The sequence below is a fragment of the Oryctolagus cuniculus genome, chromosome 17, assembly GCF_051225735.1.
Source record: "Oryctolagus cuniculus isolate XC-2025 breed Fujian yellow rabbit chromosome 17, ASM5122573v1, whole genome shotgun sequence".
In the NCBI taxonomy this organism is placed as follows: domain Eukaryota; kingdom Metazoa; phylum Chordata; class Mammalia; order Lagomorpha; family Leporidae; genus Oryctolagus; species Oryctolagus cuniculus.
In genome coordinates, this window is record NC_142883.1 from 68,377,339 (window position 1) to 68,448,516 (window position 71,178).

Sequence of the window (71,178 nt, forward strand, 5' to 3'; positions counted from 1 at the left end):
CCATCTTCTACTGCACCATCTTTCCCAGAAACATTAGCTGGAAGCTGGATCAGAGTTGGAGCAGCCGGGATTTGAACTGGTGCCAATATGGGATGCCGGCGCTATAGGCAGCAGTTTAACCAGCTGCACCACAGTGCTGGCTCCAGGAGTAGTATTTTTCTTACTAATTTTTCAAAAACAGTTTCTCCAAATCACAATGAAAGATTAACCATTTTCTTTTTATTTCCTTTTCCAAATTAAATTTTCATCAAAACTCTGTTAGCTATAAGTGACCCTATTACAAAAATTTTAAACTATTTTAAAGTTCAAATACTTTAACAGAACCTAAATCTGGTCCTGATTTTCCCTTTGGTATATTAAATTTGCTATTGTGTTATCTATATTCCTAATAATTTGAATATTCCCCCAATAAATGCCATAAAAATTTAATTATATGACCACAGATATTTTTACTTTTTTTATTTTATTTTTTGACAGGCAGAGTGGACAGTGAGAGAGAGAGAGAGACAGAGAGAAAGGTCTTCCTTTTGCCATTGGTTCACCCTCCAATGGCCGCTGCGGCCAGCACACTGCAGCCGGTGCACCACGCTGATTCAAAGCCAGGAGCCAGGTGCTTCTCCTGGTCTCCCATGTGGGTGCAGGGCCCAAACACTTGGGCCATCCTCCACTGCACTCCCAGGCCAAAGCAGAGAGCTGGCCTGGAAGAAGGGCAACTGGGACAGAATCTGGTTCCCCAGCAGGGACTAAAACCCGGGGTAATGGCGCCACAGGTGGAGGATTAGCCAAGTGAGCTGCAGTGCCGGCCCTACAGATATCTTTTTATGAACCAAATAGATGTTTCCAGAAATATTACTGTAAAACTGAGGTTTAACACCCCCAAAAATCTCATTTTTCTATACAGCCTTTATAGTAGTCCCATTAGGTGGTGATGACAAAGTGACTTGGTCCGTACACACATGCAAGAGACCTAAATTCAGTTAATAGCTCCTGGCTTTGGTTCCAGCCATGACAGTCATTTAGAGAGTGAACCAGTAGATGGGAATTCTCTTTCTGTGTTTGCCTCTGTTTCTTTCTATCTCTGCATCTGAGTTGAATACATAAAATACTATGATTAGAAATGGCATCTAGTGATATAGAAGCAGGAAAATGGTTGTTCCTTCTTTAGAATCTATCAGCAGCTCTGATGGCATAGGAGAAAGGGGGCAGTAGTAAAATCACTAAACAAATCACTTTGGCTTTATTCATTTCTCTTATGCCCTTCCACCCTCACTCAAATCTCTCATATGGGGGAAAAAGTCTGACTTACAAAGTACAAAGGAGATAAGTAGGTTCTAGGTGTGGCAACACAGAGAAAGGATGGAGCAAAACAGTAGCTACCTTGGAGAGTGTGAACTTATTACTGTGCTCTAAAGAAAATCCAGAGAACAGTAAGTCTAAGTCTAGTTCTATGATAGCAGAATTGTGCTGTTCAAGATAACTTTAAGACCTAAAAGGACATTTTAAAAAGAGGTGAGAGTTCAGAGTGTGCAACTATCCTGTTTTGCTTCTAAAGGGCATGCACCTGAATTAGTTTCCTAATCTGAACAGGTTGATTAGAATAAAGTTTTTGGAGCTGTTTGAGAATATGTCAACCAGACTAAACCACTTCTCTATCTCTGAATACTGTACATATAACCCTAGAATGTAAATTGTATCCCTATACACAGATGATACTGGGGCATATTTTACTTTCAACATTTTTCTCAGTAACAAGCTATTTTTAATATCATAGCTATCTTACTGATGTTCCTTATATTTCTAGGCACATAATACCCATTATCAAATATTTCAAATAGTGTGTGATCTCATTTTCAACTCTCAGTTAAATATTTTGATAAGATTCAAATATAACTAAATTTAAAACTTTAATCAAAATAGCAGTTCATGCAAAGTAACACTGTCACCACATGAAATAGATACTCAGCTATGTGACTACCCATATTGTGGGTCACATTAGCTATCTTTATCAGTAAGGCACAATTCTGTCATTGACTAAAGTAAAACCAAATCTAACCCACTCTCAAACTGCAGAAGAAACCAAAAGGATACATTCCTAAGGAGCAGAAACTGAAGATTGTGTTCCTATCACTCATCTCCCTGCAAACTCCTGCCCCTCTAGAGTGCTGAGCAAACAGATCTTCCTCCTAAGTACCATTTAATTTTAATTACCCCATTTGGTCTTTTCCAGATCCTTGATAAAAGCTTCCACTGTAACCCCAGTTATCAGCTGTGTTAGTTATTTCCAAGTTTCTCTCTCTAACTAAAGCACAAGTTCTCCAAGAGGAGGAGCTTGTGTTTGGATTCCTTTGGGTCTATTAGTTTTTCTTTTTTAAAAGATTTATTTATTTGAAAGTCAGAGTTACACAGAAAGAGAAGAGGCAGAGAGAGAGAGAGAGAGAGAGAGAATCTTCCATCCAATGGTTCACTCCTCAGATGGCCGCAAAGGCCGAAGCTGTGCCAATCTGTAGCCAGGAGCCAGGAGCTTCTTCCTGGTCTCCCATGTGGGTGTGTGGGTGCAGGGGCTCAAGGACTTGGGCCATCTTCTACTGCTTTCCCAGGCCATAGCAGAGAGCTGGACAGGATGTGAGCAGCTGGGTCTCAAACCAGCACCCATATGGGATGCGGGCACTTCAGGCCAGGGCATTAACCCACTGGACCACAGCGCTGGCCCCTGAGTCTATTAGTTTTAACACATAGGCTTGTCTACAAAGGAAGTACAAGAAAGATACGCAAAATGACTGAAGATGTATTCTCTTGAGTAGGGAGAGAAAGAGCTCTGAAAAGTACTTGAAAGCCCTGGATTAACAATAAAATGAGAAAACTAACTGCTACAGCAGTCGGCATTGTGGCACAGCAGGTTAAAACCCTAGCCTGTAGTGCCAGCATCCCATATGGGCGCCAGTTTCTGTCCCAGCTGCTCCATTTCCAATGCAGCTCTCTGTTATGGTCTGGGAAAGCAGTGGAAGATGGCCCAAGTCCTTGGGCCACTGCACCCATGTGGGAGACCTGGAAGAAGCTCCTGGCTCCTGGCTTCGGATCAGTTCAGCTCTGGCCATTGCAGTTATCTGGGGAAGTGAACCAAAGGATGGAAGATCCCCCCACTCTGGCTCTACCTCTCTCTGTAACTCTGTCTTTCAAATAAATAAAATAAATCTTAAAAAAATTAACTGCTGCCACTGTGTCCCAACAATCAAGGCAATGTGTCTATAAAATAGATAAATCTTAAATCTCCATTTCTAATAAAATTTCTTTGAAAATTTCTCCCTTAAACCATATTGTTGAGTATAACAGCCTGCTGTGAAGTCAAATATCTGATAATGAAAATTAGAGTTCAATATATTACTACTAAGCAAGTTAGTAAGTAAACAAATAAGAAGTTGTTGTAAATTTTTAAAAAGGTTTCCACTTTTGAATGTTTATGCAATATTTCCTCAAATAACTTCAGTATTATTGACCAAATATGTAGGTTATGTTACGTATTTTTACCACCATACCTACAAAGCACAACACACTAATATATATTACCAACAGTGACCCATGGCACTGACGCGGAGGCATTTCAACCTGGAATACAGTGCCAACAACAACAACAAAAAGAAGTCTGTGTAGGGGAAGGGACTGATTCAGAGCAGCTTACCCTATGTTTCAAACGAATGCCTATCTACTCGAAGATAAACACTGACATGCCTTGGATGATGGGGCTTATGGCTGACTATGTAAATAAGCAAACTTAAACAACCCTCCCACACACACACACACAACACATACAGCCTGGTGGAAGATAATCAAAATGGCTTGAAGTGGTTTCCAAAGGAAAGGAGCTCACACTGTAACAGTAGGGTCAAACCAGCTTGGTTACTTAATTCAAGACTATAAATGCAAAAATAATTTAATGTAAGGCTACAGACACAAAAATCAGCTAACCTTTTTAATGGAAGGTAGTAATTTCAGAGCCTTAAGTAATCAATTAGTTCAGAGAAATTATACTCATACAATATATAAAAAGAGATACTGACCAGTTCTACTATCATTTGTCAAGAAGACATTTTCATCAATCAAAAATATTTCTTTCTCCTCTCAAAAGTGTCTCCACTGTGGAGATTACAACAAAAGGTCATGTTTTGTCTTTGGTTTCTGAAAAAAAAAAACAAGGTTGCACATATTGTGCTCCCTGAAATCATAACTATAAAGGTTGTGGTGCTTCTGGAACAAATACGGAAACTAGAAATAAGAACATCTGATAATGAGATTGTTAGACTAAATATAATGAGATTGTTAGACTAAATATAAGAACAGGTCACATAAAGATTCACACTATATAAGCTACAAGTAATTGTAGATAAATCAGATTCTTAAAATACTCATTTATTACCAATTTAGAACTATAAGTGATTTTTTAAAAAAACTTTCTGAGATAAGGGCCAAATTTGTCAGGTGAAACAGTTGATTGAAAGTTAAAGGAAACTTTAGAAAAGAGAGGGAAAGGACATGTGAAGAAAGAAAACTTGTTACCTAGTAACTATATGTTATGTAATGGGGCCAGGGGTTCCACACAATTTATAGGTAACTACAACTGTATGACATAGGTGCTATTGAAAATGATTTTACAGATGAGGTAATTAGCAATCAGAGAGGTAGTTACCTTGCCTCAAGTTATACGTTTAGTAAGTGGTAGAGCTAAGATGTCAACTTTGTCTTATTTCTTTGTGCTTTTTCCATTTTGCTTCCCTAAATCATGTATTTATTCTTAAGAACATACAAAGTTTGTATCATATAATTATAAATTCACAACAAAAATCAGGCAACGAAATGAAGTCAGGAAAACAATGCTATCAGAAAAGGAAGCTTAATTCTAGTCCTTCCTTCCTCCTCTGCTACCTACTAAGGTATGAAACTGTGGAAAAATAATTAAAATATCTAGGCCTTAGAAATTTAAGATGGTGGCATGGAGGGGAAAGGATTCAGGTTGATCCCCCTTATCTGTAGTATAACTGCCAGATTAATTGATTCCAATCAGCTCATATCATTAAATAAAATAAAATTTTATTGTATGAGTGTGACTAGAACTCAAATTTCTGAATTTTAAATCTTGTTGTCCAAAGAAGGATTGTGTCCCACTATCACTCTCTCCTTTAATACTTTGAACTGCTGTCTATTATTTAAATGAGATGTATGACAATCTTACCTATGAATGCAAAAGGTACTAAACCAAAAAATGTGAATGATGGGAAGGTATTTCCTGCATCCTTTCAAGTTGCTGATTACTTATAAAGATACATAAAAATCTTTACTATCAAGACTTCAAATCATTTTTAAAATACACTCAGCAGTTCAAGAGAGTATAAATTGATGTGTGGCTTTTTTCTTGTTCAAGAAATAATTTAACTTCTAGATTCAAAAAGCTAAACTAACTAACTTTCAAAACTTCTCCCTGGGAAGGACCAAATGGCTGCTGAGTAAGATATTCAGGTGAACTTCTCTCAACACAGATATTAATTTGAATAGCTGTTCACAAACTAATTCACCTTCACAAAAGCCAAAGCAAGGTGACCACAGTGCCTGTGGTGCTGGCATCCCATATGGATGCTGGTTCTAGTCCCGGTTGCTCCTCTTCCAGTTCAGCTCTCTGCTGTGGCCCGGGAGGGCAGTGGAGGATGGCCCAGGTGCTTGGGCCCCTGCACCTGCATGGGAGACCAGGAAGAAGCACCTGGCTCCTGGCTTCAGATCGGCACAGCACCGGCCATAGCAGCCTTGGGGAGTGAACCAATGGAAGGAAGACCTTTCTCTCTGTCTCTCTCTCTCACTGTCTGTAACTCTACCTGTCAAATAAAAAAAATGTATAAAAAATAAAAAAAAAATAACAAGGTAGTGAAGAAGGCAACAAGGGGCACTGTGGCACAGTGAATTAAATCACAGCTGATTTGGGAGCTTAGGTTCCTGTCTCAAGTGACTCTGCTTCCCAATCCAGTCCCTGCTAATGCAATTGGAACATCACCAGATGATGGTCCAAATGCTTGGGCCCCTGGCACCTCTGTGAGATACTGAGGGAGTTTCTGACTCCTGGCTTTGATCTAGCCCAGATCTAGCCATTGAGGCCATCAAAGGTGTGAACCAGTGGATCAAAGATCTCTCTCTCTGTTTCTGATGCTAATCCTTTCAAATCAATCAATCATTTTTCTTGTTTTTTAAGGATAAGAAGGAAATTTTTACTACATCACCCTTCCCCAAGCTCCGAGCAGCCCAGTCTAGAGAGAAACAATTACTGCCTGGGGAAGAGGGAAGTCCAGACCTTAGACTTGAAACTCAAGACCAGGCTTGTGACTGTGAAATCCAGACTCAGAGAGGACGCCATGGTCTCTGCCTCCTGGACAGGACTCACAGACTAAGACTTTGGATCCTCCTCAGCCATGTACTCCTGCCTCAAACTCCAGCACACAGCAGGGCAAACTCCAGTCCCTGGGCAGCAGGGCAGTAAAGTGAGTTAGGACCTAGCCTTAAAGCTGCTTACCTTCAAGCAGACAGCAAAGAAGACCAACCACAAAGGAGTAGGGCAGGAAATTGAGATCAGTAGCAGTCCCACTACAGTGGCACCAGACAGACAGCAAGGCTCCTATAACTGGACCTGCATGTGCAGACAGAGACAAACCTGCCCTAACACCAGATGAAGAACTACACCCATGTAGGAACAGACAACTCTTTCTCCCTGCATCACCTTCAACCTCCTAAGGGCTTGGCACACAACTACAAGATAATGCCAACTTACTCTCAAAATGGACAGCCAAGAGATCTCCCCCATCCCTGTTCCCCGACCACAGGCAAGCAAGGAACAAGGTCCAGCCATGAGGGAGTAGGGCAATAAAGTGAGCACAGAACTGCATCACAGATCTGGTAAAACCATCGCTTGGCAGGTATTAATAGTCCCACGGTCAGTGCTTGTAGACAGAGGACCAGCCCTTGTCACAGGTGGAGACCACAGCCCCAGTGAATTAGACTTATATCCAGGCCGACATCACATGTGGTTGATTGCAGTGGTCTCAGGTAGCAAGTCCATGTCAGCAGTTGGCAGGTCATGACAAATTTGCGCTTGACCATACCCGAGTCTGCAGGCCTTTTTTTTTTTTTTTTTTTTTTTTTTTTTTTTTTTTTTTGCAGGCTGAAGGACTTAGGTTTGATCTAGCATTGTATCATAGGTGGCCACAAGACTGCTCATTCCAATCCTCCCTCAACCCTCAACTCCAGGCAGTACAACACAGAGAGAGTAACTGGGGTAAAAAAAAAAAGGCAGATGGGTATTCAGGCATTGTATGGAAGCATGGGGCTGGCACTCCAGGAACTCCTGAATCCTTGCTGGACTTAGTGCCTCTGTGACAGCAAACACATCCCTGCCAACGCGAGCACCTGAGCAACCACGTCAGATCTCAGGGCAGCATTCCTGCACCTCAGGCACAGTGGACTGAGGGTGGTACCCTTGTGGCCCTGGACTCTGCCATATGAGCTGCTACCAAGAACCATGCATTCCTCGAGGACTGAGGAGAGAACCCCATGTCCCAAATGCCACTGTCATCCTTTGCTATGAAAGAAGACATTGGGAGAGTTCACAGCATCCAAATTAAAATAAAGCCAAAATTCTTACCAGATACCCAAATACACATTTTTAGGAAAAAGTCTTTTACACAAAATCAACTGATTAAAAGTGAAAGAAGGGTCCAGTGCTGTGGCTTAGTAGGCTAAGCCTCCACCTGCAGTGCCGGCATCCCAGATGGGTGCTGGTTTGTGTCCTAGCTGCTCCTCTTCCGATCCAGCTCTCTGGTATGGCCTGGAAAAGCAGCAGAAGATGGCCCAAGTACTTGGGCCCCTGCTCCTGCATGGGGAGACCTGGAAGAAGCTCCTGGTTCCTGGCTCTGGATCAGCCCATCTCTAGTCACTGTGGCCATTTAGGGGAGTGACCACTGGATGGAAGATCTTTCTTTCTGTCTCTTCCCCTTTCTCTGTAACTTTGCCTCAAATAAACAAATCAATCTTGTGAAAGAAACAGCTATTCTGCCAGATGACAAATATCCATGTAGGAACACTGAAGTATGAAAAGGCAAGGCAGTATAACACCTCCAAAGGAAAAAATAATGTTTGAGTAACAAATTCCAAGGAAAAGAGACTTAAAAATACCTGATATTCAAAGTAATGATTACTAGGATGCTCAAAGAGATACAAGAGAAAACACACTCTGAGATGAACAACAGCCAGAAAACAATTCATGGCTTTAATGAGAAATTCAGCAAAGATACAGAGATCTTGAAAAAGAGTCAAACAGAAATCCTGAAAATGGAGAATTCAGTGTTGAATAAAAAGTACAGCTGAAAGCCTCAATAACAGACTAGACCAAGCTAAGAAAAAAATATTATCTGAAATTCAAGACATCTGTTGGAATAAACCAGACCCCTCTCCCCTCCAAAAAAAAAAAAAAGGATATAAAATGGAGATAGCCTTTGAACTGTGCAGGCCAATATTAAGAGAAATATACAAATTCTGGGGATTCCTAAGAATGAATATAAAATAGTAAGTCCCTACATTAAAAAAATGATCAGTGCCTGGTGTTGTGTCACACAGGGTTAAGCTGCCACTCATGACATGGATGTTCCATATCTGAGCACCTGTTTGAGTTCTGCCTGTTCTGCTTATGATCCGGCTCCCTGCTAGAGTGCCTATGAAAGCAGCAGGAGACGGCCCAAGTATTTAGGTCCCTGCAACTCACGTGGGAGACTTACATGCAGTCCCAGACTCCAGGCTTCAGCCTGGCCAAGCCAAGGCAGTTGCATTCATTTGGGGAATGAACCAGCAGATGGAACATCTCTTTTTCTCTCTGTCCCTCTTTTTCTGTCATTCTGCCTTTCAATAAAAAAAAGGAAGAGCAAGAAAAAAAAAGAAGTTATAAAACATACAACCTAACAATGTATATCAAGGACCTAGAAAAACAAGAATAAACCAAACCAAATGTTAGTGCAATGGAAGAATTGATAAAGATCTGAGGATGGTATTGTGATCCAGTTGGCTAAGCTACAGCTTGGGAAGCCTGCACCACATATTGGACTGCAAGTTCCAGTCTCAGCTATTCCATTTTTTTAAAGATTTATTTATTTATTTGAGAGGTAGAGTTACAGAGCGGGGGAGATGGAGAGAAAGTTCTTTCATCTGCTGGTTCACTCCCCAAATGGCCACAATGGCCAATGGTAGGCTGTTCTGAAGCCAGGAGCCAGGAGTTTCTTCTGGGTCTCCCACACACATACATGGGCCCAAGCACTTAGGCCATCTTCCACTGCTTTTTCTGGCCATAGCAGAAAGCTGGATTGGAAGAGGAATAGCCTGGATACAAACGAGCAACCATATGAGATGGCAGTGCCACAGGCAGAGGCTTAGCCTACTATGCTACAGCACTAGCCTCAGTTATTCCACATTTAATCTAGCTCCACACTAATGCACCTTGGAAGAAGCAGATGATGACTCAAGTACTTGAGCCTCTGCCACCCATGTGTAAAACCAGGATGGAGTTCTTGGCTCCTGGCTTTGGCCTGACCCAGACCAGGATGTGGCCATTTGTGAAACCACCAGGTGAAAGCTCTCTTTCCCTCCCTCCTCCCCTCCCTCCTGTCACTCTGCCTTTCAAATAAATCAATCACTTTTTAATTGTTTTTTTTATTTGTGTTATTTATTTGGACAGCAGAGTTGTACACAGAGGAGGAAGAGACAGAAAGAGATATCTTTCATCTGCTGGTTCACTCCCGAACCGAACATAAAGGACTAGGGTTGGGCCAGACCGAAGTCAGGATCCAGGATCTTCTGGGTCTTCCACATGGATTCTGGGGTCCAAGCACTTTGGACTCCTTCCACTGCTCTCCCAGGTGCATTAGGGAGCTAGATTGGAAGCGGGACAGCCAGAACTTGAACTGGTGCCTATACAGGATGCTGGCATTGCAGGTAGTCATTTTACCAGCTATGCCACAACACCAGCCTCTCAAATAAAAAAAAAGAAAAAAAAAGAAAAAATTTTTTCTATTTGCTTTGGCTCTGATCTTTTTTTCTTTTCTTTTTTTTTCAAAAGATGTCTGCATTTTTTTTCATTTTTTATTTTTTTAATTTTTTTGACAGGCAGAGTGGACAGTGAGAGAGAGAGACAGACAGAAAGGTCTTCCTTTGCCGTTGGTTCACCCTCCAATGGCCGCCACGGCTGGCGCACTGCGGCGGGCGCACAGTGCTGATCCGATGGCAGGAGCCAGGTGCTTCTCCTGGTCTCCCATGGGGTGCAGGGCCCAAGCACTTGGGCCATCCTCCACTGCACTCCCTGGCCACAGCAGAGAGCTGGCCTGGAAGAGGGGCAACCGGGACAGAATCCAGTTCCCCGACCGGGACTAGAACCCGGTGTGCTGGCGCCGCAAGGAGGAGGATTAGCCTAGTGAGCCCCGGTGCCGGCCTCTGATCTTTTTTTCTAAGATCTTCCATCTGCGGCGCTGGCACCCCGGGTTCAAGACCCAGTCGGGGCACCAGATTCTGTCCTGGTTGCTCCTCTTCCAGTCCAGCTCTTTGCTGTGGCCCGGGAAGGCAGTGGAGGATGGCCCAAGTACTTGGGCCCTGCACCCACATGGGAGACCAGGAGGAAGCACCTGGCTCCTGGCTTTGGATCGGCACGGCGCGCCAGCCATGGTGGCCATTTTGGGGGGTGAACCAACGGAAGGAAGACCTTTCTCTCTGTCTCTCTCTCTCACTGTCTAACTGCCTGTCCAAAAAAAAAAAAAAAGAAAGAAAGAAAGAAAGGAAGAAGTTGAAAGAAGTTGAAGTATCCCTATTTGCAGATGATGTAACTCTTTATACAGAGTAATGTAGACTCCACCAAGAAACTATCAGAACTGATTAATTAATTCAGTAAAGCTGCAGGAAACAAAATTGAGACCTAAAAATAAGCAGTATTTTTATCATCAACAATGGGCTCACTAAGAGAGAAATTAAGAGCAATCCTATTAGCAATAGTTATAGAAAAATGAAATATCTTGAAATAAGCTTTAATTTTTAAAAATTTATTTGAGAGAGAGACACAGACAGAGACAGGCAGCTCCCATTTGCTGGTTCAATCTCTAAATGCCACAACAGAAAGGGTTAGGTCAGGCCTAAAATCCAAGAACTCAACCCAGGTCCCAGAAATGGAAGGCAAATTACTTGAGTCATTACCATTGCCTCTGAGGGTCTGGAGTAGCAGGAAGCTGGAGTAAGTAGTGAAATCGGGTATTGAACCCAGGCACTCCAAATGGGACACGAGTGTCTTAACAGTTTAACTGTGAGGCCAAGATCTGCCCTCCCATCACCCAGAATAAAATTTAACCAAGGACGTGAAAGACATTTACAATAAAAATTGCAAAGCACTGATGAAAGAATGTGAAGAAGACAAAAAAAAAACCCACAAAGTTCTCTGTATGCAGATTAGAAAAATTAATACTAGTAGAAGTCCATGATACCTGAAGCAATTCACAGCTTCAATGTAATTACAACCAAAATGATAGACATCATTCACAGAACTAGAAAAAACAATCCTAAAATTCATATAGAAGGACTTTAAAAGAACTCAAATAGATAAAGATATCTTGAACAACAAAGTTGGAGGCATCACAACATCAGATTTCAAGACATATTATAGAGTTACTGTAATCAAAAGAGTATGGTATCAGCATAAAAACAGACATACAGACTATTGGAACAAAATAGAGATCTCAAAAATTAATCTACATACCTACAGCCAATTGCTCTTTGATAAATCTGATAAAACTCATACCAGAGAAAGGACAGTCTCTTACATAAGTGGTGCTGGGAAACCTAAACCTAAATATCCATACCCACGGGGCCGCACTATGGCTTAGCAGTGCCACCACCTGCAATGCTGGCATCCCATATGGGCACTGGTTCCAGTCCTGGCTGCTGTACTTCTGATCCAGCTCTCTCCTGTGGCCTGGAAAAGCAGTAGAAGATGGCCCAAGTTCTTGGGCCCCTACACCCATGTGGGAGACCTGGAAGAAGCTCCTGGCTCCTGGCTTTGGATCGGTGCAGCTCTGGCCATTGTGGCCATCTGGGGAGTGAACCAGCAGATGAAAGACCTCTCTCTCCCTCTGCCTCTGCCTCTCTATAACTCTGCATTTCAAGTAAAAATAAATAAATCTTTAAAATAAAATATCCATACCCAGAATCCAAAATGTCATCCCATGCCTCTCACCATAATCTAAAATCAACTCATAATGGAAGAGACATAAATGTAAGACCTGAAATTATGAAACCCCTGGGGGAAAACATTGGCAAACATTATTTTTTTTAAAAAAAAAGACCCCAAGAGCACAGAGAGGAAAGGAGAAACAGACAAATGTGATCATCCCAAGCTAAGAAGCTTCTGTACAGCAAAAGGAACAAATCACAGCTGACAGAAAACAGTTACAAGCTGTGCATCTAACAAAGGACTATGACTCAGAACATGTACAGAACCCCAAACACCACAAAAACGGAACAATCCAGTTAACAAACAGACAAAGAATCTGAATAGATATTTCTCTGGAGAGGAAACACAAAAGAAAACAAAAGCATGAAGAAATGTTCAATATCACTAGCCTTCAGGGACATGTAAATCAAAACCACAATGAGGTTGGGAAGGGTATGGCGAGAGAGAATGGAAGGAGACTGGGTAACAGGCACCAAACACAGACAGAAGGCACTGGTTCCAGTGTTCACAGCACAGTGCTCCTGTTCCACTATAGCTCACAATAATGTATTATACACTGCACAAAGAACCAGGAGAGAGAAACTAGTAGCTACCAGAACACAGATAAGCTGAGGACATAGAAAAGCTATTTCCTGGTTTCAGGTATGCTTTGTATATGTAGTGAAATACTGTACCATAAAAGTATTGTGTGGGGAGCAACTGAGACTAGACTAAATTACTGGAACTAGGACTAATTCTATGCATCTGCTCTCCCACAATATGGCACTGGGGAGGAGCAAACAACTACGCAGCTGCCTCATCGGTTTGACTGATAAGCTGCAGGAGCTGATCCTGCTCCTGATTGGAGGAGGAGAGCAGCGTGCTTGGCGTGTGGGTAGCAGAGTTGGGATTGGTGGAAGAGGACTATAAAGGAGGAGAGAGACAACATGCACCAGGAACATCTGAGGGAACACCTGAGGAACATCTGAGCAGCCCCCGAGAGGGCCGGCGGTGTGCCGCTCCTCCGCGGAAGCAGGGAAAGCGGCGGGGGGGTGCCGCCCCTCCACGGAGGTGGAGGGGCCGGCAGCTAACCCGGGACGGCGTCGTTCCTCCGCGAGTGGGGGACTGGCAGCAAACCCGGGAAGGGCTGAGCAGACAAAAGAACAGCACAGAGTCCAGTGTCGTTCCTCCGCGAATGGGGGAGCGACAGTATTGCATGCTAATCAAAAATATTTTAATAGAATAATAATAAAAAACATTTTACCAAGGTAGTCTCTGACTCAGTGATATAGAGAACATAACATGTTGAGAAAGGGAAATGATTTTGGAAGCTCTCTTCAACATAAGAAATTAGACCACCACTATTTGAAGCCAAGTAACTTTTACTGTCTTTCCTTAAAAAATATATATTATATATATAAAATATATATATATAGAAACATTCCTTTTATTCTTCAATTAAAATTCTTTTGGAATATGAAATTAGTATTTCTTCAGAGTAAAACACCTGTCAGAAAGTATGAATACATTAAAAAAAAACAGGAGTCACAAACATCATGTCTTAAGAATTAAGTCTCCAGTCACCCTACTATATCAATGGTAGGATTTATTATCTAAAGATACAAAGAAGTATTTTGTGATTTTCTTGCATTCAGAAACTTTTTTATTTTCTTAGATTCAGCATCAGGGTCCCTAGCTAAATTATTATAATAGAACACTGGCTAAGACTTATAATTGATTATCATTAGTTTTTATTATTTTGTGTGTCTCTTAAAGTCAACATCACATTTAAAGATTATTACTTCAAAATTATCCCTTTGTCAAAAATCAGAGGATAATACATTTTTTCCTAACAGCACAGCTTGGGAAAATATACTCATCAATGATGCCAAGTTAAATTAAATTAAAAAATAGAGTAAACTTGGTGATAAACTACCATATATATGAATCTAGAGAAGAGGTAAATATGATTTAAAATTTATTTTAAAGCAAGATACAATAATTTGCATTCTATACTATGCCATTTCTGCAATGCCAAGATAAAGGAGTATTTTGAGTTTCTCAGAGAATGCCAAATAATTGGTCTGAGTTCAATCTAACTTAATTGTCTAATAAGGTAAGTTTACTATGGCTTTTCAACTATATAAACAGACTAAAATCTATCAATAAATGAGACAAAAATTAAATTATTTTCTATACTGTGCAGTATGACATTATACTTTAAAGACCTTAAAAAAATTACATGAATCAAAAACCAAACAGACTTCCTAGGAACTTTTGTAGAAAGTTATAATCTAATCAAAAAGATTTGGGGAAACATAGGGTAATAAAAGAGAAGTTAACAATGTTCACCTTCAATTAATTTCATAGGTCACTGTTATACCATCTAATAAGATAACTAAAAACATGCAAGCAGCTGGTACTGCAGCTAGACAGATTAATGTAATAGTCTGTAGTCATATGGGCTGGCAAGGGCTCGCCTCTTTTGGCAAGGAGGTCAGTTGCCCTTGGGAAGGGGGTGGAGGATGGAGAAACAACATTCCTTCCACCATGTGGCCATGTGTGCTCCATTCCCTAAGTTAAACATCCACTGCAGCACACACAGGAAACTCTCTCTTCCTTCACATCTGGCAGTTTTCTCTCACATGTAACTTGACAAAAAACATATAACATTGGTCTATAAAACCTGTAAGATGTACTGCATAAAACTAGTAATATATTCTCATAACACATCACTGCAAATTAGTTGGAAGCCAAATACTTAAATTTAAACCAACACTTCCAAAACAAGATGTGGCCTAAAACCATTCAGGCATCATATAACCCCATACAAGTGTCTCAGGAGTTAAATCCATTTGTTTTCTACCTCTCTGAATCAATGAAGAAAACCACTAAGAAATACAAATCATTGTAAAACCTCATAGGCCATAAAAATAAATCTGTGAGTATTAGACATATGAAGCTGTAGTTAGTGTCCATAGATTTAAGTTCCATAATTTATTTGTTATAGTTCCAGATATCACTTCTTTTTTTTTTTTTTTTTTTTTTTTTTTTGACAGGCACAGTTAGGGTCTTCCTTCCATTGGTTCACCCACGAAATGGCTGCTAAGGCCAGCGCACTGCGCCAGTCCAAAGCCAGGAGCCAGGTGCTCCCTCCTGGTCTCCTATGTGGGTGCAGAGCCCAACCACTTGGGCCATCCTCCACTGCCTTCCTGGGCCACAGCAGAGAGCTGGAAGAGGAATAACTGGGACAGAATTGGCGCCCCAACAGGGACTAGAACCCGGGGTGCCAGCGCCACAGGCGGAGGATTAGCCTAGTGAGCCACGGAACAGGCCCTGCATTTAGATTTTCAAGAGGCTTTGTTTTACATGTTTTACCCCGTATTTAAAAGTTGTGGGAAGGAAGCAGATCAGACAATATAATGCACTTTTTACAGATGAGAAACTAGCTCGTTACCCTAGACATAAGCTCTAGTATGTCAGTGGTAGGCTTAAGGCCTGAGCTATCCGATCATGAAGAAAGGTTAGGATTTCTGAGGCAGTTTAAATAGTTGTTACACAAAAGGACTTCTGAACACTGGAAAATTTATATATTTTTAATAACCTGTTACTAGCTAGTTTAAAAGAGCTATAATGGCAACAGAAAAATAATTTTCATCTTCTGAAGCAAATTTTACTAATAATTCTGTGGCTATTTTAATGTGACACTGCTACATTTTTCTAGGTTTTGTCTATTAATATTAATAAGAAAATATACACCAGCACTGTGCTTCTATGAATGCTACATTTAACCCAAGTGCCAAATTCACAATTAAGCTTATTACATTATAAGAGCTACTGCCTACTGGGTAGAAAAATATTAATTTCACACTTTAAATACTATAAAACTATTTGACAGCAGTGTTGGCCTGCCAACTGAATCCTTTCCTGTTTGAGCTGTAACAGCCCTATTGGCTGAAGAGCCCTAAAAGGGCATTAACAAACAGCTCTTAATTCAATCACATTTGCATTTTAACCTTTCGTAGGTACTCCGAAAGAAGTCTTTAGTACTGTAAAAGATATATGGGAAAAACAAAAAAACAAATTATAATAAAGGTTAATACTACATGTACATTTGTTCTAATTAGTGTGCTGTAGGATAGGAGAGCAACAGATATCTGATGTAAGCTCATTTACAAGAATTTGGGTTATTACATTTTCTGATACTCATTATTTCTGCAGATAATCACATATCACAGTAATATTATCACATTTTAAAAGCACAAGTCCTAGTTCCTTGCTATTTATTCTAAGATTAGAATCCTCTAAGATATTGGATCTTATACATTATCCTGTAATATTGTATATCTCTGTATTTACTACCTACCTTCAAGAATTAAAAGTCTCTTCAGAGTCCAAAGCAGAACTTGGTTCTTCTTCCATTTTTATTAGAATCTCCTGGAAAAAAATTTAAAAACACACTAAAATAATGGAGATTGCAAAGCAATGTTTCAGTTGAATAGCTGTGTAACAGTTCTATGCAGTATATTAGCCAAAAATAAAATGTCCCCTTGCCCCTTCCCTAAATTATCTTTTGTTCTTCTTTTAGGAAAAATACTCATCTTGCAGCCACAAGCACCCCTAATTTGCATAATAATGCCATCAATGTAATTACTAAGAAGAATAAATGAAGTATAATACAGGTTTTTTCCTTAAAAATTTATACATTTATAAAAATTTATACTTTTTATAAATTATATATATAAATTTATACATTTATAGAAATTGAGGCAGAGGTGAACAGAAAGCAGATTTGGTAGAATAAAAATACTTTTACTAAAGAAACTTAAAATGCTAATCAATGCCAATATAATATATAATATATATTAAGTATAAATATAAGTTCTCAAAATACATATTTCAAAGTTTAGTTATGAAACAATAGTTTCCCATGATTAAACAGATCATTCGTTCTTCAAAAAAATTATAAAACTGACAGAAAATCCTAAAATGCATAAACCACTTAGTTACATGCTAGCATTTTCATAAAAGGGAGTTTTCTGTTGGTGACCAAGTCTCCATGCTAACAGCTGGGACAGCCAAAGAAAAAACTCAGGAGAGAACAAACCCGGAAGGTTTTCCAGCTCCCATTTCTCCACCTGCTAGAAACTGAGGAGGCAGAGATGAACAGAAAGCAGATTTGGTAGGCGGTGGCCAGAAACAGATTTTAGGGCGGCAGGGGCGGCGTGAGGGCCGCGTCCACAAGCCAAGGGCAGCTGAGGGGCCGGGCGGGCCGAGCGCAGAGCCGCCCGCGCCCGCGCCCGCGCCCGCGCCTCCTGTCTGTCCTCTGGCAGCTTCCTGAGCCGCCGAGGCCGGCATCCTGCGCTGGGCTGGCGCCCTTCAGGTACAGGATCCCGCAGTCCTCGGCCACCAGGACTCCAGGCTGCCGACGACGCAGCTGCGCGGGGCAGCGGGTCGGGGTCAGGGCGGCCGCGCCCGGCCCGGCCCGGGCCTCCCCCGAGGGCCTCGGGGATCCGGGGGTCCCCGCTCGGGCGAGGCGCGGGGCTCGGAGGAGGGGCGGGGGCTCTGGGGAGGGGCGGGGGCTCTGGGGAGGGGCCGCGGGCGCTGGGGAGGGGCCGCAGGGCTCTGAGAAGGGGCCGCGGGCGCTGGGGAGGGGTTGGGGGGGTCTCTGAGGAGGGGGCCACGGGCTCTGGGGAGGGGGCGCGGGCGCTGGGGAGGGGCGGGGGCTCTGGGGAGGGGGTTGTGGGGCTCTGAGGAGGGGGCCACGAGCTCTGGGGAGGGGGCCGGGGACTCTGAGGAGGGGGCGCGGGGCGCTGGGGAGGGGCCGCGGGCGCTGGGGAGGGGCGGGGGACTCCGAGGAGGGGGCCGCGTGCCCTGGTGAGGGGCGGGGGCTTCGGGGAGGGGGCCGCGGGCGCTGGGGAGGGGCTGGGAGGCTCTGGGGAGGGGGCCGGGGACTCTGAGGAGGGGCCGCGGGCTGTGGGGAGGGCGGGGGGCTCTGGGGAGGGGGCGCGGGGCGCTGGGGAGGGGGCCGCAGGGCTCTGGGGAGGGGGCGCGGGACTCTGAGGAGGGGGCGCGGGGCGCTGGGGAGGGGCCGCGGGCTGTGGGGAGGGCGGGGGGCTCTGGGGAGGGGGCGCGGGGCTCAAGGCGGGGTCGTGGACTCTGGAGGGGGCGCTGGGCGCTGGGGAGGGGCGGGGGTTCTGGAGGGGGCGCAGGGCTCTGAGAGGGGGCCGGGGGCGCTGGGGAGAGGCCGCGGGCGCTGGGGAGGGGCCGCGGGCTGTGGGGAGGGGCGGGGGCCGTGTTGCAGCCCCTCGGGTCCCCGCAGGACGGGTCTGGCGATGGCTATGGTGACGGTGATGGTGTTCACGGTATTGGTGGTGATGATGATGATGGTGTTGATGGTGTTGGTGATGGACGTGTGTGGTGTGGCGGCTGCGGAGCCCCGGCGCCCAGGGAAGGCCCAGAGTGGGCCAGCAGGGGGAGCCTGGGCGAGCGACGGTCCCCGCCCGCCCCGCCTCCCGCCCACCCTCCCCGCCCCGCCTCCCGCCCGCCCTGCCCGTCCTGGCCCCTCCCCGCCCCCCGCCTGCCCTGCCTCCTGCCCGCCCTGCCCTCCTGGCCCCTCCCCGCCCGCTCACAGGAAGAGGTTCTCCAGGACATAGTGGTAGTCTGGGCAGCTGCTGTCCTGGAGGAAGCTGGCGGCATAGACGATGATGGCGTTGAGGCCCTCGCTGTGGTAGCCTGTGAGGGCAGCCATCGCTGGGCTCTGAGCCACACAGGGGCACAGAGAGTCTTCCGGGTCTAACCTCCAGGATGACCACGGGTGCCCGAGGGGGTCTCACCTCCGTGGGTGATCACGGGTACCCAGGGAGGGGGGTCTCACCTCCGTGGGTGACCACAGGTAACCGGAGGGGTCTCACCTCCATGGGTGACCACGGATACGGGGGTGGGGGTCTGACCTCTGTGGGTACGGGGGGATCTCCCCTCCGTGGGTGACCACGTGGTAACTGGGGGGCCTCCCCTCCATGGGTGACCACAGGTAACAGGGGGGTGCCAAACCTCCGTGGGAGACCACGGATACCCGGGGGGGGTCTGACCTCTGTGGGTAAGCACTGGTATGGGGGGATCTCCCCTCCGTGGGTGACCACGTGGTAACTGGGGGGCCTCCCCTCCATGGGTGACCACAGGTAACCAGGGGGGCCTCACCTCTGTGGGTGACCACGGGTACCCGGGGGGGGGTCTGAACTCTGTGGGCAACCACGGGTACTAGGGTAGGGTCTCACCTCCGTAGGTGAGCACTGGTACGGGGGGGGGGATCTCCCCTCCGTGGGTGACCACGTGGTAACGGGGGGCCTCACCTCTGTGGGTGACCACCTTCATGTGCGGCCGGATCATGTGCAGGTCGATGCGGTGCTCCTGCTCCCTGATGATGACTGTGGGCCACAGGCCCCGTTGGCCGCACCGCTGTCCTCTGCCGCGGTGTCCCCAAACAGATCTGCGCTGTCCCCAGGCATGTTCTTGGCGGTGGCTACCGGGGTGTCACCTGGAAGAAGCACCCCTGGGGCTGGACGTGTCGGCCTCTCACAGCTGCCTTCATTCTCCCGACCTGGCTGCCTGTCCCTTTACAGGACCTGGCTCAAGTGCCACCTCCTCCAGAAAGCCGTCTGTGATTGCACCTCCCGTACACTTGACTCCTAACACTTCCTGGGTCTCTTCCCCTTTAACTGAAGCGAACAGCCAGAGGCCCAGGGGGTCACGGTGGGCTGCTCCATGTCCCCCACCCCTCAGCAGAGCGGGCAGCAGGGTGGGAACTGGGGTCCACAGCTGTGCCATGGAAGACACAGTGCTGGGGGCGGAAGTCAGACCCAGCTCCCTTCCGGGTCACTCCCCAGGCCTGCAGTGCTGGGGCGGCAGCGCCATCCGGGTCTCTCCGTGCTGGGCCAGAGCGCCCAAGCCACCCCTGCAGCCGGAGTCCGGAGCAGAGCTGGGGATGGGACCCAGGATCTGATGGGGGGAGCGGGCGTCCTCCCGGCCTGCCCTGGGGTCCCGCACACAGCGCTCCCCTCTCGGGCTCCCCGCTGAGCTCCGACCTGAGCGCTGGGTGCCGCGTCCTGTGGGGACCTCTGGGCCCGTGTTTGGTGTAGGGATGGAGACTAGGGCATCCCGGGTCAGACTGCGCCCCGACCAGAGACCCAGGGCTTCTCCCGCCTGCTGGACGCGGGTCTGAGAGCGCGTGACCCGCCGTGCAGTCCGCACCCGCTCTCTAGGGCTGCCCGGGTGCTGAGGGCCGGGCCCCTGACCACCGGTGTCCGGGTGAGCCCGCAGAACCCTGCAGTCTTGGGGGCGGGAATCTCCACGTTTCCAGAAACGCACACGGGGACGTGGGTGCCGACGGTGATCCCGACTGGCCCGCGCCCCGTGCTGCACTGTCCCCCAAGTCCCCTCCACCCCGAGGCCTCAGCGTTTTCCAGAAGGCCACGCAGGTGGAGGCGGACACTGGAGCCACTGGGGCGTACCTGGAACAGCGGGCGCCGTGTGTGTAAGGACGGACAATTGTACTTGGCCCTCAGTGACATCTGGAATGCTCCCTGGCTTCAGGGCTCGGCGAGATCGTGAAACACCCGACAGTCAGAACCGAAATGTCATTGTAGTTGTCACTGTCGCCGTGAGCTTCGGTGAGGCTTTGCCCCTGTGCTTCGCCGGGTTTGCAGGGTCGAGAAGGGGAGGGGAGAATCGTCATGAATTGATGAAGACGCTGACACTGGACGAAACAGACACGGACTTGGCTTCGCCTTCCTCCTTGTCCTCACGGGCACTGGGCAAGCAGGAACTCAGAAACAGGCTGTGCCAAGGGAATCCTGCTTCCTGTAAGGAGCCCTGGGATTCTCCATGTTTGAGAACACCGAGTACTAATCTGCAGGCACAGGGACCCATTCCCGGGGAGGCCTTGGCGCCCGCGTTGACGACCCCGCTGGGCGGCCGGGGTCCCTGTCAGAGGCCGGCCCCGCCTTCTGCTGCTGTGGACCTGGGGGCTCGGGGGTCGACGCCTGGCTGCGCCTGAGCCCCCGCAGCGGTGGGGAGCGGTGGGGAGTGAACGACAGCCGGCGCTCCCGCCTTCTGCCTCTCAGATCCGCCCCTCCGGGCGCCCACCGCCATCCTGCCCTCAGTTCCTCCACCGCTGGGTCCCGAGCGCTCCCGGGCCTCGCTCAGCTGCTCTGCAGCAGGCACAGGGTTTGCCGGGCCATGCGTCGCCGGTTGGAATAGCCGACAGCAGGCTGACCCGTCCATTCCGACACCTGTCACTGGCCACACAGCGGCCCAGGAAGGCGGCGGGACTCCGGCGACAGGAGCATCACGTGTGACAGAAGACATCACGTGACGCAAAGTAAAAGAAGCCCTGAGTATTTTCCTTCTACTCGGAATCCCTGCCTGGTTGACCCTCCCGCACTCCCAGGAAGACCCTTGGGCCGTCCCTGAATGTGCTCACCTGACCTGTCAGGACACGGCCATGCGGGGTGGCCGCTGCGGCCTCCGTCTCCACAGGAAACACAGCCCACACCACCGGGCCTTCCCCACGCCCACTCCCCTTCCTCACAGCCCCGCGCCTTCCCCATGCCCTCTCCCCTTCCCCCACGCCCTCTCCCCTTCCCGTGGCCCCCTCCCTTCCCCACATCCCCTCCCCTTCCCCATGGCCCCTTTCCTTGCCCCACCCCTCCCCTTCCCCATGGCCCCTTCGCCTCCCCCACAGCCCCCAATTTCCACAGCCCCCTCCCCTTCCCCCTCGCCCTCCTCACTTTCCCCTGCCCCTTCGCCTTCCCCACAGCCTTGGGGCAGGGGTTCTTTTCCTACAAGTCCCTTGTCTTGTAGACTGAACCCACTTTTTACACTAAAATCTCTTCATTTTCTTGCAAACACTCAAGCAGCAGAACTGCAAGGGCATGGGTAAGGTTTCCCACCAGCCCCCCCCCCCCCCAGCCCTGAGGAATCAGGAGCAGGATTTTGGATGTTGAGTGTACAGGGCCTGGTATACGAGAGAGATCCAAAGACTGGGCTTGTTGCCAGCCTTAATCCTGTCTGCACTTGCTGTCTTCATAACCTGTGGGTGCGAGTTAACTCACTAAAGATTTCTTTATAACACCTATGAATTATAGTTTTGGAGGTGTAACCAAATGTGTACATACTAACTGAATTAATTTATGGGAAACAGTTAAAACAATTACAGATACAGTCAGTCAAAGAGGGGGCAGTGGTTCAGTCGCTGCCTGTGACCCTCATCTACATGGGCACCGTTCAGGGTCCTGGCTGCTCCACTTCTGATTCCACTCTCTGCTGCTACACCTGGGGAAGGCAGCGGAGGGTGGCCCAGTGCCTGGGCCCCTGCCGCCCCTGTGGGAGCCACGGATGGAGTCCTGTCTCCTGGCTCCAGCCTGACACAACCCTGGCTGCTGAAGCCACTTGGATGGAAGACCTCTCTCTCCCATTCATATTCACTCATTCTTTCTCTCCCTCTCTCCCTCTCCCTCCCCCTCTCTCTTTCCTTCCCTCCCTCCCTCTCCCCCTCCCTCTCCCAGTTGTAACTCTGCCTTTCAAATAAATATTAAAAAGTAAAAACGAAATATTGAGCTGGTTATATAGAGTGCACGAACACTGTCCTCACCCAGAATGAGAATTAGGTGAACCACAGAGAAAGCTGAAGCAGTCCCCAAGCCCATAAAACTGAGTCTGCTGCTTCATAAATGACTTCTAGGCCAAGTCCATCCTTTCTGGCTTCCAGACCAGAGCTGTACAAATTCCCAAGCACACAACTGCCTGGCTTCCCAGGACAGAAGTCACCAGAAGCATCCTCAGGCTCAGGGATTCACCTGGAGGGTCGACAGGACCCAGCTCAGCAGCTCAGTTTTATCAGGGCCACCATGAATGGACACAGATTGGGATTAGCAGAGGGGTGAGCAGTGAGGGGCAGGCTTCCATGGGGAGTGGGCTCACGCAGGAAGCACGCCTGTGACAGCCACGTGTGTTACCGACCTCAGCTGCTCTGGCTCCAGGACCTTGAGGTCAAACCATAGGGCACTCTCTGTGGCCTGGGAGATCGAGTGGGCGGCTAGGATGGCCCGCATGCTCGGTGTGGCTCTGCTGATAGCTGGCCCCTGAGCAGCGATTTCTTTGGAAAATGCCAGATTTAAGCAGCAAGAGCCTGGTGAGGGACACCCTGCCACTGACCACACTTGCGAGCAACTTCCAATCCCAGAGCAAAGGTGGCTTCCCGGATGGCTCCCCAAATCCCTGGAAGCCCGAGGCCCCTCTGGCATGCGATTTCCGAGGTGGCTGACCCATGGAAATATCAGCAGACCCAGCGAGTTCAGCTTCCACTGAGCTGCGGCCGGTATGCATGGCCACAGCCAATATGTCCCCTTTTCTTGTGAATGAGTAGGTAATTTTAGTGGGAAAATTGTTTAACATTTAAATACTTTTTTTTGTCTTTGTGCTTCTCTGCTTTCAAATAAAAAATTTTAATTCACATAACAAATTCTAAAACACACAAAATGTCCTTAGAATGTGTTTAAAAAAAATGAAGTTATACAACTGACTTAACAATCCTGAATTGTATTGAGATAATTTAAAATGTCCTTTTTCAGTACACAAAAGAAAAACAATTCAAGCATACAGAATCTACAAAAATATTGATATTTTCCTAAGAAATATGAATGGAACCTTGTGTTTGCCAAAAAATGTAGATTTCTACAGACATGAGAGTTTACTGTTTAAAGATTGCATGCAGCTGTGAATCAGAGAAAACTCCTACCGTCTGCCTCCTATATCTACAAGCACCTGCTTCTCATATGGAATTGTCCAGAAAGGACTAGTACAGGGGAAGTTCAGCCGGGAACAAGTTTTCATGTTTTCTGGTGCCATGCCTGTAAGTCAGGCACCCGGGGCCTCCAGACACCACACGGGAACAAGATCCTCACCACACAAGAGGTAGCTTCACTCACTGCACAGTGTCCACCTCAAAAAAGAAAAGAGTTTTAAATTTCTTTAAGATTTATTTACACGGGCTGGTGGGGGGGAGAGAGAGAATGAATCTTGCTACTGTCGGGTCACTCCCCAAATGCTGGGCTATCTCAGCATCACAATCCAATGTACTCTACACTCAGCAGTAGGCTCAAGGCTCAGCACTTAATTAATTCATAGCAGTTTGCAAAGAGCACAGGGAGATTCCCCCAAGAAAAGGGAAAAGCTTGCAGGAAAGATTCTGACAAATAAGATTAAGGAGGGCCTCTGCCTGCCCAGATGGCATGTTGGGCTGCTTCCTTCTGCTGCAAAATCAGCGTCCCACTGGGCAAGCGTAACTGCACATTTAAGACCTCCCCCTCACACGCTATCATTCAGACTTCTGAACAAAATATTTTTAAGGAAAAATGGGCTGGCACTGGGGCACAGTGGGTAAAGCCACCCCCTGCAGTGCTGGCATCCCATATGAGTGCCTGTTCTAGTCTCAGCTGCTCCACTTCTGATCCAGCTCTCCAATATGGCCTGGTAAAGCAGTAGAATGCTGCCCAAGTCTCTGGGCCCCTGCACCCACATGGGAGATCTGGAGGGAGTTTCTGGCTCCTGGCTTCAGATCAGCTCAGATCGGGCCATTGTGGCCAACTAGGGAGTGAACCAGCAGATGAAGACCTCTTTCTCTCTCTCTCTCCCTCTCTAACTCTTTCAAAATAAATGAATAAATAAACCACTGAAAATAACCTGGGGTTATTCAACCTGATATGTGAATGAAAAATTTTTATTTTGTTAGGGTCCAAAAAAGCCCACCACCCAAGGAACGACTCCAAGAGACTTTTTCTCTCATGCAGCCAGCAAAGGGTTAAATTTATTGATCCAACATGTTGGGGCCCTCTGACAAGGACAGAGGAGCAGTGAGGAACTACAGCATAGGGTTTATAAAGGCAAAAACCGCAAAATCAGGAGGAGGGAGAGCATACACGGTTGCTAAGCGGTTGCTAAAATCTTACAATCAGCAATTATGATCTTAAGACATAGACAAATCACATCTTATTAGCCCAGGTAACCCAGGTGCAACCTTTCTACTTTTAAGCTTGAGCAATCATGCTAGGGGGTTTTTGTGCTCTGCCAAGGGTGATGTAGTGCACTGCTATTGTCCGACTATTTGAGATCATAGTTTCAGACCAGAGTCTCACGGTGGGGGGGTGCATTCCCAGAATGGAGTCTCAAGTGCTCCAAAATGGAGTCCCCACTGTCAAGGTGCTACTTTACTCTGTCTTATTTTTACAGCTGCACCAGGAAGGTTTAAACCTGTAAGCTTAAGCTTAACTTTTGACACCCGCACATATACAATTTTAACTCTTCAATTTAAAAGCAGAGAAGCACTGAAGAATTAAAATTGCAGGCCTAAACATCCTTCCCCAAAGCTTAAATCTCTACTTAGTATATACTAAATTGATCTTCTGTATAAAAAGATAATTGAAAATGAAGCTTAATGAAGAATGGGATAGTTGCAGGTGGGAGGTTGGTTATGGGGGTGGGGAGCTGCTATAATCTAAAAGTTGTACTTTGGAAATTTATATTTATTAAATAAAAGTTAAAAAAAAGACCCAGGGGGCTTGGCTTAGCAGGTAAAACACTGCCTGCAGTGCCAGCATCCCATATGAGCCCCGGTTTAACTCCTGGCTGCTTCATTTCCAATCCAACTCTCTGCTGTGGCCTGGGAAAGCAGAAGATGGACAACTCCTCGGGCCCCTGCACCCATGTGGGAGACCTGGAAGAATCTCCTGGCTCCTGGCTTTGGATCAGCCCAGTTCTGGTGATTGCAGCCATCTGGGGAGTGAATCAGCAGATGGAAGACTCTTCTCTCTCTCTCTGCCTCTCTGTAACTCTGCTTTTCAAATAAATAATAAATATTTTTTTAAAAAAAAGAAGAAAATGACTGGTGAAAAAAATGTCTCTTTGTACATTAAGTAGGTGTAATGTAGTTTCCTGATGCTTGACTAATTGAGGTGTTAATTCTGACTTGAAAATCTTTTTCATAAATGATTTTAAGGAAAATTTGGATTTTAAAAGTATTAAACTATTTTTGCATGATAAAAAATTATAAAATCCCTAATACAGTGAATGACTTTAAGAAATTATGAGAAAAGTATATTCTGATGCTGACACAGTAAAGGCAAACACTCAGCAACATCCATAAACACACAAGTAGTGAAAAGAGGGACATCAACCGTAAACCTTAGTAGGCTAATTATTTATGCTAAAATTCCAGCAGTACCCATTAGATGTTAAGAATCAATGCTAAGCAGGATATGAAATTTGTGAATTTTGTAATTTCCCATTGTGTGTATATTAGTTTATCTGCATTCTAATGTTTTAATGTTCGTAATTAGTTGTCTAACATTTTAAATTTTTCTCTTTTAGATGAAGAAAGGTCAGATATAAAACAGAAATACAGCAAACTATTTTAAATAAAAAACACTTTTGGGTGGGTCATTTTAATTTTAGAAGACATCTTGTAATTCCTCTTAAATAATAAACAGAATTAGTTTTTTGAAAAAGACAGCAGACTGACATCAGCAAAAAGGCAGAGTATGAAACTCCTCGCATAGAAACACTAGGTTCTCTGAATGGGGCTCTGTAAATTGGATTAAGAAAAGATCTAGAGAAAAAGAAAAAAAAAACAACAGAAGTCTATTAACTTGAGCATCACCCATATAACCCATGGGAGTGCAGAGATGAGTAACTCAAAAGTTAAGTTAGTAGGGCTGGCGCTGTGGCACAGCATGTTAAGCCACAGCCTCCAGCACCAGCAACCCATATGGGTGCCAGTTCAAGTCCCAGCAACTCCACTACCAATCCAGCTCCCTGCAAATGTGCCTGGGAAAGCAGTGGAAGATGGACCAAGTTCCTGGGCCCATGCATCCATATGGGAGACCCAGAAGAAGCTCTTGGCTCTTGGCTTTGGCCTGGCACAGCCCTGGCCATTGCAGCTATTTGGGGAATGAGCTAGCAGATAGAAGATCAATCGATCTCTCTCTCTCTCTCCCTCTCTCTCTCTCTCTCTCTCTCTCTCCCCCCTTTCTCTGTAACTCCACATTTCAAATAAATAAATAAATAAATAAATAAATCTTTTTTTAAAGGTTTAATTAGCATCTGGACTTATAAACATTTTAAAAGATGTGACAAGACAAAAGAAAAATACCTTGAGTCTTTAGGGGCAGCATTTTGTGGGACTGCAAATATATAGGAAACCAAAGGAAGATCAAGGCCAGCCAATGGAACAGGCATTTGGCACAGTGGTTAAAATGCTTGCTGGGATAACCACAAGCCAAACTGGAGTACTAGGGTTTGAGTCCCGACTTTGCTCCCAATTCCAGCTTTCTGCTAATGGGCATCATGGGAGGCAGATGATGGCTCAAGTAGTTGGGTCCCTGCCAACCATGGGGGAGGTCTAGATTGAGTTCCAGCTTCTGGCTTCTTTGCAGGAGTAAGCCAATATATGGGAATTCTGTCTGCCACTCAAACAAAACATTTTTAAAAAACAAAAAGACCAACTGGTAAAGTTAGGTAGATTCTTCAATTTCTCTGGTGCTGCCTCCAGGCTAAGGGTTGAAAGTTGTGTCAGGAGATTAACTTTTGTCTTTCCTGATACAAAGAGGAGACAGAAGGCCAGCGCCATGGCTCAATAGGCTAATCCTCTGCCTTGCAGTGCCGGCACACCGGGTTCTAGTCCTGGTTAGGGTGCCGGATTCTGTCCCGGTTGCCCCTCTTCCAGGCCAGCTCTCTGCTATGGCCTGAGAGGGCAGTGGAGGATGGCCCAAGTGCTTGGGCCCTGCACCCGCATGGGAGACCAGGAGAAGCACCTGGCTCCTGCCTTTGGATCAGCGCGGTGCGCCGGCTGTGGCGGCCATTGGAGGGTGAACCAACGGCAAAGGAAGACCTTTCTCTCTGTCTCTCTCTCTCTCTCTCACTGTCCACTCTGCCTGTCAAAAAAAAAAAAAAAAGAGGAAACAGAACACATTTGTACATTTATGTCCTGCCTCAGGAACATAGAGAGGACAGCTTTCCTTTATCTGCTTTTTCCCAATTGCCCACAGCTCAAAATAAGCCTTCTGCCAAGTGGCATATTTTAGTATGGCATATTCTGCCAGCATACAAAGGTCTTTTAGTAGATACACAATTCATACTAAATACTAAATTTTAGTAGATACAACAATTAATACTAATACTAAATGAGACATGAAAATAAAAATGTGAGGGACAATGTGGAGATGCAAGTGGGTTAAGCCACCGCCTACCACGGATTCCTTCCACTCCTGGCCCAGCTCTGGCTGTTGCAGAAATTTGAGGAGTGAACCAGTGGATGGAAGATCTCTGTCTCCGTCATTCTGCTTTTCAAATAAATTAATAAATCTTTAAAAAGTAATAATAAAAATGCCAAGCTGATTATATTCATCTAAGGGAAATACAAACATCCAAAGAAAAACATTTTTTTAAACATCTAGAGAAAAGAATAAGGACTGCCAAAACTAAACTAAAATAAAGCAAAAGACAATAGTCAAAGCTAGGACAGGCACCTGGCCTCGTAGTTAAGATGCCTGTTAAGATGCTTGCATCACATATCAGAGTGCATGTTTCTTGGCTCTGCTCCCGATTCCAGTTTCCCTGCTAACTCATACCCTAGGAGGCAGCAGGTGATGGCTCAAGTAGTTGGATTCCTGGCCCCCAAGTGGGAGATCTGGACCCTGTTCCCAGCTCCCAGCTTTAGCCTGGCCTGCCTGTGGCCATTACAGGTATCCGGGGAGTGCTAGAGAAGATGAGAGCTGTCTCTTAGTAAACAAATTTTTAAAAATTTGTACATATGAGAAACTATAGAGAAAACTACAAGGTAGAATCCAGCAGTATACATGTCAGGATTCAAGAAAAAATATATATAAATAAATTTTAAAAAGTCAAATCAGAGACCATTTACTTTTTTTTTTTTTTTGACAGGCAGAGTGGACAGTGAGAGAGAGAGAGAGACAGAGAGAAAGGTCTTCCTTTGCCATTGGTTCACCCTCCAATGGCTGCCACAGCCAGCGCACCGCGCTGATCCGAAGGCAGGAGCCAGGTGCTTCTCCTGGTCTCCCATGCGGATGCAGGGCCCAAGGACTTGGGCCATCCTCCACTGCACTCCCGGGCCATAGCAGAGAGCTGGCCTGGAAAAGGGGCAACCGGGACAGAATCCGGCGCCCCAACCAGGACTAGAACCCGGTGTGCTGGCGCCACTAGGCGGAGGATTAGCCTATTGAGCCGCAGTGCCGGCCAAGAAACCATTTACTTTTAAAATTGAAAGCAAAAAGCCGGAACACAAATTACCTTTTCAAAATTTGCTTTAAAATCAAATACTTGGGGCTGTCATTGTGGCACAGTTGGGTTAAGCTGCTGCCTGCAATGCTGGCACCCCATATGAGTGTCGGTTTGAGTCCTGGTTGCTCTACTTCCAATCCGGCTCCCTGCTAATGTGCCTGGGAAAGCAGCAGAGGATGGTCCAAGTACTTAGGCCCCTGCCACTCACAAAAGAAACTCAAAAAGAGTTCTAGACTTCTGGCTTCAGCCTTGTCCAGCCCTGGCCATTGCAGCCTTTTTGGAAATGAATCAACAGATGGAAGATCTCTGTCTTTGCCTCTAAGTCTGCCTTTCATTTGTTTATTTTTTTTTAATCCTTATTTTTTCATCTTTTAACTCTGCCTTTCAAATAAATAAATCTTTAAAAATAAAGTATTTCCACATTGTAAGCACAAAAAAAAAGCTTCTCAAACACTTTAATGATACAATTAATGCAATTATATACTACTCAAAGCTCCAAAAGGTCAGTCAGTGTAGCATTTCAAACATTTCCAGAAGTGCTTTTCATAGCCATAGCTACATTTGGTTTTGGAAAAACCAATGTGGAAATCAATATATACTGAATGCATTTTAACATGTGCTTATATTAAGGTGTCCAACTTTAGCTTACACCTGGCAGGATGGAGTATATTAATTTGAAGTCAGACATTGAGAAACAAAGCCCCTGCAGTAAAAAGCAAGGGTCATAAAAGCAGAAAAAAAAAGGTCAGATCAGGCTGCGGCCCTTCTCATTTTGTAACAGACATCTGAGAGTTTACCAATAGTACAGTCAAGACATTAAGCTTCATGTTCCAAATGGCCTCTTGCTGAGGTCTGTGATGGGCAAAAATGTAAATTACTTTTATTGTACAGAAAAAAAGGGGGCCTTTTTGCTAACTTACCCTCTTCCATGTGTGCTCCTGCTATTAGGTGAAGATGCTGAATGCAGGCAGTAGCAAGCTCTACCACTCTATCAACCATAAAACTTCCCTCTGTATCAATAAAAACTGCTTCACCTGCTACTCCTCCAAAACATTCTGGTATCTGCACATCCACTGCCAGCTGCATGCTGTTAAGACAATTACATCAAATGACCAACTCTTTATCATGATAACCAAACTCCAGATAATTATTATTTAGTATTGCTAAAATAAATGAATGAAAATATTTTTATACTCTCCAGAGTAACAGACAGCTGTTTCTCCATGGCCCCAGATATACTCATATATGAATATGCTTGGATTAAGGTGGAGATATGCCTATAAAAGCACAATTATGGACTTTTTAATGGTTTTTACAGCTTCTGTTCTTTTCTTATTATACATTAATTTACTTTCAAACAATTGACTTTCAACTATATTTTAAGAAGTGAATAAAGTAAAAGACTGCACATTTATCCTAATGACCATACTACAAAGTTTCAAGGAAATATTTCCTGTAAGATAATTACATCAATTTATCAAGATGGGGCACTGAAGTAACACAAATGGTAAACTGGTTTTCGCTTGAAACACTCACACAGGAGTCTCCCAATAGTAAACCCACAGAACAACTGTCTTAATCAATGTTTATTAAGCCCACCCTTCAGAGGGGAACATTTTATTTTACCATAATTGTGTTTTTCCAACACCTGGTGCACCACAAATTTCTGTTGTTTTCATTAAGAATATTATATTCTTATTTCATAAGAATATTACCTACTGCTGAACAGAAGGTAATTATGAAGCTCTGGGTATGCTCCTGTTCAAGAAGTACCAATGCTGTACACTTCTTGCCTGACTCAGATGTACCAGCATATCTTGGTTTATTTGTAGGACATTCTCTTCTTATAATTTGCAGAGTTTCTAAGGCTTCCTCTTTAGATATCCCAACTTCTGAAATGAAAATAAGAAAAAAATACTGACTTCAGAAATTTAAAACAGTCTAACACATAATGGGTTTCACTAATCTTGATTTTTAGATAACACTGATGCTATGAGTAGAGTACAAAGAAACCGTAAAAATCTAACATCTTGGACCAGTGTTGAGAAGTAGCTGGTTAATGCCTGTGATGGCATTCCACATGGATGCCAGTTCAAGTCCCAGTTGCTGCACTTCTGATCCAGCTTCCAGCTAATGCAGCTGGGAAAGCAGTGAGAGATGGCCCAGGTGCTTGGGCCCCTGCATCCTTGTGGGAGACCTAGAAGAAGCTCCTGGCTCTTGGCTTTAGCCTGGCCCAGCCTCGGTCATGGTAATCATTCAGGGAGTGAACCAGTGGATGGAAGATTTTTTTTTCTCTCTCTCTCTTTCTTTCTCTAATTCCACCTTTCAAAGAAATAAATCTTGAAAAAAAGTAACATCTTAACTATCTACTATTAACTTTTTACTTCTTCATTTTAATAAAGGCATCTGTTTTATTAGTCATCACATAAATATTTATTACCTCAGAAACAAAATTAAAAGAAGTTATAGCTGAGTATCCACAAAAGCATCTCAGAAGTAGAAACAGGTAGGTATTTGGCACGGCGGTTAAGAGACCTGCGTTCCAGTTCAGAGTGCCTGGTTTCAAGTCTGGGCTCTACTCCCTATTCCAGCTTCTGATTAGTGTGCACCCTTGGAAGTGGTGGTGATGGCTTAAGTACTTGGGTCCTTGCCACCCTCATGGAAGACCTAGACTGAGTTCCTAGTCCTTGTTTCAGCCTGACCCAGGCCCCGCTATTGAGGGTATTTGGGGAGTGAACCAGAAGATGGAAGCCCCCTGTCTCTCTGCCTTTCAAATAAAATGAAAATAAAGGACATAGAAGTAAATTGTACTTTCACTGTCTCTTATGAAGCCACCACTATCTTGCTCTCATAAAATATACATATGCTTTTTCAAACAAGGATGAATGACTTCTTTAACTTCCTAAAACAAAGTATAACTTTAAGAAGTACATGTCAGGGCCAGTGCTGTGGCGTGGCAGATGAAGTTGCCACCTGCAGTGCCGGCATCCCCTACAGACAGATGCCTGTTCAAGTCCCGGCTACTACACTTCTGGTCCAGCTCTCTGCTATAGCCTGGGAAAGCAGTAGAAGATGGCCAGGTCCTTGGTCCCCTGTGCCCTCGTAGGAGACCTGGAAGAAGGTCCTGGCTCCTGGCTTCAGATCAGTGCAGCTCCGGCCATTGTGGCCAGCACCAGTGGATAGAGGACCTCTCTGTCTCTCTCTCCCTCTCTGCCCCTCCTTCTCTCTCCGTGTAACTCTGACTTTCAAATAAATAAATAAATCTTTTAAAAAAAAATACATGTCAGCATTGTGGCAGGCAAAACTGCCTGCAATGCCAGCATCCCACATGGGTGCCAGTTCAAGACCCAGCTGCTCCACTTCTGATCTAGCTCCCTGATAATGGCTTAGGAAAGCCATTTGGGGAGTGAACCAGCAGATGGTACGTGCTCTCTTTCTCTCTCTTTCTGTAACTCTGCCTTTCAAAAAAAAAAGTAGTGTGGCTAGCAGTGTAGAAGATATTTAAATTCCCTTCAGAAAAACAGACAGTGTTCAGGTAATCTGGACAAAACTGGGACACATCTCCTGCAGTCAGAGCAGTTCCTTCTATTTTGAAGGTACAAAGCGTATTTCAGTCACTTCCATCTAAGAGTCCCGTCTTGGGGCCAATGCTGTGACCTAGCAGGTAAAGCTGCCACCTACAGTGCTGGCATCTGCATGGGCGCTGGTTCAAGCCCCAAATGCTCCACTTCCAATCCAGCTCTCTGCTATGGCCTGGGAAAGCAATGAAAGATGGCTCAACTGCTTGGGCCCCTGCAACCACGTAGGAGATGTGGAAGAAGCTCAGCTCTGGCCTTTGTGGCCTACTGGGGAGTGATCCAGTGGATGGAAGACTTCTCTTTCTCTCTCCTTTCTCCCTCTGCCTCTCTGTAACTCTGCCTTTCAAATAAATAAATAAATCTTAAAAAAAAAAAAGGGCAGGGAGTTGGAGCAGCAGAGCATTAAGGACTTAAACTTGTGTTCTAACAATGCAAGCAGTGGCTCAACCCACTGTGTCACAACACTGTGCCTCCCTGCCTTGTATTATTCAAAAGAACTTTTCATGGAAACATTGATATAAAAATTTCATTTCATGGCGGGGGCTGACATCGTGGCACAGCAGGTTAAGCCTCCACCTATGATGCCAACATCCTATAAGTGCACTGGGTTAATCCAGGCTGCTCCACTTCTGATCTAGCTCCAGCTCCCTGCTAATGAACCTGGGAAAGCAGCGGAAGACAGCCAAAGTGTTCAGGTCCTTACCACCCACTTGAAGACCAGGATGGAATTCCAGGCTCCTGGCTTTGGCAAGGCCCAGCCCCAGCCATTGCAGCCATTTGGAGAGTGAACCAGCAGATAGAAGATCTCTGTCTCTCCCTTTCTCTCTGTAACTCAAAAAAAATTTTTTTAAATAAACTCCTAAATCACTCCAAACTTTTAATGAGAACAATTATTCAATGCACAAATTTTTTTTAAAGATTTTATTCATTTTTATTTGAGAGGTAGAGTTACAGACAGTGAGAGGGAGAGACAGAAAGGCCTTCCTTCTGAGGTTCACTCCCTGAATAGCTGCAACGGCTGGAGCTGCACCAATCCAAAGCCAGGAGCCAGGCGCTCCTTCCAGGTCTCCCACATTGGTGCAGGGGCCCAAGGACCTGGCCCATCTTCTACTGCATTCCCAGGCCATAGCAGAGAGCTGGATTGGAAGTGGAGCAGCTGGGACCAGAACTGGTGCCCATATGGGATACCAGCGCCGCAGGCAAAGGATTAACCTACTGTGCCACGACGCCGGCCCCAATGCACAAATATTTTTAACATTATATTTATTCTCCTCAACTACACGGTTTCATTTCTATTTGACAATGTGGCCTGAAAACAGAAAAGATGCTACAGAAACAAACAATGGTGAGTCTGGCATCATGTCAGTTTGATAAATCAGTGACTGACTTAAGTATATGAACTATAATTTTGGTAGTAAGAAAAGGTAACAGTGGGGCCAGAGTGGTAACATAGCAGGTTAAGCCACCACCTGAGACACCTGCATCCCAAATTGGAGTCCCTGAGTTTGAGTCCAGCTCAGCTTCCAATTCTGCTTCCTGCTTATGCACATCTTGGGAGGTGGCCAGTGATGGCTCACGTACTTGGGCCCCTGCCACCCACATAAGAGATTCAGACTGAATCCAGGTTACTGACTTCAGCCTGGCCCAGTCCTGACTGACGAAAGTGTTTGAGGAGTGAACCAATAGTTGGAATAACTTACTTTTAAAAAAAATTATTTTTCGCCAGCACTGCAGCTCACTTGGCTAATCCTCTGCCTGTGGTGCTGGTACCCCAGGTTCTAGTCCCGGTTGCTCTTCTTCCAGTCCAGCTCTCTGCTGTGGCCCGGGAAGGCAGTAGAGGATGGCCCAAGTGCTTGGGCCCGCCCTGCACCTGCACGGGAGACCAAGAGGAAACACCTGGCTCCTGGCTTCAGTTCGACTCAGCTCGTTGGCCGTAGCAGCCATTTGGGGGGGTGAACCAATGGAAGGAAGACCTTTCTCTCTCTCTCTCTCTCTCTCTCTCTCTCTCACTGTCTGACTCTGCCTGTCAAAAAAATTTTTTTTTTACTTGAAAGAGTTAGAAAGAAATCTGTCTGCTGGTTCACTCCCAAAATGGCCACAACAGCTGGGGCTGTGACAGACCAAAGCCAGGAGCTTCATTTGGTCTCCCATGTGGGTGCAGGGGTCCAAACACTTGGGCCATCTTCCACTGCTTTCCCAGGCACATTAGCAGGGGGCTAAATTGTTAAGTGGAGTAGCCAGGTCTGGAACTGGTGACCATATAGAATGCTGGCATCTCAAGCTGTGGCCTAACCTGCTATGCCACAATGCCAGCCTCCTCTCTTTTTCAAATAAAGTTGATGCCCAAGAAAAAGCACGTTTAAGTCAGATTGTTCACATTGTAAATCCTGACTGCACCACTTACTATGTTAAATTTTTGTACCTCACATTTTTTTCTTTTGTAAAATAAAAATGAAAACAATGCACGTAAAAATCTTGGTAAGGGGCCAGCATTGTGGCACAGTAGGTTAAAGCATCCACCTGCAGCACCAGCATCCCATATGGGCACTGGTTCTAGTCCCAGCTGCTCCTTTTCCAATCTCTCTGCTACAGCCTGGGAAGGCAGCAGAGGATGGCCCAGGTGCTTAGGCCCCTGCACCCACAGGAGAGACCCAAAAGAGGCTCCAGGCTTCAGATCAGCCCAGCTCCGGCCATTGTGGCCATTTGGGGAGTAAATCAGCGGATGGAAGACCTCTCTGTGTCTCCTTCTCTCTGTAACTCTGCCTCTCAAGTAAGTAAACATTAAAAAAAAAAAAGGCTTGATAAATACCAATGTCATCCAAAACAATCAATAATTGCTAGTAACTATTACTGGGTCTCTCATTTCTTCTTCGGAAACCCTATTTATTGAAAGAAAAAGAGCCCATCAAACTTTAGGGGACACAGTCTGTGGGATGACTACTTAAATAGTTAAGGTTGGGTCTACAAGTTATTGTTCAGTGGTAAACTGAAACCTTATCTCCCACTGTTAAGGGCATTAGCTTGAAGTCTGTTTCATCTTCTTCCATGGAGATGCGCAGGTCTGGGCATCCCATATTGCAATATGCACAGCGAGAGCATTACAGGATGCAGTGGTTCCCTCCAATACATACAACCACGGCGCTCAGAATGTAAGGTTTTAGTCTTTTCAGTGAATTACACAAGGGGTGTCTTCTTTCTACTTCTTTTCTCATTCAGTGGCTCTACCTACACGAATCCTACATGTCTCAAAGAATTCTCATCCTTGGAATTTTGGAGCGGAGAATAAGATTAGCTAGTCTTGGGCCAGCAGGCAGCTCAACAGGCTAATCCTCCGCCTAGCGGCACCAGCACACCAGATTCTAGTCCTGGTCCGGGCGCCGGATTCTGTCCCGGTTGCTCCTCTTCCAGGCCAGCTCTCTGCTGTGGTCCGGGAGTGCAGTGGAGGATGGCCCAAGTGCTTGGGTCCTGCACCCCATGGGAGACCAGGAGGAGCACCTGGCTCCTGCTTTTGGATCAGCGTGGTGCGCCGGCCGTGGCGGCCATTGGAGGGTGAACCAACGGCAAAGGAGACCTTTCTCCCTCTCTCACTGTCCACTCTGCCTGTCAAAAAAAAAAAAAAAAAAAAAAAGGATTAGGTAGTCTTTCTAGTTTCCCGTTCTGTCTCCACTAGTTCCTAACCTAGTTATGAAAAGTCATTTAACCTCTTCAAAACAAGAGACCGGCTCTCTCATCTGCATATTGCACAAAATCCTAGTAAAAGCGTTCTTTTGGGCATGAGAGAATCCTCAACTCATCCAGGAGGCGCTAAGACAAAGAAAGCAGCCACAATTCGTGTGACCAGACAACTGTTAAGCGGAGTCAAGAAAGTGTTTCTCGGCCTAAACGTGGCCATGAGGGGCGGAGAGACGTGGCGGCGGAGCCTGGGCTGCATCAGCCTTGCAGGCGGGAGCACCCCGCCGCGGGCGGCTCCGACAGCGGCCAGCGCGTCGCCACCTCAGCAGTTACCTTTGCTGAGCTCCGAAGGCTTCACTTCCAGGAGCTCCTCAGCCGTCTGGAAGCCCGCAGTCACCAGCTTCACGCGCACCGCTGGCGACAGCGGAAAACTCGCTAAACCCCGCTGCATTTCAAAACACGGCCCCTCCGCGCGCGCAGGGTGGGGCTATACTTCGGACCGCAGAAACTCGCGCCCAGAGACGGGCGTGCGTGTGACGACACACGCAACGCGCGGAGGGGGCGGGTCTGCGGCCTGGCCGCTTGCGGGTCTGGCCTTCGCGGCCGTGTGAAGATCTGCCAACGTTCGCATCCGCGGCATTTCCACTGCGATTCCTCCAAATCTCGTGTGTGGTTTCCTAATCAGACGTATATTATGACTTAAAAATGGATTTAGACCGTAGGGTGGACAGCCAGGCCCAGTGGGCTCTGCACACATTTCCTCGCCTTCGCCCTGGCCTGTCTCATGGAAGGCTGGGTCATTTTATAGAAATGATCTCCCCGAATGGGAGCAGTGGGAAAATGAGGGTACACTGACCGGTAACTGGACGTTTGGAATGGAAAGTCCAGGAAACAGCCATAGAAAGACTAACCAGTGTGCCGTTAGGGTGCAAGTCTCTTGGCTCTCCTCACCAGCCGTCCACACCCCCAGCCTGCCCCCCAGACTTCCCGCCCTCGCAAAGGATTGTGGGCCAGCCCCCCACCGCCGCTGGGGGAAACGCTCGGCGTCCGGGCGCGTCACCCACCCGCCGACACCTTCCCGCGAGTCGGGCCTGGCGTTTGGGGGTTTCTGAGACCGTTAGAGCTTCACGGCCTGCCTAGTTCAAGAAGATAGCTGGAAAAGTAAGCACGTAAGAGCCCGGGGTTTCTGGGGTTCTGAGAGGGAGGGGCTGGCCTGTGCTGGAACGCTCCTGTTCTGTGAGAGTTGGGAAGGGGTGTTCAAGCTGTGGAAATGACCACTTGGAAAACACAGAACTCCAGGGAAAATGGAAGGAAATTTGAAAAATGCCTTGTAAGGGTCTCTCCTTGTCCAGGAAGCACGGCTGGCTTTTTTAGTGGAGTAACCTGTACCCTACTTGTTGCCTGGATTCCTCACCCTGACTTTGCTGTCGGCTTAAAGGACCTCCTGAAATATTATAAATCAGAGCCCTTCAAGTTCTCAGGAGCTAAAGAAGGAACCAGCTTATGCGGAGCACATGAACAAATCCCATACATGTAAATGCTCATAGGCATTCCGCCGGAACAGAGCTCGGGCCTCAAGGCCCAGAACAGTTTTTCTCAAAGCCAAAATTCAAACCTAGTACCGTTTTTTATTACCCCGAGCTGCCTCCAGACGTTGAGCCCCTCCTAAGGGGCGCGGCGGGGCAGAGGCAGGGGGACTGACGGCAGGAGAGCCTGCTCAGTTTGTACCCAGTGTAGGAGACCCCAGAAAGGCTGCCAGACTGCTCCAAACGTGGCTTGGCGCTCAGAACATTGCTGTACTTCTAATATGATCTATCCCTGGGCACTCGCTGGGCATTACTTAAGTGTTGTCCTCCAGGAAATTCATGCTTATGCAACCTGGTTCCTGGGTGAAGAAAAGATGGTGTTACCACATTCAGCGATAGCTCTTCTGTTAGCTTGGTCATGCTCAGAGGAATTGGTCATATTTAGAATTTTATTTCATCAGCAGTGGAGACTTAAGAAACTTGTGGATTCTGCCATCAGCTATACAGTTAGGTGCTAATAACATTCTCTGGTCCTTGAGTTGCCTGTACCGACTACCATGTCCAAGATAATCCTTAAAGTTTCTTTGATGCAGTTTACTCAGCTTTCAAACTGACATCCAGGTTTATGAAGCTAGGCACCTGAAACTAAGCAAAACTAGGGGATAAATATGGAATGTGCACAATCCTGTATTGTCAGTTTTCTCCAAATTTCTTTAGAGAGGGAAGGGTTGAATTATTTAACTGGTGAGTCATTTAAAACGTTGTCTGTTAAGTAAGCATTAAGGTACTGTGGCGTAAAATGTAAACATTAAAAGTTTTCAGATAGTCATAAGCTGGATAATTTAGCTGCTCAGAAATGTTTTTATTGTCTTTTTTTTTTTTTAAGATTTATTTTGGCTGGCGCTGCAGCTCAATAGGCTAATCCTCCACCTGCAGCACCAGCACGCTGGGTTCTAGTCCCAGTCGGGGCACCAGATTCTGTCCCGGTTGCTCCTCTTCCTGTCCAGCTCTCTGCTGTGGTCCGGGAGTGCAGTGGAGGATGGCCTAAGTCCTTGGGCCCTGTACCCACATGGGAGATCAGGAGAAGCACCTGGCTCCTGGCTTTGGATCAGTGCAGTGCGCCGGCCACAGCGCACCAGCCACAGCGGCCACTGTGGGGTGAACCAATGGCAAAGGAAGACTTTTCTCTCTGTCTCTCTCTCTCACTGTCCACTGTGCCTGTCAAAAAAAAAGATTTATTTTATTTATTTGAAAGACAGAGTTACAGAGAAAGGTAGAGACAGAGAGAGAGGTCTTCCATCTGCTGGTTCACCACCCAGTTGGCTGCAATGGCCGTAGCTGCGCCAATGCAAAGCTAGGAGTCAGGAGCTTCCTCCGGGTCCCCCACGTGGGTGTAGGGACTCAAGGACTTGAACCATTTTTCTACTGCTTTCCCAGGCCATAGCAGAGAGCTGGATCGGAAGAGCAGCCAGGGCTAGAATCAGCACCCATATGGGTTGCTTGCACCACAGGTGGTAAATTGACCTATACTGCACCACAGTGCCTGCCCTCTGACTCTGTCTTTTCAGTTAGCATATTAATGTCCATTTGCATCCATTTTATCACAAATCTCAGGATTTCAATTTTGTGGCTGATTCATATTATTTTATGTATATATAAAATTTGCTTTATCCACACTTCAGTTTATGGACATCTTTTCTATTGTAGATTTGGCTGCTAGGAACTTGGGAATAACTCTTTATTTTTAATAGAACATTTTTATTGAATATAAATTTCAGAAGTATAACTTCTGGATTATAGTGGTTCTTCCCCCCATAACCACCCTCCCATCCACAAACCATCCCATCTCCTAAATGGAACCATAATGTGTGGAATGTCTCTGAAAACCCTATAAAAACCCTGACCCTTGATTTCTCGGGGCTGCTCTGTTCCTGCGTGTTCAGAGAGCCCCAGCATGCTGGATCAACAAACCCCTTGCTGATTGCATGAGAGTGTCTCTTGGAGTCGTTCCTTGGGCTGCGGATGCTTCTCGACCCTAACACTGACTGCTCTGTTCCCCATCCAGCTTCCTGCTAATGCACCAGGGAAAGCATCAGATGATGACCCAAGGACTTGGGTCCCTGCCACTTATGTGTAAGACCTGGATGGAGTTCCTGTTTCATGGCTTTGGCCTGGCCCAGACCTGGCTGTTTCAGCCATTTGGGGTGGGAACCAGCAAATGGAAGATCTCTCTCCCTCTCTCTCTCTCTCTCTGTCTTTCAAATAAATAAATCTTTAAAAGAAAAAACAACGTCCACTGCAGGTGTTTGGTCTAGCAGTTAAGATGTTCATTAGGACACTGGTGTTCCAACTGAAGTTAAATGAATTCTAGTCCGGACTCTGCTCCCAATTCCAGTTTCTTGATAATGTACACCCCAGGAGGCAGCAGGTTATGGCTCAAGTGGCATGGTCCTTGCCATCCATGTGGGCGATCTGAACTACTTCCCAGCTCCCAGCTATTGCAGACATTTGGGAAGTGAACCAGCAGTGAGAGCGCACACACTCCCTCTGACTTTATGTGTCTCTGCTTCTCAAGTAAAAAAGTAAAATAATTTTTTAAACATTTATTTTTCATTTATTTTAAAGACAGAGTTACAGAGAGTGGTAGAGACAGAGAGAGAGGTCTTCCATCTACTAGCTCACTCCCCAAATGGCCACAACAGCCGAAGCTGAGCTGAGCTAATCTGAGCTAGGAACCAGGAGCCCCTTCTGGGTCTCCCACGTGGGCGCAGGGGCACAAGCACTTGGGCCATCTTTCACTGCCTTCCCAGGTGTATCATCAAGGAGCTGGATCAGAAATGGGGCAGTCGGGATTTGAAACCAGCGCCCATATGGGATGATAGCACTGCAGGCTGGGGCATCAACAAGATGAGCCACAGGATTGACCCCAGATAAATTTTTTTTAATTAAGAAAACTCATTTCTTACTGTCTTGGTTCCTCGCAAACACCATTATGTTTCAGTGACTTTGATTACACTTGATACCTCATATAAGTGGAATGTATAGAATCCATCCTTTTTGTGATTGGGCTTATTTGACTTAACATAATATCTTCAAGGTTCATCTATCTTATAGTGTGTGTCAGAATTTCTCTTTAAGTCTTAATTATAGGGGCTGGTGCTGTGGTGTGTGGGGAGCAACTCGGACTAGACTAAGTTACTGGAATTAAGACTTATTCTATGCATCTGCTCTCCCACAATACGGCGCTGAGAAGGGAGTAACAGCTTCTACACAGCTGCCTCCAGTTCAACCAATAAGCAGCAGGACCTGCTCCTGATTGGAGGAGAGCAGCGTACTCGGCGTGTGGGTAGCAGAGTTGGGATTGGTGGAAGAGGACTATAAAGGAGGAGAGAGACAACATGCACCAGGAACATCTAAGGGGAACATCTAGCTGAAGGAACACCTGTGCAGCCCCCGAGAGAGCTGGCCGGCGGTGTGCTGCTCCCCCGCGGAAGTGAGGAAAGTGGCTAGGGGGAACCGCCCTTCCATGGAGGTGGAAGGGACGGTAGCCAACCCAGGAAGAACCAGCAGCAAACCCGGGGAGGGCCGAGCAGACAAAAGAACAACGCAGGGTCCTGTGTCGTTCCTCCGCGAAGAGGGGGAGCGACAGTGGTGTAGTAGTCTAAGCCTCTGCCTGAGGCACTGGCATCCCATATGGACACCAGTTCGTGTCCCAGCTGCTCCTCTTCTGATCCAGCTCTCTGCTATGGCCTGAGAAATCAATAAAAGATGGTCCAAGTGCTTGTGCCACTGTGCCTACATGGGAGATCCGGAAGAAGCTGCTGGCTTCTGGCTTCGGATCAGCCCAGCTCTGGCCTTTGAGTCCATTTGGGGAGTGAACTGGCAGATGGAAGACCTTTCTGTCTCTACCACTCTCTGACTGTAACTCTACCTCTCAAATAAAAAATAAATAAAATATGTAAAAACAAAATAAGAATGCACAAATCTGAAACTGGCATTTGGGATTTAAGAATTGTTGGTGATTATTACCAGTATAGGTCATATGTATGACTTTTTCCCCTTATTCAAATAGTTTGCAACCAGATTTTGAGATAACTTGTTTCACATAAAAATATTTATAGATTTTCTTTCTTTATATGCATAAAACACACATATAATACTTATTTACAGAAGAAAATATATAAAAATCGAACTGATAATCTGTTGGAAAAAAAGTCTTGAGTAGTAATTTTCCCCTACATCACAAAATCCCCTTCCCCCTGCCCCATTTTTTTTCTTACTATTTTGGACACTTCTGTGTTCTTGGTTATTGCGTGTTAATCTTTAATTACGATTTTTTTTTTGACAAGCAGAGTTAGACAGTGAGAGAGAGAGACAGAGAGAGAGAGTTATAAACAGTGAGAGAGAGAGAAAGGTTCACTCCCCTAATGGCCGCTATGGCCAGCACTGCACCAATCCGAAGCCAGGAGCCAGGTGCTTCCTTCCAGTCTCCCATGCGGGTGCAGGGCCCAAGCAGTTGGGCCATCCTCCAGTGCACTCCCGGGCCACAGCAGAGAGCTGGACTGGAAGAGGAACAACCGGGACTAGTACCCGGCGCCCCAGCCGGGATTAGAACCCCGGGGTGCCGGAGCCACAGGTGGAGGATTAGCCAAGTGAGCCACAGCGCTGGCCTAATTACAATTATTTTTAAGATAGCAATAATTTCTTCCCGTTTTAAAGATACAAAAGTGGCTACTATATTTTGAAAGAGAAGAGACTACAAGAAGAAATCTTTTATGTAAGAATTAGGAAATAGGGTGGTTCTAGTAATGTTGCAGAGACAATTAAAGAATACATCTGTTCAACTTAGAAACTCAAATTCTAATGTACTGTGAGGAATGAATGGAAAGGGTTGAGAATTATGATAATGTTATTAGGTGGGTCTGGAATATGTGAATTCTTAGCCATTGTCTGAGACAGGAGTGTGGGGAGCAACTCGGACTAGACTGTTACTCGAATTAAGATTTATTCTATGCATCTGCTCTCCCACAATATGGAGCTGGGAGAGGAGGAAACAGCTTCTACACAGCTGCCTCCAGTTCAACCAATAAACAGCAGGACCTGCTCCTGATTGGAGGAGAGCAGCGTACTCGGCGTGTGGGTAGCAGAGTTGGGATTGGTGGAAGAGGACTATAAAGGAGGAGAGAGACAACATGCACCAGGAACATCTAAGAGGAACACCTGAGGAACATCTGAGCAGCCCCCGAGAGAGCCTGCCGGCGGTGTGCCGCTCCCCCGCGGAAGTGGGGAAAGTGGCAGGGGGAACCGCCCTTCCACGGAGGTGGAAGGGACGGTAGCCAACCTGGGAAGGGCCGAGCAGACAAAAGAACAACGCAGGGTCCTGTGTCGTTCCTCCACAAAGACGGGGAGCGACAAGGAGGAGTGACATTGGTCACAAAGGTGTTTTCCAGTGATGATGGTCATCTGTCCCACTGTGGGCCTCAAGTGGGGAACTCAGTTCTTCCCTGTTTTTTTCCCTTCAAAATTAGAATTAGCATTTGTATAACTCATCTTTCAAGTGAAGATGATCATTTGTTTCCTGTTTGAAAGGAAGCAGGCTGCACATAAGCCTGAAGTTTTGTACTGACTTGACATATATTGAACAATACATGCTGTGAATTGTCAAATTTAGTTTTTCCAGATTTCATCTTTTCAGATTTGCTCATTCAGGTTACATGGACAACAGCTGGGTGAACTGTGTCAGAAATCACAGTGATACCAATATTGACAAATCTTTGAAGGCAAAAGTTTATGTAGGTTTATCTTTAAGTTTTAGTTCGGTAGCATCAGCCAGTATACTAGGAAAAGGACGCCGAATGAGCTCAGCAAAAGGGGTGTGGAATATGTAGATTAAGTGCAGTGGCTGCCAGTCTTTTGCACTCTAGGTTCATATTTCCTAAGATTTTTGGCATAACCACAAATAGAAATACTGATGTTTTATTACTGCAGTTTGAATTTTTTATTGAAAAATGAGAAACGTTGCTAGATTGCATGATAAAAATGACCTTAACTTTGAAGTGGTTTGAATATGAGGGTGAGATACCAAGCAATCCCCTTAGCTCATACTTACTTGGCAGGTGGAGATGTTGTCCTCACAAAGGTGGTCTTCCCAGGATGCGGCTCATCCATTGTGCTCCAATGTGCTGAGCCCTGTGATTTCCCCAAATGTGAGAAACCTGGCTGCATAACCTGTGCAAGTGGGGGACTGCGGTCGCGCTTTTCCCTGGCTTTTGTTGCTCAAAGGGAAAACATAATAGTCTTAGGTTTTTGCGTTTTTTTTTGTGGTTAATTTTCTCTGGATGCGTTTGTATAGTTCTATCTAGCTTCCTTGCTTTGGCTTAATCCTAAGCTTTGTTAGTATCATGTTTTTGAAGGACATGTGAAATGTCTTCCATCCCGGATTCATGCTATAATGGCTGGCCCAGAGCTTGGGCGATCTCAATCCTGGAGCCAGGAACTTCTGAATCTTTTATGTTGGGTGCTGGGTACCGAGCCCTTAGGCTATTTTCCACTGCTTTCTCCGACTGTTAACTGGATCCAAAGTAGAATGGCTGAAGTTCCGACCGGTAGCCTCAGATTCGTCGGGCACTTATGACGTCACCAAAAGGGGCTGAGCTATGTATATGAGCGCTATGTCTTCTGGTCTTGTCCACACTCTACATAGATTTCTTGGGTTTTTGAAAGCATTTCAGTATACAAAATGTTATTTTTTGGCTGTTAAAATTTCGGAGAAACCTCTATGTCACAAGTGATGGTCTGGAACTTTGTAAATGCAGTGACCCTATCTGTAGAGTGTATGGAATCTGAGTGTAATATGTCAAGCAGTCCTTAACACTTATACTTACTTGGCAGGGAGAGGTATCCTGATCACGAACCTGGTTTACCATATCTGGCTTTCCCTGTACCTCAATGCTTTCACCTCTCTACCATTTCTTTATTATATATGGCATAATTTTAGTTCGTTTCCAGTTGAAAGTTTTCTTATTTTTCTCATTTGAAAATAGGATGATAAGCAAAAGTTTATCATAACCCATTAAAGAAACTAGGGGTGAAGTAGATTATGTGGAGAATTATTAGAAATGGCTAGTAGACATGTAAATATTAGGAAATAGAATCATTTACTTGTAAAATGATTTCAAAAATTCATTTTCCAAGTAGTCTTGCTATTTCAAAGAAATATATTGGTTTAAGGTATTGATCATATTTCCTGTGAACTTTGCTTATGAATGTTTTAAAGGTTTTTTTTTTAATTTTTTATGGTGAGTGCTTTAGGATTTTTTGCATAAATTGACATCATATTATTTTGGTTTAGGATCTTTAAGATGGAGAGCACACCTTCACTGACACCCTTTCAAAGATTAGGACAGATACAAAATGGGGGAGGGAGGAATGTTATTACCTACATGTTTAGGAGGTACATACTATGCTTGAAGGTCACACAAGAGGTTCATCACTGGGAGAAAGGATCTGAAAGACAAACATAGATCCAAGTCTTTGTTGTGGTCCAAGGCATTACTCAAGGAGATTCCCCATGGAGCATTCTTTTTGGTGGGTTTAAAGTAAGTAGGCATGAGCTTCAGGAAGTCCTCCTGTGACAGAAGTGACCAGTACAGCTCACTTGTGAAGTCCATGCAGGGTGCTGGCAGTGAAATAGTCTGTATAATGTCTCTGTCTCTGCCTCTCTGTAACTCTGCTTTTCAAATAAATATTTAAAAAAATAAAAGAAAAGAGACACCCCAAAATGAAGGTCTCAAAATTAAAGTTTGGTCCAACCTTCTGCCGTACTGTGTCACTGCGGCTGATTCTTCCCCAAGGCAAGCAATGGAAACTAGAATCCCTCTTCCCCAAAGTGGGTTAGAGAAACCAGAGCCTCTTTTCTGCAAAGCCAGCCATAAAACCCAAAAGTATTGCTCTTAACTTTTCCCCACTTCGCTGTGTAAGGGTTGCCCAAAGGGTGCCAGCACTGTGGCCTAGAGGGTTAAGCTGCCTCTGCAATGCTGGCATCCCATCTGGGTGCCAGTTTGAGTCCTGGCTGCTCCACTTCTGGTCCAGCTCCCTTCTAATGAGCCCCTGCACCTGCGTGGGAGACCCAGATGAAGCTCCTGGCTTCAGCCTGTTGCTGCCATTTCCGGGGGCGGGGGGGAGGAAAGACGAACCGGCATATGGAAGATATCTATCTCCTTCCCTCCTCCTCCCTCTAATTCTTTCAAATAAAAAAAAAGTTGGCCATAAAGAAACTATGTTTGATTGATTGTCTTAAGACCCCCATTGTATTCCAGGAAGGGTCCTGTCCCCTACCCTGAAGGAAGAGAGGGGAAGAATCTGGACAGGCCTTGCTGTTTCCCCACTCACTCTATTATTATCATCATATCCTTTTTATCCAATCATGTTTCTGTTCAGCTGTCCAAGCTTCACTGAACCTAAGCATATAAATGGATAGTTTACCTTGGGTCTTTAAAGCCTCTCCCATCACATAAAACCATGATCAAATACATTTGTTAAGGCTTTTCTACTGTTATTCTGTCCATTCACAGTTTATCTCAGCTGATTCAAATATTGAACCTTCAGAGGGAAAGTTTGAACTTCCCTACAAAATGTACATCATCTTTCCTCCCTTGACTATGTATTGTGTCCCTTTACAAAATGTTAATGAGAGCTTCTTGTTTCTTTGTTTTTTTAACGTCAGAGTTTTAGAGAGAAGGAGAGACAGACTGATCTTCCCTCCACTGTTTCACTCCCCAGATGGCCACAAAGACCAGGGCTGGGCCCGGCTGATACCAGCAGCTTTTTCCAGGTCTCCCACATGGTTAGCAGGGACCCAACCACTTGGACCATCTACTGCTGCTTTCCCCAGGCCATTAGCAGGGAGCTGGATTGGAAGTGGAACAGCCAGGACACGAACTGTCATCCCCGTCTGGCATTGCAGCTTTACCCTGTGTGCCACAACGCAGGTCCTGAGAGCTCCTTGTTAAAAAGAATTTCAAGGTGTTGGTAGCAGAGTATTAAACCAAGTAAGGAGGGGCTGGTGCTGTGGTGCAGCGGGTTAACGCCCTGGCCTGAAGCACCGGCATTCCATTTGGGCGCCGGTTTGAGACCCAGCTGCTCTACTCCCAATCCAGCTCTCTGTTATGGCCTGGGAAAGCAGTAGAAGATGGCCCAAGTCCTTGAGACCAGAATTAGCTCCTGGTTCCTGGCTTCGGGTCAGCACAGCTCTGTTGCAGCCAACTAGGGAGTGATCCAGTGGATGGAAGACCTCACTCTCTCTTTCTCTTGGTCTCTCCTCTCTCTGTGTAACTCTTTCAAATAAGTAAATATTTTTTTTTTAAATGAACCAAGTAAGGAGTCCCAAGTGCAGGATCCTGAGCTAGTACACAACTCACTTGCCCATGGAGCCAGCCAGATCTGACCTTGACTCTCCTCTCTATCCCCTCAAAAACATTTAGAGTTCTGTAGATCTCCACTCTTAGGCCCTGGTAAATCTATGATAGCTCTTTGTTTTATTTTTCCTCTAAATTGGTACTATAGGCACATTAATTTTTCCATCCTGGGACCAGTGCTGTGGTATAGCAGGTAAAGCCCCGGCCTGCAGTGCTAGCATCCCATATGGGCAATGATTCAAGTCCTGGCTGCTCCACTTCTGATCCAGCTCTCTGCTATGGCCTGGGAAAGCAGTAGAGGATGGCCCAAGTCCTTGGGCCCCTGCATCAGCGTGGGAGACCTGCACCAGCTTGGGAGACCTGGCTCCTGGCTTCGGATCAGCACAGCTCTGGCCATTGCAGCCACCTGGGGAATGAACCAGTGGATGGAAGACCTCTCTCTCTCTCTCTCTTTCTGCTTCTCCTTCTTTCTCTGTGTAACTTTGACTTTCAAATAAATAAATAAGTAAATCTTTAAAAAAGTATTTTCCATCCCTCTTGCTGATCAGGTGTGTAGTATCTAGGTAGAACACATTCCTCTTGGATTACAGTGCCCATTTTTACAGGGCCAAGTCCTGTCCCCCTTTTATTTCATTCCTTAACATTTACTTTAATTACATGTATATAGAGTTCTTGATAAATAACGCATAGAAACGTGCCCTTAACCTCCAACCCAGTTCCCAGGTACCCTTTTATTCCCTTCATACCTTTTGTTGTTCTTTCATAAATAATATTACATTTTTCTTCACACTCTTTGAGACCTGTCTTAAATGTCATCACTTCAAGGGAGCCTGCCCTAGTTTCCTCTGGAGAAGTTCTCTCTCTCTCTCTCTCTCTCTCTTTTTTATTTGACAGATAGACAGTGAGGGAGAGAGACAGAGAGAAAGGTCTTCCTTCTGTTGGTTCACCCCCCAAATGGCCACCACGGCCGGAGCTATGCTGATCTAAAGCCAGGAGCCAGGTGTTTTCTCCTGGTCTCCCACGTGGGTGCAGGTGCCCAAGTACTTGGGCCATCCTCCACTGCCTTCCCAGGCCACAGCAGAGACTGTGGCTGGAAGAAGAGCAACCAGGACTAGAACCCAGCACCCATATGGGATGCTGGCACCATAGGCAGAGGATTAACCAAGTAAGCCACAGTGCCAGCCCATCTCTTGTTCTTTTTATAGCAGCCAGGGTTAGGAAAGATCCATTGCATAAGAAACTGTGCTATCCTTGGCAGGGGTTTCTTGCCTCAAAGAATGATTGATCACAGGATGGTGCAATGAATAGGAATTCTACTTGAGATAAGAGATAAAGAGGAACACTAGGGCAAGATTCACATTTCCTGTCTGCCTGCCTGCCTTTCTTTTTAGATTTACTTAAAAAGCAGAGTTAGAGAGAGAGAGAGAGAGAAAGAGAGAGAGAGAGTCTTCCGTCTACTAGTTCACTCCCCAGTGGCCACAATGATAAGAGCTGCGCTGATCTGAAGCCAGGGGCCCAGAGCTTCTTCCAGGTCTCCCACAGGGGTACAGGAGGCCAAGAACTTGGGCCATCTTCAGCTTCTTTCCCAGGCACTTTAGCAGAGAACTGAATCGGAAGTGGAGTAGCCAAGACTCATAAAGGATGCCAGCACTGCAGGTGGCTCCGGGTTTCTTATTTTCATTTGCCTTATCTTTTCTACTTCCCTGGGTTCTGGGTTCTTCAGAAAGAGAGATTAATCCTTACACATTTTACCACTCTTAAGGCCCTAACAATAGGAATACAGCAAACTCTTGTCGAATGAATGGATGAAATGGATTGTGAACATTTAGTTATTTTTTCAAAGATTTTATTTATTTATTTATTTGACAGGTAGAATTACAGAGAGAGAGAGAGAGAGAGAGAGAAAGGTCTTCCTTCTGTTGGTTCACCAACCCAAATGGCCGCTATGGCTGGCGCTGCGCCGATCCAAAGCCAGGAGCCAGGTGCTTCCTCCTGGTCTCCCATGCGGGTGCAGGGCCCAAGCACTTGGGCCATCCTCCACTGCCCTCCTCGGCCACAGCAGAGAGCTGGACTGGAAGAGGAGCAACCGAGACTAGAACCCAGCGCCCATATGAGATACCAGCGCCACAGGCGGAGGATTAGCCAAGTGAGCCACGGCGCCAGGCCCGACTGTGAGCATTTAAAAAATGTGTTCATCAAGTGGAATAAGGCTGGATATACTATTAAATTTAAAGGTACTCTTTCTGTGCCTGTTGTAAAGATGGAGATAACAGTTGTACCTACCTCATAGAATGATTATGAAGATTAATGTGTTTACGTTATGTAAAATACTTAGAACAGTATCTGACATATAATAAGTGCCATGTACGTGTTCCCAGCTACTACTACCATTATTATGTTTAGTACTATTAAATATAATTACATATAACTTTATTACTATTACATATATTCACACTCAAAAAATAAGCATCTGATTACTACGTTTATGAAAGAAAACGTCAACAATAGTGTGCTAGTAGGCTGCAAGGTGAAAAGAAACAGCAAGAATTATCACGCTAGGGCTAGCCTTGTACTGCTGGCAACCCCTTTGGGGTGTGCCAGTTTGAGTCCCTGCTTCTTGGTGCTTCCCATAAAGCTCCCTCCTAAGACACCTTGGAAGGCAGAGGAGGATGGCCAGGTACTTGGGTTCCTGCTACATGTGTGATAGACATGGATGGCTTTCCTGGCTCATAGCTTCAGCCTGGCCTAGACCCAGCTGTTGCAGGCATTTGGGGGAATGAAACAACAGATAGAAGATCTCTCTTTCTGTCACTCTGCCTTTCAAGTAAATAAATAAATCTTTACAAAGAAAAAAGTATCATATGCCATTACACTGTTTACAAGCTTCGTCTTTAGGGAAAGAGGAAGGACTGATTGTGAATGCGGAAAGTGAGTCCCAGGGCTGACGTCATCTGTGGAGGTGGGTGATATGTAGATGAAGAATTGCAGTGCAGACTGGGAAAGGGTGCTTCTTCCATGCTTGTATGTCTCAGAGTGTAATTTGGGGAATTTTCAAAGGCTGCTGATTTTTCATAGGTTTCAGAGTGTTTTGATTAATTTCACATCATTATATGCGGCTTTTAGCCGAACATTTATGTGGAGACCATATGTAAACAGTGCTGTGTACAGCAGGCTATGACAGACCTCAGGACTCAACAACTCATACTTACCTGGCAGGGGAGATACCATGATCATGAAGGTCTTCTTCCCAGGGTGAGGCTCATCCATTGCACTCAGGATATGCTGACCCCTGCAATTTCCCCAAATGTGGGAAACTTGACTGCATAATTTGTGGTAGTGGGGGACTGTGTTCGTGCTCTCCCCTGTTTTCTTTGGTCTGAAGAAAAGTTTTCAGTACTGTAAAGGTTAATCATTGTGAGGGAAGTTGTGCCTTTGAATGAAGCTCTTACAGCAGCTAACTGCTCTTGTGAAGGGGTGTTTTTTAGACATAAGGGCCATTTTATGTAATTTGGTTGAGAAGTTTATAGGTATTGTGCTGGTTTGGTGTAGAGCATTGTCTGCTGAGGTCTCTTTTTTTTTTTTTTTTTGCCTTGTGACTGAGGTGATTTTCCTCAGCATGGGCATCCATCTGGATCATATTGCTATTTTGAGAAAAGAGCAATTAGGTTTCTTGTGCTGGTTCTCTAGGTTGATTTGAATTCTGAAACAGCCAGGGTATGCTATTCTCTTGAACAGTGATTTTTCTCTAAATCCAACCAATTGCATTGTAGTTTTGGGTCACTATTTGTTAGTCCTTTCTACTTAAGCATTTAACAGGGGCTGTGCCTTGTCTACTGCATTAAAGCCTCTGGCATTCCATATGGGTGCCAGTTCGAATCCTGGCTGCTACACTTCTGCTCCAGCTCCCTGCTTATGGCCTGCCCAGCACCAGGCATTGTGTCCATTTGGGGAGTGAACCAGTGGATGGGAGATGTTTTTCTCTGTAACTCTACCTCTCAAATGAAAAAAAAAATTAAGATTTATTTATTTATTTCAAAGAGTTACAAAGAGAGAGGAGAGGCAGAGAAAGAGAGAAAGAGAGAGGTCTTCCATCCTCTGGTTTACTACCCAGTTGGCTGCAACGGCCAGAGCTGCGCTGATCCAAAGTCAGGAGGCAGGAGCTTATTCCAAGTCTTCCACTCAGGTGCAGGGGCACAAGGACTTGGGCCATCTTCTACTGCTTTCCCAGGCCATAGCAAAGAGCTGGATCGGAAGAAGAGCAACTGGGACTAGAACCGACATCCATAGGGGATACCAGCGCTTCAGACCAGGGCTTTAACCCGCTGCACTACAGCACTGGCCTCCAGCTTTGGTTCTAATTCCAGCTTCCTGCTGTTACAGAACACTCCCAAGATGGGTTGGAGGAATTGCCACATACTATTGCTTTCTATTTTGGTCCATTCAGTACTAAAGAGAATCATTTACAATCCATTATCTGTTCTGCAAATGCAGTGGACTTTGTCCCAGGTCATTGTATGTTTCTCCAGGCCCACTGAATTTCTCTAAAAATCATTCACTGTCTCCCTAAAAATTGTTCTCATTGGCTCTTCTTTCCCTACCTTATGAAAAAGCATTGTAAGCTCCCGATTTGTTTGGGTAGTGGGTAACTGCACTGTAATCACCACTAAACACATAATAGATCTATGTATCTTCTCCTGTGTAATCTGTTTGTTGTCATTGCATTCCAGGGGAAGCTTTTCCTTTCATTCCTGTATTTATTAGCATGCAGAGACATGAGATAACAAAGTATGAGGCTCAAAGAAAGGGCTCAGAAGATTGAAGCTCAAATAGCATTTTGAGCTACAGAAATAGGAGCTTGAGGTTTCCTGGGTGGGTAGGTGGTAAAGCATGTCATAGAAGTGTGAGGGACTACTGAACAAAGGTGGTCCTATGCAGATAATGTCTCCCAGGTAACACTCACCTGAAGGTCACCTGCAATACTCTTTGTCAGGGCCAAATGCCAGATCCCCAATCTCTTGTGAAAAGATCTTTCCTAGACAAATAGATAGAAAAGCCTTCGTTGCACCCACTGTTTACTAACATATATAGATGTGAGTTTACTTTTACAAAAGGACTACTTTTTTAGTGTCATTCTTGTGTCTGCAGTGCCTCAGAATAGCCACCTGGAAATAAACTCAAGTATACTTTAGGATTTCCTCTTCTGATCTCCCTCAATATGCAAGTGTTTGGCATGACTGTACAAAATACATCCCCACAGATTTTCAAGACTTCCCTTTGGGAGTAATGCCACTGTCATTGAGAAATGTTTAAATGTGGAGAAGTTTTGAAACACCTGGGTAGAAGAAATTAAAAACATGTGTAAAGAGAAGCAGGTAAAGCTGGCGCCTGCGGTGCCGGCATCCCATATGGCGCTGGTTTTAGTCCTGGCTGCTCCTCTTCCGATCCAGCTCTCTGCTAAGGCCTGGGAAAGCAGTAGAAGATGGCCCAAGTGCTTGGGGCCCTGCACCCATGTGGGAGACTCAGAAGAAACTCCTAGCTCCTGCCTTTGGATCAGCGCAGCTCCGGCCATTGCGGCCAATTGGGGAGTGAACCAGTGGATGGAAGACCTCTCTCTCTACCTCTTCCTCTCCGTAACTCTGCCTTTAAATAAGTAAATAAATCAAGGAAGGAAGGAAGGAAGGAAGGAAGGAAGGAAGGAAGGAAGGAAAGAGAAGAGAAGAGAAGAGAAGAGAAGAGAAGAGAAGAGAAGAGAAGAGAAAGAAAAAGAGAGGCAGAGTGATAGTGGTGAGGAAATACAGAGATCTCCATCTGTTGGTTTACTCCCCAAATGGCCATCACTTCACGGTCAGTGCTGGGCCAGCTAGGAATTCCATTCAGGTCTCCCATGTGAGTGGCTGGGGCCATCTTTCACAGCCCTTCCAGGCACATTAGTACTGGCCCCAAATAAATCTTTCTTTAAAAATATATAAAAAGCCTAACCGGGGCCCAGCATTGTGGTATAGTGGGTAAAGCTTCTGCCTGGGACACCAGGATCCCCCATAAGTGCCGATTCCAGTCTGGCTGCTCCACTTCCAATCCTGCTCCCTGCTAATGGGCTCGAGAAAGCAGTGGAAGATGGCCCAACTACTTGGACCCCTGCACCCATTTGGGAGTTCCAGATGAAGCTCCTGGCTTCTGCCTGGCCTGCCCTTGCCATTGCAGCCATTTGGGGGAATGAACCAACGGATGCATGATCTATCACCTTCTCTCTCTCTGTGTCTTTCCAATAAGTAAATATATCTTTATTATAAAAAGTAAAAAGCAACCAATCATTACTCACCTGAAAACTCTTCTGTGTCTCCCTTTTGCCATAAAGTCTGAGTTTTCACTTAACTGCTGAGCCAGCCTAAGCTCTAGATGCACTTGACTCCTAATGTAGTTCTAGCTTGCTCCATTGGCTTTTTCCATTGCAGACATTCATTCACTGCACAATCTCTCTCTCCCAAGCTTTGGGCCTGCTGCACTCCAAAACTGAAGCTCTCCCTTCCTTTTTCCTCACACCTTTCAGGTTGACATTCTCTTAATTGACAAAGAAAAGATGTTTATGTTTATTGTATATAGCATATTGTTTAGAAATATGAATACATTATGGAACAACTAAATTGAACTAATTAACATATGTGTTACCTGGCATACTTATCACTTGTTTGTGGTGAAAACACTTAAAATCACTGTCAGGGTGGGCATTTGGCCTAGCAGATAAGCTTTTAAGCTAGGGGTGCCAGCATCCCATATTAGACTACCTGGGTTTGAGTCCCAGGTTCAGCTTCTGAGTTCAGCCTCCTGCTAATGTACATCCTGGTAGGGAGCAAGTGATGGCTTGGGTACTATGTCCCTCCCACCCACTCATGTGGGAGACCTCGATTGAGCTTCCAGCTCCCAACTTCTGACCTGGCCTGGCCCCAGCTGTCATGGGCATTCAGCAGGTGAACCAGAGGATATGAGCTCTATCTAAAAAAGATTGACCAGGGGTCAGCATTGTGATACAGTGGGTTAAACTGCTGTCTACAACACTGGCATACCACATTGGAGCAATAGTTCAAGTCCCAGCTGCTCTGCTTCCAATTCAGTTGCCTGCTGATGCTCCTGGGAAAACAGCAGACGATGGCCCATGTACTTAGGCCCACCACTGCTGCAGCCATTTGGGGAGTGAACTGGCAGATCAAAGATCTCTGTCTCTCCCTCTCTCTCTGTCACTCTGTCTTTCAAATAAATACATCTTAAAGACAGATTAGCAAAAAAAAAAAAATTACTCTCAGGAATTTTCAAGATAGCAATAGATAGTTATTAAGTATAGTCACAATATTGAACTGTATAGGTCTCTTGAACTTACTCCTCCTTAAAAGTCAGCATTTTGGGGCCGGCGCCGTGGCTCACTAGGCTAATCCTCCGCCTTGTGGTGCCGGCACACCGGGTTCTAGTCCCGGTTGGGGCGCCGGATTCTGTCCCGGTTGCCCTTCTTCCAGGCCAGCTCTCTGCTGTGGCCAGGGAGTGCAGTGGAGGATGGCCCAAGTCCTTGGGCCCTGCACCCCATGGGAGACCAGGAAAAGCACCTGGCTCCTGGCTCCTGCCATCGGATCAGCGCGGTGCGCCGGCCGCAGAGCGCCGGCCACGGCAGCCATTGGAGGGTGAACCAACGGCAAAGGAAGACCTTTCTCTCTGTCTCTCTCTCTCACTGTCCACTCTGCCTGTCAAAAAATTAAAAAAAAAAAAGTCAGCATTTTACTAAATGCCAAAGGAGGACAAAAGGAAACAAAGAAAATAGAGTAAATTTATAAATACAGGCTCTGCTTGAAGGGACACACCTAGAAACTGAACAAGTAAATAAATTGCATCTGATGTGACTAGGCCAATGCACTCAAATGCAGGATGCTTTCTCCTAGACATTTCGGTTTTTCTCTGTGAGCAGGGCTCTTCATTCTTTTCTGAGTAATGAATGAAGGTCTCCATCCAGTAGTTTATCTTTTTGGAGTTTGTCCAAACTTGGAGAGCCTCTCCTTAAAATCTTTATCCCTGGCCAGCGCCATGGCTCACTAGGCTGATCCTCTGCCTGCGGTGCTGGTACTCCAGGTTCTAGTCCCTGTCAGAGCGCTGGATTCTGTCCCAGTTGCTCCTCTTCCAGTCCAGCTCTCTGCTGTGGCCTGGGAAAGCAGTGGAGGATGGCCCAAGTGCCTGGGCCTTGCACCCACATGGGAGACCAGGAGAAGCACCTGGCTCCTGGCTTCAGATCAGCGCAGCGCGCCGACTGTAGCAGCCATTTGGGTTGGTGAACCAACAGAAGGAAGACCTTTCTCTCTGTCTCTCTCTCACTAACTCTGCCTGTCAAAAAAAAAAAAAAAAAAAAAACAACAAAAAAAAACTTTATCCCTTTGTCTCTAAGTTCCTTCCCTCCCTCCTTCCCATCCTTCCTTGTTTAGCAGTTATTTTTGTTTGAAAGGCAGAGAGACAGAGACTGACAGAGATCCATTGTTCATCTGCTGGTTCTCCTCCCAAATACCTGCCAACAGACAGGGCTGGGGCAGGCCAAAACTAGGAGCCTGGATTTCCAGCTGGGAACACAACTCCTGAGCTATCACTACCTCCCAGGGTGCACATCATCAGGAAGCTGGAATTGGGAGTGGAGCTGGGACTCGAGGGTGGCTTTGTCTGGGCCCATTCCTGGTCGTTGTGTGCATTTGGGGATTGAACCAAAAGATGAGAGCTGTCAAAAGGGGGGGGGGAGAGAAGGCAAAGGGTTTTTAAAGTCTGGCAAGCAATTAAGTTTTGTCATGCTTCAGGGTTCTTTATTTGTGAAACAAATAAAAAAAAAGATTCTAACTCCCACCTGAGTTACAAAGATAACATGTAAAGTGGGGTGCATAGTAAGCACTCAGTAGTGGATGGTGGCTGTTAGTATTGGTTTGTTTTCAGGTTTTCATTGGGTTGCCAGATTCACAAGTTATAATTATGTGTTACAGTTTAGGCTGTTGCTTTGCTACTTTATTTGGTTTAATTATCACAAGTACTTCTCCAAGGTCAGTGATGCGTATTTTCCAAACAGGTTCAGTGGCTAGAACCTTGTCTAGAGTTGTCCAGTGTGAACACTGAGTTGCAGTCCAGATCTTGGGTTCCAGAACCCCTACTCTGCAGTACATACACCCAGCTAGCACGCCCTGTTCCTCGCTTGCAACAGAGATGGTCTGCTTGGAGCGTCAGTGTACTGGGAAGGCATGAAGTTGCCTCGGGAATAAAATCCTATCCATGCCCGTTTGCTAAAGTTGAGCTCTCAGCTGTCTACCTGAAGGTCTTTGGCTACGCGAAAAGCTGGGGGAAGGCTGCCTTTTTGTCAGAAAAATAACCCGGTTTCACGTTCCTCAGCGCGGGCAGGAGGAGCAGGTAAACTGGATAAAGGGCGCGGTCCTCCGAGAGGAAGCCGCTGGCGTGCGCCCAGCGGGGCTGGGCCTGCGTATGACGTGACTCCAGGAGGTGGAGTATGTAGATTAAAGACTCCGAGCGATTTTGGAAGCGCGTTCCCTGAAGACATAGTCATATCATCTTTATCACAAGTACTAAGCTATAGTGTGAAAATCTCTTTTCTTTTGGTTGGTAATTCGCTGGTAAAGCCCCAGAGTCGTTTCAGGAACGACCCGAACTGTACAGTGTGTATGCATCACTGGGCCCATGCTGGGGGCACCTGCAACTCATACTTACCTGGCAGGGGGATATGCCACAATCACGAAGGTAGTTTTTCCAGGATGAGGCTTATGCATTGCACTCCCAATGCGCTGATTTCTCCAATTTCCCTAAATGTGGGAAACTCAGCTGTGTGGCTTCTGGTAGTGGGGGACTGCGTTCGCATTTTCTCCTGGTGTTGGTGTTTGAATAGTAGATTTCAGTATCCTTTGTTTGTCACGACTTTTGTTTGTTATTGGTTCTTGGCTCTCTGTGTGGACGTGGTCTGGGTATTGCATGGGGGTGCAGGAGTCCAAGTATCTTCTGCTATTTTCCTAGAGCTGGATGAGAAAGGGAGCAGATGGGACTCCAACTGCCATCCATTTGGCCAGTGCTGTAGGCTGTGTTTTTAACCTACTGCGGCATAGCACAGGCCTCTAGGCAATTGATAATGCACAGGAATTATTTTTCATAGTTTTGAAAGCTGAAAAGTCCAAGGTAAGGGGCGTGGTGTGGGGTGAGGGGGTGAGGGGGTGAGGGGGTGAGGGCCTTTCTCTCTCTTTTTTTAAAACTTTTATTTAATAAATTTCCAGAGTACAGCTTTTGGATTACAGTGGCTTTCCCCCACCATAACTTCCCTCCCACCCACCCACCCTTTTTTTTTAAGATTTATTTTTATTTATTTGAGAGTTACAGAGAGAGAGGAGGCAGAGAGAGAGGTCTTCCATCTGTTGGTTCACTCCCCAATTTGTCGCATCGCCCAGATCTGTGCAGATCCAAAGCCAGGAGCCAGGAGCTTCTTCCAGGTCTCCCACGTGAGTGCATGGGCCCAAGGACTTGGGCCATCTTCTATTGCTATCCCAGGCCATAGCAGAGAGCTGGATAGGAATTGGAGCAGCTGGGACTCGAACCGGTGCTCATATGGGATGCTGGCGCTGCAGGCCAGGGCATTAACCCACTGCACCACAGCGCTGCCCCGAGGGCCTTTTTTCTGCATCACTGCAGGATGAGAGGCAGCAGGAGTGGGAGGTGGAGAAGTACAGGGACAGTGGGAGGTGCAAAATGGGCCCTGAACTGATCCATTTATAGGGAACCTATTCCTATGAATGAATTAAAAAAAAAAACTTGTTCCCTCAACAATAACAGCATTCATTCCATTCATGAGGAGGGAGTAAACATAACCTAAGTAGCTCTTAAAGGTCCCAACTTCCAGTAGCTTCACATTGGTGATCAAGTTTCCAATACATGAACTTTGGGGGACACATTCAAATCATAGCAGTAGGTACAACACTTGATTTTGTATGAATGATAGTCAAGTATAGTTTCAAAGTGTACAAAGTAAAATGTCTGTGCATGGTTATTGTGTACAGTAATAGCTAGCAACTACAGAGAACTCCTGGTGTGCCAGGCACTATTCTAAGGACACTACACATATTAGCTCACTTGAAATGCTCAACAACCATCTGGTTATTTTAAGCTGCATTTTACAGATGAAGACGTGGAAGTGTATCAGTGTTGGATAATTTCTCTAAGGTAACAGGGAAGTAACAGAGCCAGAACTTCAGAGTCTGAAGTATGAACTTAACTACTACTTAATACTGTCCTCTCTCTCTCTCTCTCTCTCTCTCTCTCTCTCTCTCTATATATATATATATATATATATATATATATATATACTTGAGCCATCATCTGCTGCCTCCCAGGGTACGTATTAGCAGGAAGTGGAATAGCCAGGACTCAAACCAGGTGCTGTGATATGGGATGCTGGCATCCCAAACAGCAACTCAACTGCTGTGCCACGTATCTACCCCCAATCTTAAATATATAATGACTGCATATTTGTGTTCTAACATTTCAAAGTCAATAGTTTCCAAAATTTAAAAAATAATTAAAAATTAAACAATTAGATAAAATGGGAGAAAGCAGATAAACAAAAATAAAAATTATCTTAATGACACAATGTTAAATTCTTCTTTTTTTTTTTTTTTAGAATTTATCCATTTATTTGAAAGGCAGTTACAGGCTGGCGCCGCAGCTCAATAAGCTAATCCTCCACCTGCAGCACTGGCACACCCGGTTCTAGTTCTGGTCAGGGCGCCGGATTCTGTCCCGGTTGCCCCTCTTCCAGGCCAGCTCTCTGCTGTGGCCAGGGAGTGCAGTGGAGGATGGCCCAAGTCCTTGGGCCCTGCACCCCATGGGAGACCAGGAGAAGCACCTGGCTCCTGGCTTCGTATCAGTGTGATGCACCAGCCCCAGCGCGCCGGCTGCGGCAGCCATTGGAAGGTGAACCAACGGCAAAAGGAAGACCTTTCTCTCTGTCTCTCTCTCTCACTGTCCACTCTGCCTGTCAAAAAATAAAAAAAAAATTAAAAAAAAAGGCAGTTACAGAGAGGCAGAGACAGAGATAGAGAGAGAAATGCTGATGAATAGTCAGTTCTTCAGTCTCATCAATCTCATAGAATTTCATTAATTTTTACATAATCTTCTTCATTACAGTTGGCCCTTTGTATCCATGAGTCCCACATCCATGAATTAAACCAACCAAAGATAAAAAATATCCTCAAGAAATAAATAGCATCTGCACAAAATGTGTACAGACTTTTTTCTTGTCATTTTTCCTGAACAATACAATGTAACAACTATTTATATAGCATGTATATATTAGCTATTATAAATAGTCCAGAGATAATTTAAAGTATAGGATAGAATGAATCTGGGCTATATGCAAACACTCTACCATTTTTATAAAAAGGACTTGAGCATTGAGGGATTACTGGGGTTAGGGGGAGGAATCCTGGACCCAGATCTCCATTGATACCCAGAGACAACTGTATTTATCAAAGTGGGCAAGTTTCTACATGTGAAAGAATCTAAGTTTCTTCATTGCATTTCTAGCTCAGTTAGAATAGGCCTGTTGTTCTCTTTTGAAACAGGATGTCACGGACTGTTCATCTTCCAGTACCCTGTCCTGTTCAGCTTAGTACCTTAAGAAATGACTCCCTAGAGCTCAGCTTCTTGAGTATGTTAAACAAGGGAATTATGTGAAAGTTAAGAAAATTCTTAAGAAAGGTAAGTACTGTGCTGAGATGACAGAAGCAACTTGATCCACATTTCTAAATAGTGTTTGGAAGAAAATCAGGGACATCATAAAGCTATGAGTGAGTTTTTGGGGAAAAAATCTAAACATTAAATTTAGACATGAAATGTTCTCTGCTACTGCAGTCATACTGCTCATTAGAAGTCTTAAAGCCTTGTTAGGAGGCTGGTTTTCTTTCTTTCTTTCTTTTTTTTTTTTTTTTAAGATTTATTTATTTGAAAGGCAGAGTTACAGAGAAGGAGGGAGAGACAAAGAGAGAGATGGATCTTCTATCTGCTCATTCACCCCCCAAATGGCTGCTATGGCTGGAGCTACACCGATCTGAAGCCAGGAGCCAAGTGCTTCTTCCTGGTCTCCGACACGAGTTCAGGGCCCAAGCACTTGGGCCATCCTCCACTGCCTTCCCAGGCCACAGCAGAGAGCTGGAATGGAAGAGGAGCAACTGGGACTAGAACCCAGCACCTATATGGGATTCCAGTACCACAGGCGGAAGATTAGCTAAGTGAGCCACAGCACTGGCCCGGTAGGTTTGTTTTCATCCATGAAGACCTTTTCTGTGCGATGGCCAAGGCTGGAGACTTAAGTAGCACCTCAGTAGGAGTCCTTCTTCTTCCTGTCTGGAGAAGCAGAAAACAAGATCACGTAATCACCCAAAGGAAAATAAAACCACAGCCATGATAGGTGCTGCAAAGGAGAGGTCTACATGTGTGGGGATCAGAGGTTCCAAGATCTAAAGAAATAAAAATAGTTAATAATGGAAAGAAGATATGGAAGAACATTTCACATTTTTAGAGATTTTTGATGGGAGAGAAAGAACAGATGTGAGCTGAAATGGACGCAGGGAGATGCAGAGAGGAAGCCATGACCTGCAGGAAGGACTTTGTTAAGAGACAGTCACAGGTTTGATCTTGATCCTGACAGTAGGGACATGCTGCTCAAGTATTTAGTGGAGTAGGGTTAAGTTGGTAATGTCAAGAACTGAGGCTTTACCCTCTTTGCAAGCTAACAGTTATCTGTTATAGTTTTGTGGGTGCTGGAAGAAGATAATATACCCCTGGGTTAGAGAGAAAGGACACATTTTCACTCCTGCAATAACAATAAAGTATTGTCATTTTTACATCTGAATCCCAGTTCCTACAGAGCAATGAGAAAGGCCAAGTAATGCCTGCCTACTCTGTGTTGCCTGATGGGCCAAGAGCTTAAGAAACTCAAGCTTAAGGAACTTGAGTCTTGTAGAATGGACTGTAAATCTTCCTGATCTTTATCCCAGAGGAAAGACATATTCTTTCTTTATATATTTGAGAGACAAAGAGCTTCCATCTGCTTGTTCTCTCCCCAAATGCCTGAAACTGCTGGGGCTTGGACAGTTGAAGCCAGGAGCCTTGAACTCAATATGGATCTCCCATATGAGTGGCAGAGAACCAGGTACTTGAGTCATCACCTGCTGCCTCCCAGGGTGTACATTAGCAGGAAGGAGCTGGTACTCAAACCTAGGCACTCATATACAACATTTGGGTGTGCCAAGGGCTATTTTTTATTTATTTTTAGAAGACTTATTTCAGGGCTGGTACTGTGGCATAGGGGGTAAAGCCTCTGCATGCAGTGCCAGCATCCCATATGGGTGCCAGTTCAAGTCCCAGCTGCTCTACTTCAATAAAGCTCTTTGCTATGACCTGGAAAGCAGTAGAAGATGGCCCAAGTCCTTAGACCCCTGCCACCCACATGAGTGACCTGGAAGAGGCTCCTGGCTCCTGGCTTCAGACTGGCACAGCTCCAGCCATTATGGCCATGTGAGGAGTGGATCAGTGGATGGAAGACCTCTCTTTCTCTCTCTACCTCTGCCTCTGCCTCTATGTAACTCTCTCTGCCTTTCAAACTAAAAAAAAATGACTTGTGTCTTGGGACCAGAACTTTGGCATAGAAAGATATGTCTGCCTGCAGTACCAGCATCCCACATGGGCACCAGTTTGAATCCCAGCTGCTCTACTTCCAATCTAGCTCCCCGCCAGTGGCCTGGGAAAACAGTGGAGGATGGCCCAAGTGCTTGGGCCCCTGTACCCACATGGGAAACCTGGAAGAAGCTCCCAGCTCCTAGCTTCAGATCATCCCAGCTCCAGCTGTTTCTGTCACTTGGGGAGTGAACCAGCAGATGGACGACATCTCTCCCTCTCTCTGTAATTCTGCCTCTCAAGTAAATATATGTCTTAAGGTTGATGTATATAACATATACATATATATGTAAATAATATCTAAGTATTAAGACATATATTTATTTGAGAGGCAGAGTTACAGAGAGGGGGAGAGAGAGATCTTCCATGTGTTGATTCACTCCCCAAATGGCTGCAATGTCCTGGGCTGAGGCAGGTTGAAACCAGGAGCCTGGAGCTTCATCCAGGTCTCCCATGTGGGTGGCAGGGGCCCACACACTTGAGCAATCTTCCATTGCTTTCCCAGGCACATTAACAGAGAACTGAATTGGGAGTGGAGCAGCTGAGACTTGAATCAGAATTTATAATGGATGCTGGTGTCACAGACAGTGGCTTAACCTGTTGTGCCAATGAGCAGGCAAGCATCATCATAACTGCTATGCCAAACACTCACCCCAAGGAGACATATTCTTTATTACACAGAATAGAAAACAAGCCTACCCTTTGCTGTGGAGGGAGATAGCCATATTTGGCTTCCAAGTCTGTTCAACATACAAAGTCTCCACAAGATCCTTCAGAACAAAGGATGATGTGCAGAAATGCAAGAACCATGGAAAAATCATCCCTTAAGAGTGACATGATTGGAATAAAACCTGAAAGGAAGCCTGGCTGCTGCTTGGAGAGTAGATTGGAGGGAACAACTGTGTGTATGGGCTGTCACGTGCAGCTGAGAGATGACCGGTTGGCCAGAAAGGGGTGATAAGAGCTAGAGGAAGATGGGTGAATTTGGCAGTATTTGAGGGGTGAATCAATGGTATGTATGACTGGTTGGTGTGAGCAAAGTTGTCCGGTTCACCTTGTTGTGCTTGTGTACATGGATCCTTGAGGGAGGGACCTGGAAGAAACCTAGTTTTAGGGAGTTGGCAAGAGTTAATTCTGTTTAGACACGTTGAATTTGAGATGCTTTTGAGACAAGATGTCAATCAACTAGTTGCCAGGCAAGCAGATTGAAATCCTGGTCTGGCACTATCTCTTTACCTAGGCAGAAACCATTGAAGTTTTCTGTTCCTCCCTTGTCTTCATGCCTGTAAAACAGGGATGATAATAATAAATAATGCCTTTACTTCCTGTTAGTTGTGATGAAGGGGCTGTAACAAGTGGGTGGAAAATGGAATTAGAGTAAAATATTCTTTTTCCATGAACTTTTTGAAGGCCTCTTGTTTTAAATGATGGGAATATGAAAGTTAACAGTGGCAAGTTTCTGGCCGGCACTGCAGATCACTAGGCTAATCCTCCGCCTGAGTCACTGGCACTCCAGGTTCTGGTCCCAATTGGGGCACCGGTTCTGTCCTGATTGCTTCTCTTCCAGTCCAGCTCTCTGTTGTGGCCCAGTTTTTTATTTTTACATTATCATTTAATAAAATTTTGGCAATGCTTTCATTAAACCAATGATAACTTCTGGTTAATCTCTGCCACTTAATAGAGGTGGGCACACTTGCTTATATATTTCCATGTTTAGACATTTATTCCTCTGTGGTGAAGTTGATGTTTTCTCTATTTATGTATCCTGTATTCATTCTATCACTCCTTTTTCTACAGAGCAATGTAGAAGGAAAGCCAAGAAATTTTCTTTTAAATCCTTGCATTTGCATTTTCTTCCAGGTATGATTCAGGGCACTTCCAGATATTTCAAAGAGCAAAGAAAATTAATACATCACCTGCAAATTATGTACTTTTTAAAGCATATTTGTTTCATTCATTTGAAAGACAGAGTCATAGAGAGTGATAGAGAAAGAAAGTGAGAGAGAGAAAGAGAGTCTTCCATCTGCTGGTTCATTCCGCAAAAGGCCACAATGGTCAGAGCAGAGCCAATCTAGACAAGAGGCAGGAGATTCTTCTGGGTCTCCTGCATAGTTGCAGGGGTCCATGCACTTGAGTCATACTCCAGTACTTTCCCAGTCATATTAGCAGGAGCTGTATCTGAGGTGGAGAAGCTGGGACTCAAACTGGCACTCATATGGGATGCTGGCTGTGGGTAGGGCTTTAATCCACTGTGTGATAGCACTGGCCCCTGTAAGTGGTTTTCGTAATTATTCCCCAGCTTGCTGTCAGTTTTCTTTTTAGATTTATAATAATTTATTAATGGAAATGGAAAAATAAAGATAAATTTTATTCTCAGGGAATATAAAGAAACAAGATGAATGATGAATTTATCATGACTATCAAGCATTGCAGTTATCCAAGATAAGGCAATTTGGTCTCTCATCTTTCTGTTGCCATAGCAAAATATATATTTGTTATATGGTTTCAGTTGAAGCTTCAAGGACAATATTCTAAATTTTGGGGTCATGATGTCCAATACAGTCTTTAGTGTTATACAGATGATGTAGTGGGCAGTGTTTTAGTGCCACCCTGGAAATAAACACTTAGCATTCTGCAAGGGAAAGAGTTACCTAGGGCTAAACCACAAATAAGTTGCATTTATTTTTTAATTGTTAGAGTAATGCAGTCCTTAATAGTTTGAGGAGTTGAACTTGATTCCAAGGTAGAGTAAGGACTATGTGGGGGAAATAATCTACTGCAGGTTCTTTTATGTTTTAAGATTTTTTTAAAAGATTTATTTATTTATTTGAAAGTCAGAGTTACCCAGAGAGAGGAGAGGCAGAGAGAAGAGAGGAGAAATCTTTCATTCGATGGTTCACTCTCCAATTGGTTGCAATGTCCGGAGCTGCGCTGATCTGAAGCCAGGAGCCAGCAGCTTCTTCTGGGTCTCCCACATGGGTTCAAGGGCCCAATCATTTGGGCCTTCTTCTACTGCTTTCCCAGGTCAGAGCAGACCAGCTAGATCAGAAGTAAAGCAGCTGTGTCTCAAAACAGCACCCATTGGGATGCCGGCACTTTAGGTCAGGGCATTATAAAAAAAGCAAAAGCTACTTTCTATTCCTTCTTGAATCTCCTCCCTTATTTAAAAATATTTATGAGCTTGATAGAGAAAGAAGTTGATGGACTGAGAGAAAGCTAGAGAGCTCCCATGCACTTCTTCACTGCCTAAATAATCATATCAAGCAGGGGTGGGGCACAACTGAAGCCAAGAGTCAGGAATGGAATCTAGGCCTCCCTCTTGGTTGGCATCACCATTGCTTCCCCTGGTCTGCATTAGCTGGGAGCTGGAAACTGGAGGTGGCACTGAAATCCAACTTTGGAAATTTGATGCAGAGATAGAGTATCTGAGCTGGCATCATAAACACTAAGTTAAACGCCTACTGTCTCTTTTAAAATATTTTTGTACAACAAAAACAAAGCCAGAGGCATCACAATACCAGATTTCAGGACATACTACAGGGCAGTTGTAATCAAAACAGCATGGTACTGGTACAGAAACAGATGGATAGACCAATGGAACAGAATTGAAACACCAGAAATCAACCCAAACATCTACAGCCAACTTATATTTGATCAAGGATCTAAAACTAATTCTTGGAGCAAGGACAGTCTATTCAATAAATGGTGCTGGGAAAATTGGATTTCCACGTGCAGAATCATGAAGCAAGACCCCTACCTAACACCTTACACAAAAATCCACTCAACATGGATTAAAGACCTAAATCTACGACCTGACACCATCAAGTAACTAGAGAACATTGGAGAAACCCTTCAAGATATTGGCACAGGCAAAGAATTTCTGGAAAAGACCCGGGAGGCACAGGCAGTCAAAGCCAAAATCAACTATTGGGATTGCATCAAATTGAGAAGTTTCTGTACTGCAAAAGAAACAGTCAGGAGAGTGAAGAGACAACCGACAGAATGGGAAAAAATATTTGCAAACTATGCAACAGATAAAGGGTTAATAACCAGAATCTACAAAGAGATCAAGAAACTCCACAAAAACAAAACCAACAACCCACTTAAGAGATGGGCCAAGGACCTCAATAGACATTTTTCAAAAGAGGAAATCCAAGCCGGCGCCGTGGCTCAATAGGCTAATCCTCCACCTTGCGGCACCGGCACACCGGGTTCTAGTCCCGGTTGGGGCGCCGGATTCTGTCCCGGTTGCCCCTCTTCCAGGCCAGCTCTCTGCTATGGCCAGGGAGTGCAGTGGAGGATGGCCCAGGTGCTTGGGCCCTGCACCCCATGGGAGACCAGGAAAAGCACCTGGCTCCTGGCTCCTGCCAGGATCAGCGCGGTGCGCCGGCTGCAGCGGCGGCCATTGGAGGGTGAACCAGCGGCAAAGGAAGACCTTTCTCTCTCTGTCTCTCTCTCTCACTGTCCACTCTGCCTGTCAAAAAAAAAAAAAAAGAGGAAATCCAAATGGCCAACAGGCACATGAAATAATGTTCAAGGTCATTAGCAATCAGGGAAATGCAAATCAAAACCACAATGAGGTTTCACCTCACCCCGGTTAGAATGGCTCACATGCAGAAATCTACCAACAACAGATGCTGGCGAGGATGTGGGGAAAAAGGGACACTAACCCACTGTTGGTGGGAATGCAAACTGGTCAAGCCACTATGGAAGTCAGTCTGGAGATTCCTCATAAACCTGAAGATAACCCTACCATTCAACCCAGCCATCCCACTCCTTGGAATTTACCCAAAGGAATTTAAATTGGCAAACAAAAAAGCGGTCTGCACCCTAATGTTTATTGCAGCTCAATTCACAATAGCTAAGACCTGGAACCAACCTAAATGCCCATCAACGGAAGACTGGATAAAGAAATTATGGGATATGTACTCTTTAGAATACTATACCGCAGTAAGAAACAACGAAATCCAGTCACTTGCAACAAAATGGAGGAATCTGGAACACATCATGCTGAGTGAAGTAAGCCAGTCCCAAAAGGGACAAATACCATATGTTCTCCCTGATCGGTGACAACTGACTTAACACCAAAAAGGAAACCTGTTGAAGTGAAATGGACACTATAAGAAACGGTGACTTGATCAGCATAGCCCTGACTGTTAATGAACAACTTAATACATTATCCCTCTTAGTAGTTTTTTTGTCTGTTCTACTTAATATGACTGGTTTAATTCTGTAATTATCACACAGTTATTCTTAAGTGTTGAAAATTAACTGAAATGTGATCCCTGTTAAACATAAGAGTGGGAATAAGAGAGGGAAGAGATGTATAATTTGGGACATGCTCAAGCTGACTTGCCCCAAATGGTAGAGTTAGAAACATACCAGGGGATTCCAATTCAATCGCATCAAGGTGGCATGTACCAATGCCATCTCACTATTCCAAGTGATCAATTTCAGTTCACAATTGATCATAATGAAAGGACTAAGAGTCAAAGGGAGCACATAAACAAGTCTAGTACCTGCTAACACTAACCGATAGAATAAATAAAGGGGAGAGTGATTCAACATGGGAAGTGAGATACTCAGCAGACTCATAGAATGGCAGATGTCCTAAATAGCACTCTGGCCTCAGAATCAGCCCTAAAGGCATTCGGATCTGGCTGAAAAGCCCATGAGAGTATTTCAGGCATGGAAAGCCAAGACACTCTGGCAAAAGATCTCTGTGAGTGAGATCCCAGTGGAAAGAACAGGTCTTCAAAGAAGGAGGTACCTTTCTCTGAAGGGAGGAGAGAACCTCCACTTTGACTATGACCTTGTCTAAACAAGATAAGAATCGGAGAACTCAGAGAGCTTCCATAGCCTTGGAAACTCATGACTGGAGCATAGGGAGATTACTGATGCCATAGACAGGAGTGTCAATTGGTAAAGTCAACAGGAGTCACTGTGCACTTACTCCTCATGTAGGATCTCTGTCCTTAATGTGCTGTGCATTGAGATTTAATGCTATAACGAGTACTCAAACAATATATTTCACTTTGTGTTTCTATGGGGGTGCAAACTGTTGAAATCTTTACTTAATGCATACTAAACTGATCCTCTGTAAAAAAAAAAAAAGAAATTATCAACTCCCAACTTGACTCTCACTGGGATTAAACATGACAATAGGCCTGATCTGATTTCATCATCATTTAAAAAAAAATCATCTATTATTTTTCACTTTATGTTTCTGTGTGAGAGCAAACTGTTGAAATCCTTACTTAATGTATACTAAGCTGATCTTCTGTATATTAAGATAATCAAAAATGAATCTTGATGTGAATGGAAGGGGAGAGGGAGTGGGAAAGGGGAGGGTTGTGGGTGGGAGGGACGGTATGGTGGGGAAGCCATTGTAATCCATAAATCGTACTTTGGAAATTTATATTCATTAAATAAAAGTTAAAAAAAATATTTTTTCTCTGCCATAATTGCATTGACTGTGCATGGTGTTTTCCTGGAAATTCTTCTCTGTTCAGTCCCTTCATAACTTCCCTGATGGTTTCTTGTCTTTTTCCCTGAATGCTTCTACATTCTTCTGAACATTGCTCATTCCAGAGTGACTGCTGTCCCCCTTTCAGCCTACTGTGCAATTGCCCTTGACATAGTCTGGCCTTTGTGAACAGAAATTCCTGTTTCCCTCCAGCTTGGGGATCTTTCACAGCCTTAATACCATAGGTTTGACCCCCTATTGAATGCTTCTGTGTAGATGTCCAAATGCTCAACAAATCTGAAATGAAATGACATCCTTCCTTCTTCCTTCATACTCATGTAGAAGATATACAACTGCCATTGTCTGTTATATGACAGAGTTGACCTGTTGACCAGGAGTGTTGTATCACAGATGATGATAGCATTTGAAGACCTGGCTGTGATGTGATGTGATGCTGGAGACCTACAGCAGCCTGCTCTCCTTGGGTGAGTGATACTCATCACATGCCCAATGGTAACATTTTCTCAATATTTGACAAATAAGTGAGCAGTATTTATAGTTTAATGAGGGACAGGTATTGAATTTGAGTCCATGAATACTTTGAATATCTACCACCTGAGAAGGAATTCAGTTTGGAGCACTGGTTGCATAGCTCCTGGACCAAGCTGTACTCCTTTAATTAACCCAAGATAGTGATTTCACAAAGTGTTACATTATTTCCATTAATAGGGCACTGCATGACTAAATCTGACTTGATCTTCAAGTTGGAGCAAGGAGCAGAGCCCTGGATGGGGGAAGAATACCTACATCAGAGCCTTCCAGGTCAGTCTGCACATAATGGGCAGGGAGGCCAAGGTAGAAGCAGTGCAGCAGATGCTGACTGGTGCTCTTTCCATGAGTTTTTCCCAAGTCTTACTCCTGAAGACAGCTGGTCTTGTGATTCAGACACAGACATTCTACAGTATCTATGGAGATCAGTATCTCTGGTAAAGGCAAAGGAAATGAAGTTTTATGTGAAAATCAACAACTGATCAAAACCTCCAGAAACTCAAATTATCACAGAGGAGTGTTTATAGAAAGAAATGAGAGGAGGTAACCAGGGCTGATGTCTTCACAATGAGTTAGAAATCAATTTTCAATAATTGAGCAGACTCTGGGTTGCAGAAACAAATTCTTTAAACATGGGAATGTATAGCAAAGGTGGTCTATTGGGACTTTCTGTAACTGTTGTAGTTCGAAGAAGCTGAGGATGTCAGGTTTCCCACAAATGCTGTTTTCCTGGGAAGACAGAACATGAGACAACCACATATTCAAATCTTGTCCCTTAAATGTGATCCTGCTTGGCATACAGACACATTTCACTCTTCTCCACATGCAAGTAAATAATCTAGTAAAACTTTCCCATATTGATAGTTGAAATATTAAAGAAGTACAAAACACATATTTTAAAAAACTGAACTGAAAAAAAAAGGGCAGTGGTGTCTGGCACTGTGGTGCAGTGCATTAAAGCCCTGGCATCTAGAGGTGGCATCCCATATGGTCATTGGTGTAAGTCCCAGCTGCTCCACTTCTGCTCCAACTCTCTCATGCCCTGGGAAAGCATTAGAAGATGGCCCAAGCCCTTGGGTTTCTGCACCAGCGTGGGAGACCCAAAAAATGCTCCTGGCTCTTGGCTTCGGATCAGCTGAGCTCTGGCCTTTGTGGTTGTTTAGAGAGTGAACCAGTGGATGGAAAACCTCTCACTCTCAATGTCTCTGGCTCTACCTCTCTCTGTAAAACACATAATAGATCTTTTTTAAAAAGGACAGGGAAAATTTGTTTTCTAGGTAATAAGTGAGTATTTTTATTAAATATTTGTCCAACTTTAAAATATAGTTGTTTTATCTTTGTACAAGTCAGAATGGCAGTGAGAAAGAGATTTTATATTAGCTCCCTCCCCAAAAACCTACAACAGTTAGTCTGACTAATCTGAAGCCCAAAGCCTGGAATTCCAAATACACATCTCTGATGTATCACAGGATCACAAGCACATGAACCATTATCTGCTACTTCCCAGTATACATTAGCAGAGAGCTGTATTGGAAGCAGGGTAGGCTGAGATTAAACTGGTACTGTTTTTGGATACAGACATCCTGTGCAGTGACTTATGGCATCTTACCACAAAAACCAC

The 71,178-nt window shown here is 45.3% G+C and overlaps 1 protein-coding gene and 3 non-coding genes across 8 annotated transcripts; 3 read left to right on the top strand and 1 right to left on the bottom strand.

Moving 5' to 3' along the window:
- Positions 1-23,789: 23,789 nt before the first annotated feature.
- Positions 23,790-37,809, bottom strand: LOC149121346 (DNA repair protein RAD51 homolog 3-like). 5 transcript variants are annotated; one of them, XR_016223744.1, is made up of 5 exons: positions 37,198-37,809; positions 33,896-34,017; positions 31,330-31,506; positions 30,535-30,701; positions 23,790-24,263 (listed from the first exon to the last, which is right to left on the bottom strand). XR_016223744.1 is itself a non-coding variant. In XM_089317154.1 (4 exons), exons 1-3 carry the CDS (start codon positions 37,313-37,315, stop codon positions 30,645-30,647), a joined length of 348 nt encoding a protein of 115 aa, XP_089173280.1. In that variant the 5' UTR covers positions 37,316-37,794; the 3' UTR covers positions 23,797-24,263; positions 30,535-30,644. The 5 variants fall into 5 exon arrangements, 4 of the variants coding, with proteins under 4 accessions (XP_089173280.1, XP_089173282.1, XP_089173281.1 ...); XM_089317154.1 differs by lacking the exon at positions 33,896-34,017 and having other exon boundaries at positions 23,797-24,263; positions 31,334-31,506; positions 37,198-37,794; XM_089317156.1 differs by lacking the exon at positions 33,896-34,017 and having other exon boundaries at positions 23,802-24,263; positions 37,198-37,789.
- A 6,682-nt stretch (positions 37,810-44,491) lies between these two features.
- LOC127489002 (U1 spliceosomal RNA) lies at positions 44,492-44,655 on the top strand. Its single transcript, XR_007916905.3, has one exon. It is a non-coding gene; the product is annotated as a U1 spliceosomal RNA (small nuclear RNA).
- A 6,352-nt stretch (positions 44,656-51,007) lies between these two features.
- Positions 51,008-51,171, top strand: LOC127486392 (U1 spliceosomal RNA). Its single transcript, XR_007913113.3, has one exon. It is a non-coding gene; the product is annotated as a U1 spliceosomal RNA (small nuclear RNA).
- Positions 51,172-57,527: 6,356 nt separating this feature from the next.
- Positions 57,528-57,692, top strand: LOC138848400 (U1 spliceosomal RNA). Its single transcript, XR_011386155.2, has one exon. It is a non-coding gene; the product is annotated as a U1 spliceosomal RNA (small nuclear RNA).
- The last annotated feature ends 13,486 nt before the right edge of the window (positions 57,693-71,178 follow it).

Bases quoted from the DNA above. Each gene is read 5' to 3' on its own strand.
- LOC149121346 (XM_089317154.1), bottom strand. From the start codon at position 37,315: ATGCAGCGGGGTTTAGCGAGTTTTCCGCTGTCGCCAGCGGTGCGCGTG. The intron at 31,507-37,197 runs GTAACTGCTGAG...TTTTCATTTCAG, and splicing joins GCCTTCGGAGCTCAGCAAAG to AAGTTGGGATATCTAAAGAG. The intron at 30,702-31,333 runs GTAGGTAATATT...TTGTCTTAACAG, and splicing joins TAATTACCTTCTGTTCAGCA to CATGCAGCTGGCAGTGGATG.